The sequence below is a fragment of the Gasterosteus aculeatus genome, chromosome 2, assembly GCF_964276395.1.
Source record: "Gasterosteus aculeatus chromosome 2, fGasAcu3.hap1.1, whole genome shotgun sequence".
NCBI classification, from domain to species: domain Eukaryota; kingdom Metazoa; phylum Chordata; class Actinopteri; order Perciformes; family Gasterosteidae; genus Gasterosteus; species Gasterosteus aculeatus.
The window spans coordinates 19,116,079-19,177,026 of NC_135689.1; the positions used below are offsets into that span (position 1 = coordinate 19,116,079).

General features: G+C 42.1%; 4 protein-coding genes and 1 long non-coding RNA gene across 6 annotated transcripts in view; 2 read left to right on the forward strand and 3 right to left on the reverse strand.

Annotated features, from left to right (window-relative positions):
• Positions 1-5,979, reverse strand: part of LOC120829474 (keratin, type I cytoskeletal 18) — a 6,120-nt gene extending 141 nt beyond the window's left edge. Inside the window, exons 1-4 of the mRNA XM_040193591.2 lie at positions 5,943-5,979; positions 755-880; positions 322-542; positions 1-203 (exon numbers count right to left, since the gene is read on the reverse strand). The exon at positions 1-203 is cut by the window's left edge and continues 141 nt beyond it. Coding sequence (XP_040049525.2) covers positions 113-203; positions 322-542; positions 755-880; positions 5,943-5,978 — 474 coding nt within the window. The 5' untranslated portion in view covers position 5,979 and the 3' untranslated portion in view covers positions 1-112. The remainder of the gene's footprint in view (positions 204-321; positions 543-754; positions 881-5,942) is intronic.
• A 14,102-nt stretch (positions 5,980-20,081) lies between these two features.
• Positions 20,082-23,061, reverse strand: LOC120829473 (keratin, type I cytoskeletal 18). The gene is made up of 7 exons (XM_040193590.2): positions 22,463-23,061; positions 21,784-21,866; positions 21,545-21,701; positions 21,174-21,338; positions 20,957-21,082; positions 20,620-20,843; positions 20,082-20,261 (listed from the first exon to the last, which is right to left on the reverse strand). The coding sequence occupies exons 1-7, from the start codon at positions 22,850-22,852 to the stop codon at positions 20,135-20,137; spliced, it is 1,272 nt and encodes a 423-aa protein (XP_040049524.2). The 5' UTR covers positions 22,853-23,061; the 3' UTR covers positions 20,082-20,134.
• Positions 23,062-23,320: 259 nt separating this feature from the next.
• On the reverse strand, positions 23,321-28,452 carry LOC120829471 (keratin, type I cytoskeletal 18). Its single transcript, XM_040193589.2, has 7 exons — positions 27,917-28,452; positions 26,133-26,215; positions 25,671-25,827; positions 24,659-24,823; positions 24,444-24,569; positions 24,011-24,231; positions 23,321-23,892 (listed from the first exon to the last, which is right to left on the reverse strand). Exons 1-7 carry the CDS (start codon positions 28,352-28,354, stop codon positions 23,778-23,780), a joined length of 1,305 nt encoding a protein of 434 aa, XP_040049523.1. The 5' UTR covers positions 28,355-28,452; the 3' UTR covers positions 23,321-23,777.
• Positions 26,214-30,212, forward strand: LOC144389473 (uncharacterized). The gene is made up of 3 exons (XR_013453562.1): positions 26,214-27,769; positions 27,877-29,686; positions 30,081-30,212. It is a non-coding gene; the product is annotated as an uncharacterized LOC144389473 (long non-coding RNA).
• Positions 30,213-40,199: 9,987 nt separating this feature from the next.
• On the forward strand, positions 40,200-60,070 carry LOC120829186 (intermediate filament protein ON3). 2 transcript variants are annotated; one of them, XM_078094259.1, is made up of 10 exons: positions 40,200-40,233; positions 54,718-54,815; positions 54,890-55,525; positions 56,989-57,197; positions 57,848-57,908; positions 57,995-58,090; positions 58,204-58,368; positions 58,592-58,717; positions 58,853-59,117; positions 59,236-60,070. In XM_078094259.1, exons 3-10 carry the CDS (start codon positions 55,085-55,087, stop codon positions 59,541-59,543), a joined length of 1,671 nt encoding a protein of 556 aa, XP_077950385.1. In that variant the 5' UTR covers positions 40,200-40,233; positions 54,718-54,815; positions 54,890-55,084; the 3' UTR covers positions 59,544-60,070. The 2 variants fall into 2 exon arrangements, with proteins under 2 accessions (XP_077950385.1, XP_040049037.1); XM_040193103.2 differs by lacking the exon at positions 40,200-40,233 and having other exon boundaries at positions 54,718-55,525.
• The last annotated feature ends 878 nt before the right edge of the window (positions 60,071-60,948 follow it).

The window sequence follows — 60,948 nt, forward strand, 5'->3', positions numbered from 1 at the left end:
TTAAATATCTTTTAACAATTAGTTTTGCTGTGGGATGAACACAAAATCACAGTTCTCCAGTTTTTAGCTTTTGTGAAGTATCTCCGGGTAAGTAAATGAACTAATAAATACATCATGATAAAATAAAAAAGGATGATGAAGTTTTCTTCTGATCCAGTTTTATTTCATCGGCCTGTGGAACAGCTGTATGCTCGTCTTGGAGCCTGAACGGAAAACGTTGAGAACGAAACTATCAAGTGGTTTCTTTAGACAGATTCATTCATTCTTTGGTCACATTAGTTTGACAACTCATGTCATCAACATTTTCATTCATCTACGTACGAGAAGTCTTCCCCGTCCAGCAGCCGCCTGTATTGGGCGATCTCAGCCTCCAGCTTCATCTTGAGGTTGAGCAGGCTCTGGTACTCCTGCGTCTGCTGCTGGATGCTGTTGCGCAGCTGCGTGAGCTCGGCCTCCAGACCCAGGAGAATGGTGTTGAGTGCCTCGATCTCCATGTTATAACGCATCTCTGTGTCCCTCAGCGTGCCCTCCAGGGAGGATTTCTGCCAGAATGACCAAGGGGAAAGGAGAGTAGGCATCAAAGGGATTCACAGTGAACGTGGCTCGCTGAAGACAGCTTCATAGTGAGGGGTCACTAGAGTGTGAAGCGTGTGACAACACAGTTGTTTCGAGAGCCTTGAAGTGAGAGTGCTGAGTAGGCCGTGGCTGCGTTCTTTGGGGTAAATGAAGTGTGCGCTGACTGAGTTCTGCTCACCATGCTCCTCGGTGATTCCAGCTCGATCTCCATGGTTTGAAGCTGTCTGCGCAGGTCATTCACCTCTGTCTGGGCTCCCTTCAGAGCCTCTGTGTTCTGGCTGACTTGGATCTGAACATCCGTTATCTGAAATAAGGGTTGAGTAAAGAAATAAGTCAAAGTGTAAGTTGTCTGATGTCCAAACAGAAGGGTCCGTCTTCTGCTATAAGGCTCTAACCTTTCCGTAAGAAGTTAATGTTGTCTTTTCCTATTAGCTGTTGTTTTCCTTTTTGCCGTTGTGATTTGCACTTCAGAGCCACCGTCCTCCCCCCATGAAGTAGTAAACCTGGGGGAGACACTGCAGTCTACCATCAATGGGAACAACGTGTGTATGTCCTCTGACTCTTGTCATGTGGGTTCTGGTTTTATCTGTTTAAGTTATATATCATGCGGGTCGATACATTTGTCCCTCTGTTGTTTTAGCGTTGCCTCTCTGAATATCGCCATGTTCCATCATCCGAACAGCGGGTCACGTGATCTGAAGGCACATTCCGGTCATATTGTAACGGACTGACATGTTCTCTGAGCGAGGTTACACATTAACAGTTTGTCCCAATGGACATTTTTTGCCCTTTACATTACTTTTACTTTTCTACTTAGTAGGTAGTTTTGAAACCAGTACTTTTACACTTTTAAGGAAAAAGCTTCAGTTAATACTTCAACTTCTACAAAAGTCTTTTTAAACCCGGGTATCTATACTTCTCCTTGAGTAATGAATGTGAATACTTTTGACACCTCTGGCGAGGAACCTCGTTTCCCAGAACTTGTAACTTTTCTCATCATCGTCGGATAAAATAGCATCCCATGCACGCAGGCACACATGCTCAACACTGAAGATTCCCTCCTTTATTTGTCCCTCAGAAATTTTGAGTTGAGTGATTCTCAACTTCCTTCCGTCAACAACTGTCCACAGATGTGAAATCTAATCTAAGAGCAGAGAATGAGAGGCCAGAATTCTAAAAGACTGAGTAATCCAATCACTACCTAAAAGTTAGCAATCTGCGTCTCCCTCGTTGCCTCGGTTTATGTTGAAAAAAAATGTGTTTCATGTGTGTATTCATGTGTGCATTGAAATGTATTTGTAAATCCTTTTGTGTGCATTTGTAAATCGAATACATTTGTGAATTGTTCCGTGTGCATTTGAGAGTCGTTCTGTTTACGACTTATTGAGACTGATATGACCCCATATTTCTCGCCTCACAGGTCTCCGTAGATCGTAGTTTCGTCTGGACCCTGGTGTCATGTCCAGGAAGCGGTGTTAATCAGGTCGTCTCGTGTCTATGTTGTCTCTTGATTTCCTGTTTTATGTTGAAAATGAACCTTCCTCTTGTTTCAGTCATCTTGGTCCTTCCCATTACATTACATTACATGTCATTTAGCTGACGCTTTTATCCAAAGCGACGTACAATAAGTGCATTCAACCATAGGGTACAAACTCAGGAGAACAAGAAACAAGAAAGTGCAATTTCCTCAAATAAGCGAATTTACAATTTGCTATAGATGAGTGACGTCACAAGTACAATTTAAGTGCTGCAATTTGTTAGTCTTTAGTCGAGGTAGAGTCTGAAGAGGTGTGTCTTTAGTTTGCGGCGGAAGATGTGAAGGCTCTCTGCGGTCCTGATGTCTTCAGAGAGCGCGTTCCACCATTTCGGCGCAAGGACAGCGAAGAGTCGAGACCTAGTCGAGTGTTTTGCTCTCAGTGAGGGAGGGACGAGTAGTTTTGCAGATGCAGAGCGGAGAGTGCGGGTTGTGACGTAGGGTTTGACCATGTCCTGGATGTAAGCTGGACCCGATCCATTCACAGCATGGTACGTGAGCACCAGTGTTTTGAACTGGATGCGGGCGGCCACCGGTAGCCAGTGAAGAGAGCGGAGGAGTGGAGTAGTGTGGGAGAATTTCGGAAGGTTGAAGACCAGTCGAGCTGCTGCATTCTGAATGAGCTGCAGAGGTCGAATGGCGGTGGCAGGGAGACCTGCCAGGAGGGAGTTGCAGTAGTCCAGGCGGGAGATGACAAGAGCCTGAATCAGTACCTGCGCTGCCTTCTGAGTGAGAAGGGGACGTATTCTCCTGATGTTGTAGAGTGTGTATCTACAGGATCGCGTTGTCGCAGTGATGTTGGGAGTCAGGGAGAGTTGGTTGTCGAGTGTGACGCCGAGGTTCTTAGCAGTCGAAGTGGGCGTTAGCACAGAGTTTCCAAAGTTGACTGTCAGGTCCTGGGTAAGCCTGTGTGCCGGTCCAATTGTCAGCCCTGCCCCTGATTGTTTCCGTCCTTACCCTGTGTGTGTAAATATTGTCTGCGCCTCCTACCGTGGCCCTGGTGACACTTGCTACTGCTATCATCACACTTTCGCTCAGACAATGGCACACATTTCACAGGTGCAGAAAAGGAAGTAAAAAGAGCAATTGCAGATTTAAACCACAGATCAATTGAGAAGGCATTCATGACAATATCAAGTGGACGTTCAACCCACCTGCAGCTTCCCATCATGGCGGTGCTTGGGAAAGCATGATCAGACTGGTCAGGAAGGTCTTGGTATCTGTTTTACATCTACAGACTCTAACTGATGAAACATTAGTCACAGTCTTATGCGAAGCCGAAGCAATCTTGAATGACCGACCAATTACGAGAGTTTCTGAGGATCCTAATGATTTAGAGCCACTAACACCTAATCATCTTCTTACTTTGAAAAGAATACCAGTTTTGCCTCCAGGTCTGTTTGATCAAAAGGACCAGTACGTAAGACGAAGATGGAAACAGGCTCAGTATCTTTCAGATTTGTTCTGGAAAAGGTGGACTAAAGAGTATCTTGCAACGCTACAGGAAAGACAAAAGTGGAACAAAACACAACGTAATCTTATGGAAGGAGATATTGTTTTGATTGCAGATGCTACAGCACCACGAAATTCTTGGATGATTGGAAGGATTATTAAATCCTTTCCAGACAAATCAGGCATAGTTAGATCTGTGCAAATCAAAACCAAAACAAATATAATTGAAAGACCAGTGACAAAACTAGGACTATTGGTAGAGCAGTCAATGTAAAAGTAAAACAAATGCACCAAAAGAGGGTTGATTTGCTTTTGTTTATTATTTTTGTTTGCAAACGTTGTTTTCGTTGTATGAATGTCTCCATACATGAATTGTTTATAATTGTCATGTCTTGAAGTGCCATGAACAATTAGGGGCCGGTTGTGTTGGAGCCATTCTGAATACGGCAATGGGATGGCGCTGTTTTTGCCACCAGCCTATTTAACACCAGGGCTAATTAGTGCAGGTGTGGCGCACAGCGAGGCAGATAACTTTTGAGCGTGAGGCACGGCGGATTGGGAACCGAATTGTTTGTTATTTTTGTTATAAATAAATGGATTGACATATCCGATGTTAAGTTCAGAAGTTTTTGAAAGTAAGTTATTTTTATTTTAAGACACAAACAATTCGCCGGAAAACACGAGTACAAAACAACTTAAATGTGCGCCAACAATCATCATTATTACTATTTTAAATATTAATCAAATTAATGTCAACATAAACCGACCCATTGAAAGGGCTTTTCATTTCCAGAATTTTTCTTGTCCCGATGTGAGGGTTTCATGACAGGATGTTGCATGTATACAGTACAGACTGTAAAGCCCTCTGAGGCAAATTTGTATTTTGCGATTTTGGGCTATTTTGGGGATTTTTTCTCTCCTAAAACCAAAAATATAGGTCAATATAAGTCACATTCAATTTAACATAAATCTGAGGACAGTGTTGGTTTCCACTCAAGGTAAGTCCACCACAGATGCCATTAAAGTACTGTAAATGTATGTGGGAAGTGAAGGTCTCAATGGTTACAATGCATAATGCGTTCAATATGAAAGTCTCATCCATTAGATTTATGTTTTGCATTCTGATGATGCTGCTTAAGGGATACACATTCTGACTAGAAAGTCCAAGTGAAGAGAACCTGCTCCTATTCCTGACTACAGATCTATTGTATGAGCAACGCCATGTGGTGTAAAGTTGTCTCTACTTCACACAGCAGCGCTGCACTGTATCCTTGACATACTTCATAGACACCAGGCAGACTTCTACTGTCTTATTTGAGAAACAACTGGAATGTATGAAAAGCCCTCATGTATGCAATAAACCACCGACATAAGTGACCAAGTAGCAGCAGACTGACCTAAACAGCTTAAACGCGGTCAGTTATGTAACATTGTTTTATGCATTTTTTAGACCTTACTGAAAATACTGCTGACGTTTGACATTTGTAATTCTCACAACAAATGACAACCGTATATGTCTGTTACTGAATTATGGGTATCTTGAACCTTTCCTTATCGCCCAGCCATCAAGCTGAAAAGTGCCTTAAATTTGCGTCCTTTCAAAAGGCCTTCAGGGAGCGAAGAACGCAGAACGAAGTCAAATTGGTCAAAAGTCTATAAGAAAATGACTCTACTCCTCACTTGATTTATTCAGTAACATTTTAAACACGAGTGAATCGCCTTAATCTCTAGTTTCAAGTATTTTTCAATCCAGCATATTGCACATTATGGTCCATTCAGAGTAAAAGCAGTACATGCTTTAGGGCGGGGTTAGCCCTACGATTGACAGATTTGTCCCAGGAGTTGTCCAGACAGGTCCGTCCCATATGTCCTGGGGGAACACAGTCGAACACCAATCACAGCGTACGCCATTTTCAGATAATATAGAATAGCTTGATCTTATGTTCAGACACTACTTTTAGAACTTGGCCCCTTATGACATCATAATATAATTTAGAACTTGCTGTTGTATTCACAATTTAATATTGCTGCCACAGACTAAAAACTGTTTTTTATTAATTATGTATAAATTTTGCTCCTGACAATTGAAAAGAATAAAACTTTACTTTACTTTAGTAGTATTCATAAAATAACACGGGAAACTTACATGAAAATAAAATAAACAGAATAAAAAGCCATAAACACATTTCTTGTTATTTGCCATTGCCATTGTCATTGAGTAGAGGAGACTGGTCCCATTATTTCATCATGTCCAGCCCATCTCATATCCCACAATATTCTGTGGGGAAACTGATGTCTGTTCTTGGTTTTAATGATCTTTTTTAATGCATAGGCTACTCACTTTGTACATTTCACACAGTTAGTGTAAATAGTCCCTTACGTTTGGTGTATGGTGGTTTACAGCCATCCCAGGCATCCTGTCAAAAATAAACAGTGCACTTTTAAACCATTCTATATCCGTAATAAAATCACAGGACTGTATTTAAAAGAAGAAAGGAATACCTTATATTAATATAGAGACTTCTGTATTACTTTGCAACATCACAGTGTAGTTTATCTTTATGTCCAACAGAGGGCAATCCACGGCCGCAAATGGACTTTATTTAGAGAAAGAAAGAAAATCAGGACATCATTCCTGGGTATCATAGTAATGTTGGCTACAACACATAGTGTAGTGTGCCAAAACTGGGATTACAAAATATCACAGCATAGTATGCAATTAAAAAAGTTATATGAATGAATAAATAAAGGAAAAGTATGGTATCTGTTACTGTAACAGGTCACACATAGTGTATCACCACAAGAGCTCTATTTCCATGTTGGGTGCAGTCACAACACTTTTGTATGGATAGTATACTTTTGTCTCTTCTGTCACATTTGTTATTTAAGAAGATACACAAAAGATCTACAAATACAGCGTATTTGAAACCTAATTAATTGACATTAATAAGAAGGCAACACAACTATCTCACCACTAGGTCCAATTAGCAGCTGTTCTGCAGCTTTTGATCACATCGCATGGTCCTCCTCAGCAGAAACACCAAAGTGTGGTTTGCCATGAAATTCAATTTTTTCTCCAAGGACCGTTCATAGTGTCTTAGAAGTAATCATTGACACACCAGTTACCTAAATTACCTTCATCTGCAGTTCAATAATTCATCCATTCGACAATTTCTTCTTCGCTGATTCTTTTATTTTTAAACTGTTGATCAGTAATTGAAGGGAAAATTTGACAGCCTTTTTTCTGTTATTTTATAAAATGTAATAACTAATAGTTTGGCTATGAGCAAGTTCATTGATAATGGAATTAATTCTCAGTAACAGTACTGAGAAATCACCATCTGACGGGCATGATAGTGTTTTACAATTAGAGACTTCAAACTGATAGGGTTGGTTTTTCATTAACTGATTTAACAGGTCAGGTCAGGACATTTTGTTGTCACCGACCTACACTTTGCCACACAACATGCATGCTGGGAGCGGACTGTAACAACGGACTCCTGTGGGTCAGATTCAACAAAATAAAAATCCATTCATCTAGTGACACATCACCAGTGAGCAGTGCAGGACAAGAAATGGGACGAATCAGAATATCTTCTCCTGCTTTCAATTTAAGTTCCACTTCTGTGTCTCTGCTCTCAGTTTGCCGTCATCCCTGCAGGAATGTCACTATACCGCCGGGATTTGAATTTTACAATGATTTTTGTGTCTAACATACGTGTAGCTGAACTATCCAATGTGCTCTGCTCTTCGGTCAGTGAATGTGAAAGATAAAGCACTATGTTAGCCTTCCAAAAAAAGATCACCAGTTTACCCCTGACTATAGGAGAACCCTTTTATAATGTGTGCGTAGTTCTCATTATTAGGCTCAGTTGTTGGGTAATAATACACTGACAGAATGTTGATTTAATGTACCATGTGACTGGAGTACACTGGACTGAGGTGATACCAGCTGCTAAGTCAACGTGTCCATGTGCACGTGTCTCAATAGATTCATTGCGCCACCGTTAGTTAGATATACGCGTTGTGTACCGTACATCTCAAACCCATGAGAGGACAAACCCATCCGACCCGAACTCCTCTGTGTGTTATAAACTTATTTAGGGCATTACTTTTTATAGCTATAACTGCAGACGCGTATGAGAACTCCATGGTCTGAATGGGGAAGTCTAAAAAAGTGTGTTTATGAGGGCCGTATAATCTGTGTGCGCATGAGGGTGAACCTGGAGAGAGAGAGAGAGAGAGAGAGAGAGGTAGAGAGAGAGAGAGAATAAGAAACAACCACCAGCTCTTGTCGGTTTTCTTTCCCCTCACAGCTTTTCTTTCCTTACGGTCATCAAAAAGCTGAATCCTGAAAGTCTTAGTAACTTCCAAACAGGAGAGGCGTTGCTTTGACAACGGCTACTCCCACACACATTCCTGCAGTAGCTGCTGGACCTTGACTACTGTAGAACGTCGGATATGGTTTTTATTAATGTGCCACAAAGGACGAATGCCGGCCTTTTTTGTGTGTGTGTGTCTTCAAAACATTTCATTTGTTACTTTACTAAGAAAGAAACCCATTACTCACCCAGTTACCAAGTGACATTTGGTTTGTCACGTGGAGCACTTCCCATTCATTCTTTCATCGTCATGGCAACACTCGAAAACATAAACGCACTCCAGAGTTACTCGTCAGGGTCTGACGGGAAATAAGCTGCATTATAAGCGTGAATGAAACAAGGAGGGACAGAGGGAGAGCTTTGACACTAATACAGATGAGTGTTTTAATAGAGGGGAACGCATTGATTAGCCTGACGACGATACGGTTTGGCTGCACAGAGGGCGACTTCAATCAGGTGTGATTGCTCTTCAAACACTGGACTTTGGTCCCATTCATGTGTGTGAAGCCTGACGGCATGATAAAAGAAACTTTATCCATGCTGCGATGAGTCAGTCACACGTTGCCGTTCTAACCCTCCGTACACAGCGGAGCTCTTTAAAGGGAACCACACACACACACACACACACACACACACACACACACACACACACGTGGCGGTTTGGCTCGTCCAAAGATTTTCATTAATTAAAGGGATCGTCTTTTTTTTCTCTTCCCGTCTCATCTGCCAGGAAAAAAAAGAAAACACACAGAGCTGGGAAATAAATAAATGATTGCACTATGATCAGAACATGTGTTACTGTGTGTGTGTGTGTGTGTGTGTCTTTGTGGGGGCAATGTGTATTTTCTTGTATGGAAAGAGTGGTTTTGACTCAGTCATTCTTTCCCCTTTTCTTTTTTAAATATTTTCCCAGAAGTCAGCTTCAGCAGAGGCCTTTTATGCAGTAATTTGCTCCCTATAACTTCATGGAGATCCACGCAGACTAAACTAATAACTAAAGGCTGATTTAAGTGAATACTGTTGTTGTTGACAATACTTATGTCATCACCTTCTAATTTAATTTTAGTCCGACGCTTTCAACAGCAGCTTGTAGTTAATTAAACCTGGTGTGATGATGACGATGTGAATGAAAGAAGTAATGAGGTGCTGAGGTGGGTTGAAGGCGCCACAGCTATCCTCCCACAATGCAGCCTCTGGTCTGTGTACTCCTGGTAAACACAACCAAGCACTACTAGTTTAAAAAAAGAAATGTGATCATGTGATTACAGTCCATGTGAGAGAATTATCTCCTAGTGCTGAAGTTGCAAACTTCTGACTAAGTATCTATCAGCAAGAAAAATGTTAAATAAGTTAACCATTGTCTAGGAGCAAAGGAGTAATAGTTTCTGTTTTGGTTTAGACATGCCAGTATGTTTTAAATATGTTTGGTCAATGACTTCATTCACAGTGTAAAAGCTTGCAAACCTCTTCTAAAACCGCCCACAATATAATACAACGTCAAAGTACTCATGACGAAAACAACAGTTTTGATAAAAACATATCGACACTATTGAAAATGCACGCATTTCTAATGCTGACATGGGTATTGCGTGACGCAGCGGTTTGGATCTAATCTTAACTAAGCACAAGGAGACAATGCCCTGTTGTGTAAGGCCAATAAACGGGAGAGGGCATGAAACACTGACACGGGCTCCACATCACGTACAGCGACCATTTTCTTTTGCGTCCAAACGTCGGCGTGTTTTCTGTTTCATTACTTCCAATGACGGCGTATAATCTACGTTTAACATATGTCTCAGTTAGGACAACTAAATCACTGTCACAGGACATAAACTACGCCACGCTGCCCACTTCCTGCATTGGCACAAAACGGGGCCCCCCAGCACTGAATGCCGTAGCGATTATCCCTCTGGAGCGAATAAGGCTTGATTTGAGTAAGACCTCTGTGTGGCTCCTGGCAGAATCATCTTTTCAGATTCCTCAGCATGGAGACTCTTTACTGATCTTGAACTGAAGGCCTTTCAGACATTTCAACCAGATGACCCCCCCCATGAAACCCCTGCTTTTTGGCTCTCAGTCTGTGTCCAAAAAGTGAAAGAACCACATTGTTGGATTCCTTTTTACAGTCTGAAGAACAAATGAATCAGCTGAACTGTTCCAGGTGTCTTGGGCTTTTTCTTGACTTTGTTTGGAAGAATACAATCCGGTCTTTGTATTATCTGATTCATTGAGTCAAGCACCGTTGATTTAGCACCTGAAGGGCTTTTAAGGCCATGACTGTAATCATGCAGTCACATTCACTACGTGTCAGCGTTTGAATGCATGTGTGGTCCTAACTCCACTTTAGGACCTGTAAACTTGCAGGGGTCCGACGTCGCTTGCATGTTAGAGACCTGCTGATGTATCGCCACATACAAATCATAGAAGTTTTAAGCAGTCAGCCTTTAAACTTAGGAATGACGCTTAGTCGTAAATTCAGTCAGGACAACAGGCTGAAGAACCTCGTGCATTTCGCAGGTCGCCGTCTCTCTCCCTGTGGTTACCCAGTCAGCTGATCTCAGTAAACACTGATAATAGAGAGTCCCCTTAGAGATGACACCGTATTTGCCTCTTCATCGTGCATCATCAGAGGCTGCTCAGGTGAAAGCCTCTACGTGGCACTAAGTCATTTTAATTGACCGCTGCAACATTTATCTCAACACTTTCTCCAGCTCTTTTTTTTTCAATTTTCTCTGCTTCTTTTTTTCTTTACAAAGTGGGTCTCTTGAAGGTCTGGCTCAGGGAAATATCAGCTGGAAACATACGCCGCTTGAAAGTGAAGAGAGACATGAATCAGAGACGGGGAATTAGATGTCCCCTTTATGCATTTATTTATCCTGTTTTAACTCTAATACTGTTTCTTACGGATTTACCTTGAACAAAAAAGACATTTATAGCTAATGCTTTTACAGCTGCCATGTTGGTGGGTTACATCACCTGTGGACACAGAGGTGGTGTGTGAAGCAAAGCCGTAGGGATTATAATATCACACTGTGATGCCATTCTGTGTTATTCAAACTGACATCACCACTTTGTAACGATTTCTCAAACATTCTTGTATCGTTTCATATAGCAATAAACTAACACTCTCTTTGAGACAGGTCTACGTCATGCCATATGTTTTCTGTATCCTGTTGCCAGGAGACCAAGCTGACTTTTGTTTCTGCAACCCCTCGTGTCTCTGACACGTTGGTTTGCAGTCGTCCAACAGGAACAGAGCTTCTCTTCCGCTGTTTGGAGACAGAAGCCGGTGATCTCATCTTTCATTTGGGTCGGCATTATCCACCCTACAGATTGTTCAAGCTCCCACAGCTGTGTGTATGTGTTTCCTTGGTTTGAACAAATCTTTTTTTTGCCTGAACAATTCCCGAGATAAAAGAGGAACTGTAAGTACCAATTTGGGAATTTAAAGGGGGTTTCCTTTAGTCTGCTGAATGGTTTGAAAAGAATTCAGTCCAGGATAATCGTGTCCAGTGACGGAGATGAATGAGAAGGGGGTAATACCTGTAGCATAATTAAAAAAACACACAACCAGAACCAACAATAGAAGTTTCCCCACCCTTAAACTGTTGTTTAACTAAGCACAGAAAACAGAAAAAGTAAATCCAGTAAAGACTCATAATTGGGGGAGAAAATGAAAATGAAAATAATTCTGGATCCAGCTGTGCTTGATTTTCCATCTTTTGGGACCTGATTTGAAAAGTACTATTCATGAACTATTCAAGTGTTAGTACTTGAATAGGGGAAAATAATCTACTGAGTAACAGACATCTAAGTCATTGCGTTTTTAATTCTCCTTTTTTTGTTAGTGACTTGAACAGAAAGGGGTCCGATCATCTGTCCCTATGCATCAAAACCGAAAGTTAAAACGGCATCGCTGCTATATCCGTTTTACGTCAGCCGAACACAATGTTATTCCTTTCACACTCTGCACTCTCCTGTCTGCTCTTATAAGGAAGGTTTTGTTGTTCACTAAATTAAGCACAGACAAGGATGAGAAGATCCGCGGGTATGCAGCAGTGAGGCCAACCCTCCAGAGGCCTCGTTGAAGTCAGTACAAAACATTAAAGAGGTAAATCGAGTAAGCTCACATGACTAAAGACAGAAAGGAAAAAAAAAGATGCCTTTAAAATGAGATCACTACAGGAGTCCCCACCTTACATAGTCCTTTATGTGTCCAGAAGCACAAAGGGGGCTCCAAACCCCACAAGACTATTCAGCTGGCTTGCGTAATAACAGTGTTTGAGCCAAGATTAAAAAAAAAAGTATGCCATGATCAAGCTGCCTGCTGCGATTCAAGTTCATTTCCTCACACTTGTTTGAAGTTTCTCCTCATGACTCAGTGACGCGCGGTTGGGTTGGTGGCCGGGGAGGCGCTGGCTCTCGACCGGTCGATCGTGATCGACTTATCGGGCACCGCTGAGCTAGACGAATATGTTACAAACATACGTGAAATACATGACCTAGACTATGGAATGTGAGGATATATGATACAAATTTGTACAAAGACTACATTGGTAACGTACAGTGAGATCCATTGCTCATGCTCGAGTTGAGCAAAAAAGATTAATAGCAGTTTGTAAGGGATTCCGCAAATGTCAAATGATTGGAATCATTCAACATTTCTATCACAGGTCAGTGTGTAGATTGTTCATTTTGAATCATTACTTGTTTTTTACATTTCATGATGACAGGAACACTGCCTCCTTTGACCCCACGTCACTGCCATTACTGAAAGGACTTGTTGGCGTGAGTGTGAGAGGGCATTGGCCGGAGGAGAAGATCGGCGCCTGTTTTTTTGCGTAACCTCGGTTAAGGCTGTAACTCTTTGTGTGCTCAGACTGCTTTCCCGTATAGTCATGTGGTAGTTTTTGCCAGGACCGAAAGAATGATCCATTCCCGCATTCACAGGTGGATTAGTCAATGAGTACACACATGTTTTTAAGAGGAATGGAAGGTCTGGCTTTTTACCTGCTTTCAAAGGTCACAGCTTCACACAGCTACCCCCCCCCTTGTTGACCCTCAAGCAGCATTTTGCGACAGTCCAACTGTGTGTGGGTAAGAGAAGAAAGGCCTGGTTCCCAGTAACAGCGAGCAGCAAGAGACCTTTTTTGGTTGTATCCCAGTGATCCGGAGGGCCAAATAAGCCAGCTGTAAGGAGTCTGTGTAGCTGCATTACTGCTGCTTGACCTATCACTGGCCACATTCATTGGCATGCACTGGGCGACTAAGGGGGGCTGTTTCTGAGATGTGGATCAAGGACATAGTTATGACCCTGGAGAGTAAATCAAGCTTCATAAAACCGAGGATTTTTTTCCCATTAGGGAAAGGCATGCTAAGAATTTAATTTGCTACTTGTGTAACCTCTATGTAAAATACAGTGAAAAAGATGTGCTTCTCCACAGGGGGGAGTGAAGGGATATTATTCACCTATTAATGGTCTATCCTGTATCTCTGAAACGACAGTCACGTCGGAGTGTGTGCGTGGCGCTGGAGCCCTGCTGCACGTCCTGTACACCGAGCTTGTGGCACTTCCTGTCTGTTAGTCATGGCTAAAAGTGTCTCCCTCGGGCATGGCGCTTCCAGTGGGGAGGATGTGCTTGAGAGTAGGGGAAAGGTTGGACATCTACTGCAAGTTGCTGCTGGATGTTAATGTTTGAACGGCCTGTGGGGAGTCTCTTGCAGACCACACAAATGAAGTCAAGCTTTTTGCATAATTGCCAGAAGAATTTGGGACCCTGCGAACAAAAGTTAAAGGGCCGTAAAGGTGTGTGGAGTTAAGAAGCTCTCGTACGCAGAGGACTGTGACGGTTTAGTCAACGCTTAGCATCCCCGTGAGGTCACAAGGGAGGGGTTGCCGCGATGACAGACACTGGCTGGCCTCTGTTAACACTGTAGGTGGAACACCATGCACCATTGGATTTAAATCCAGACACAAGAGATGAATTTAGTGACGCACATGCACCTAAATGCACAAATGTATTCATATAATATTCAGGATTCATTTGGCAATGCCAAAAGTTATAATCAGCATGTAGCCATTGAAAACAAAACAGTAGTAGATTCTACATCAAGCTGTTTTCTATGGTCATTTGACCTGTACAAAATAAAATAGTGATTGTTGTTAAGCTAGCTAGCTAGTTAGCTTCTCCTTCTCCGTATTGGCGGGGAGCGAATGTCCTTTGTACTCCTTACACTATTTCTATGGCTGGAGTAAACATTCTGCTTTTCTTGTGTTGTCACTGTGTTACCATGGCAACCGAGTAAACACCGAGCGGTATCTGTGAATGTCCATAACCTTTGCCCTGCAACTGTTTAACCAGTTAATATCAGTAAGTAAAAGGCTTGAAAGAGATAACTTTTCCTGATAGGAATGCAGGGCGATGGACTCTCACAAACAACGATATACAACAAGCTGCTCAGAGTGTTCTAATACAACAACCTACACTTTAATCTCTCTAAACTACCAACAACAGTCTCATGATGAGGCTCGGGCCTACTGCGTGCTTTGTCACACTGAGCGTCATTATGAGGCACTACTGTTGTTGGGGGTCAGAGCTATGTTTCTTATCTTCTTTTGTTCATTCATAGTCCCTTGACGCCACTATGAGTTTATTAATTGTGGTTTTAAGTGAAATTTCTAGATAACTACAGAGTGGATTGCTCCGACCTGGTTTTCTCGAAACTGTTGGATATCTGCAGGCTCCAGAACCAAAACAAAAAACTGAAACAGGTAATAAACCTTGAATTTGGGAAATAATTCTTGGTTTTAATTGAGCAACTTAGTACTTACTTATATTGCTAATGTATAAGACATTTTTACAAGTTATAGTATTTATCTTTGGATCTAATATGATGAAGAAAACAATTTCCTGACCTTTGCCAGTTTTTAGATCCATATAGTGAACAAAATGGATACAAAATGGAAAAACAAAATACGTTACTCAGCCAATTTGTGCATATATATATATATATATATATATATATATATATATATAGGTGAGAATGGGGCAGAATATGACACACCTTTCAGTTGATCAATTACTTAATAAACTCCATTCTCCTTAATACTTTGCAGAAAATATATTTTCTCCCAATTACAGTTTCCAAAATATGGTTAAAGACAATAAAAACAAAACTTCACGGTTTAGTTTAATTACATTGTTCAACCTAAATTAAACAAGTCAAAGTTGACTTTTTACGTGGGTTACGATTTCCTGAGGGAAAGTCAACACCAACATGTGGGATTTCATGGACTGTGATTAGAAGCATGATAAGAAACGTCATATAGAAAATATATTTACCTCAAAGCCTGTTTGACAGTTTGTCGTTTATTAGGCTGAACATGAATATAGGAACAAAAAAGTTGGCATGATACTCCGTATTCCCTTCTTCCTTTAAATACTCCTATTTCATTGCTAACCATTAAGAGATGTTCCGGTTCAGTTTAGTTCTCACCCTTTGTGTTCCTCTCTCTAACTCTCTGCCTCATTTACTAAGATTTAGAATCCACATGGTGAAACGAGCCAAAGCTGCGTCAAGATTATGTTACACTGGCCTTTTGTATATTACCTCAGTCTGTGAAAAGGAAGCCTGTGCCTGTGCATGTCTTTGAAATGCGTGTATGTGTATGTTTTTGAGGCCTTGCGTCCTCCCTCATAGACAAGTCGGGATGACCGAGGGTCATTCCAACCTTTGCAACTCTTTATGTGCAGACGCTCCCTTCCTGTGATGGAAATTCCTCCTGTCAAAATAGAATGCTTCCAAACTATCGCCATAATTTGAGCTCCCTCTGTAACATCATCCTGCAGTTAGTGGATTATCACAGGTCTGATGAAGATAATTAATAAAGAAATAAAAAAGTACAAAGTGCTGTGTTAGTAAAACATTTATGTTAATTTCATTTTTCCAACCACACTTTTTTGTGTATTGTGTAAAAAAATAGTGATAATCTTTTAATATTTTAAAGAGGGTATGAGAGAGAGAGTCAAGGTTGTAGGCACGATAGGGACATGCCCTTTCCAATCTTGTGTGATTGCAGATTGTAGTACAGCATCGCCCCAACGTACGCTATATTTAAGGGGACTCTTTAACTTTGCTGAAAAGTCAAATTAGATTGAATTCGATTCATTTTATTTTCTATAGCCCAAAATCACAAATTACAAATTTGCCTGAGAGGGTAAAAAATGAAAAACCCTTGGGGAAAAAAGGGAGAACAATAGGGAGTTAATTAGGGAGAAATTCTATCATTTGGATGGGCCCTCCCAGAGTAGTCCTTTAACTTTATAGATCGCATAACATGCCCCTGGGAGCTTGTGAAAAAAAACAATATTGAAATTATGTATGAGCTTATAACCAATTCACAGTATTGACCGTTTCAAAACAATGTATAAAAGAGATCCAAGGATGAAAACAAGAAAAAACTGTTTTTTCTTTCATGGGTAAAAATCTATCGCAGTGTTTCTATTCAATTGTCAAGCATTTCAATGAGCAAGGAAGGGGCTTGCCACATTTTACTTGATACAAGTTGCGTAAATTTAGCTCATTTTTCATTTTGTTGGGTAGGTTGTGGTGGATGAATGAGTAAAACTCTTTACCTTTGAAGACTGGCCTTTGAGTCGCATGGGATGCCTTCTTTTAATTGTAGTTAACTTATTATTTTCTTTCCTTTTTATGATCCTTACAATTTTCAGTTGCACTCTGGTTACATCCAGGGAACAAAAGAAAAATCTGCATATGTGGACAACATATACACATACAATCTTCAATGTGTGCCTGGGTTGGTTGCAAATAGCATATTTGGCTATGGACACTTTGGCCGCTGATTCTGCCGCTGTGGTACCCTGGTGTAAATGGCCACATTGGTTATTCTGCCCAGATGCAAATGGTTTTGTTGGCAGTTCCTCAGTTCCTTTTTGTCCTTTTATCCACAGTATATCGAAAGAGTAACATTTACCGTTAAGATCTGCGTGACAGCTGAACCGAACTCTGTTTTTATTGGAACTTCCCTGTCCTATAGCTCAGAACCGAGCAGCACACACACTGCACTTCCACTAATCATTTACCCGTTGCTCTGGAATGTGAGTTAGCTACTCATTGAAAAAAACACAAGGTTAATGAAACTGCTTTGGATAACGAGAATTCAAAAAAAGCAGCTTGTGTATGAAAGGGAAAGTAGAAAAAACGAGGCTCTTTCACAAAGATAAAACATTTCACTAGCTGATCTCAGCACTGCCTATTTTATCTGCAGCGGTTGTTTCGGGCTGAGTTCAGTGCACCGCTGTATTTTTAGCCGAGCTACAGCCGGTAATCATCTCGCTTCTCATGCAACTTTCTGGTCACCAAGTTCTTTTTCCGATAATTTCCACAGAAAACCAGACAAATGAGTCATTCAGTTTGGGTTTGGATTTCCATCTCTTTCTCTCTCTCTTTGCCCACTGGACTGGAAAATGAAAATGTGGAGAGAGAGAGAGATCGGTGGTTGGATGGCACACTGCCCAGTTCTGTTCTTAATCTGCCTCATGCTCCTCCTCCTCCTCCTCCTCCTTCTCCAGCATATGGCATTCTCTCCCACACTACTGTTTCACCACTTTTTTCTCGTATTACTGACTTTAAATTTCTTCCTTTAACATTCACATTCACTTTTAACCCTAACCCCTGACTTAAACCTCTCCACGGCCTTGGATCTCCACCTCTCCTACTCAAATAAATAGCTCAAAATACTAAGCAACAATTCTAGCAACTGTACAAAAAATTTAACAGTAAGTAAGTAAGTAGTTTAAGGGAAACTCTTTAGTATTTCTACTAATCTGTCTCGTCCTGTGATGTTGCGACAGGCCAAAGAAGTCATTTTGGTGAGTCAAGAGAATTAAGTTGACACCGTTGATTGGAACTCTTCCGGTGTTTATTCTGCCAATCAGACTGAATCTCCTGTAGCTTTATTTAGTCATTCATCTCTTCTTTCCCCCTCCACTGCCTCCATTTCTCTGTGCCAACTTTACCCTTATTTTATTCCGCCCTTCGGTTTGGGTGTCCACACGTCTCTCAAGCTTTTCCTCAGACACGCAAACACACAGACCACACCCGTCTCCATGCCCCACTGCTCCACCCCCACCCCCCTCTGCTCCCAGTGGGAGGAGGCCCAAGCGAGTTGGGAGCACTGGTCTGACTCATGGCTGACACACCTAACAGATGTCTGGAGTAGAGGGGAACAAAAGGAATGTGTCTTTATGTGCAACAGAGAGAGTGAGAGTTGATTCATGGTTTATGTATGCTCAGCCTGTAAAATGAAACGGTGGCCTGTGACTCAGTTTGGAATTAGCGCCTCCACTCCAGCTTAAACTCTACGGTCATGATAGCTGCTGACAAACCTTAAAGGCCTCCTTTCGTTAAACTTAGAGAAAAGGAAATGCATTTTAAAAAGGGGTGGTTTTGAGTTGAGGAATGCGCATGCAAGAGTTGGTACGTGGAGTTTTCTCGGGGGGATGGGCGCAACATTTATTTGAGAGTTTGCTGCAGAAGCTTAGGAAGGAACACATGGGCGGCGAGATTCATATGAAACCATGTCTAATTATAAGATCTCTGCCATTTGTCTAATGCTCTTTTCATGAGACCTTTTAATGATACTTGTCCATGTTCCAATTTTAGAGATTTTGTCAGCCATCTGTGTCTCGTCCACTGAAGACAAACACGGGACTTTCACCAGTAGGCTGCTGTTCTTGTCCTGTATGAAACCAAGTCAACATTGACTTTCATTTAGATGTTTATGGAACAAATTGACCTATTTTTATACAAAACACAAACATGTCTTTAGTATAGTGAAGTACAGTTCTTTTGCACAAAATAAGTAGACCTATGCTCTACTTTCTTTTTGAAAAGAGAAACTAAGAATGTCAAACTTTCACTTTGTTGCTGACAAGTCCAAAATTGGAGTGGTACCAAGAGCGCCCTAGCAGCCAGTTTTAATGGGGTGGTTTGATTATTTGGTGATTAATGGCAAAGCGAAGCGAATCCTCAGAGAGGCCCCTCTCTCCATTTAGGGAGAAAGGTGTTGTTGAGAAAGTTCTCTGTGGGGCCTGAGGAATCACAGGCACTAAACAGAGACAGGCACCGGGGTCCTCTCTGTCACCTCATCTATCTCCCTTTGCTTCTACTCTTTCTCTGGAAGTCCCTCTCTCTCTGGTCTCTTCCGCCCAGCGTCTTTGTGGCCGAAGGGGGGACACAACCAAAGTATAACAAAGACTCTGAGTGTTAGAGAAGACAGCTTTACGATTTCAACCTCAATAACTTAGAGCAAGATGGGCATGGCTACAAAGACACACACACACACACACACACACATCAGCCGTTGAGAAACTGATGCAAATTAGGCAACTTTTACTAGTTGTCAGATGCATTTGGGAAACCAGTCTTTAAGCCAATTTCGAAGAATGATTAATCGCTCTCTCTGTGGATGTTGCAATTAAATCTTTCCAAACTAAAAAATGACATTGTTATGATGAATAGTGGATTGATTGAGTAAAACTGTCCAAAAATGTCACAGCCAATTACCCAAATCTTTTGCTCTCCACAACATGTGATTAAGTTATGCAGCTATTCATCCAAGTCCAAAAGGGGTTGTATCGCACAGGAACCAGACTGACTAATGGGAATGTAAATAAACAGAAAGCAGAGACACAGGACTGCCTGAACAAGGCATGGGAATAGGGGCCTTTTGCTTTCTACAGGACGGGGCTGAAGAACTGTAGGTCACAATGTGAAATTCTCAGATGCTGGAAGAATTTCCCGCACACACAGCAGCTTAGGTGTGTTTGAGTGGGGGGGTTTATGTCAGGAGGTCGGACAGTTATCAGTGTTTATGCATCTGGTAGGGAAGTCAATGAACTGTAAGGATTTTTTAGTCTAAATGCTAAGCTAATTTAACTGCCGGCTATTGCTTTATATCTAACATTCAGAGATAAAAGAGGTTTTAATGTTAAAATCCAACTCTCGACAAAAAAGCAAATGAAAAATATGAGCCATCACATCCACGTCCATCCATCCATCCATTATATGTAATGATTGTCTATTTAATGCTTAAAAAACAGTCAGGGTGAATATTACTTTTTGTTTTGTTTATTTTATTTTTTGGTGGTCTTCTGCAAATCAGTTGTTACAGAGAAACAATTTCACCGGTTTGGACATCTTTGCTCTCTGACACCACTACGCCATTCACCAGAGTCTGAGTGACCGTCAGCACTTTGGTCTGCATCATCTTTGAATCAACTGCCTGCTGTAGACTGTGAACAAAACAGCAAAATCAATCCAAAGTTGTTTATCAGTAAAAAACATAGTTCTTGTAATTATATTATTCATGACACTATTTTGGCATTAAATATATACCTTCTCTTTAATGTATCTGGTATATCCAGATGAAATTTAGCATTTGAAATTAGAGGCATGGCTCTAATGAATGCGTCTGATGAACTGCTAATTTCCATATGAGAGTTGCTTTGCGTTTGCACAAAGTTAATTTGAATATATATTTGCCTCCGTGAGATGACATAAGATGTAATATCTGTCAACCCAGGAAGCAGAGCAATGCATGTTTGGCTGTCAGCAAAGATGTGAACAAGCATTTATCCTCCTCATACTCACGTAAAGTCTGCCTCGCCGTCCAGCAGCCTCCTGTACTCAGCGATCTCGGCCTCCAGTTTCACCTTGATGTCGAGCAGGCTCTCGTAATCCCGTGTGCTGTGGTGGATGTCGGTGCGGATGTGAGTGAGCTCCTCCTGCAGCCTCAGGAGGATCACGTTGTACTTCTCCATCTCTGTGTTGTGGCGCATTTCAATGTCGTGCATTGTTGCCTTCAGCGATGCTTGCTGTCAAGAGGCAAAGAGGTAGTGCAGTAGGGAAAGAGACAGACTTGAGAGTTGTTTGAAAACATTGATACAAGTCACGTCTGTGACTCATCACTGGGCACAAATGTTCTTACCATACTAAACTCGGCCTGTTTTTCAATGTCCAGTGCTTGATACTTCCTATTAGTATCTGATAACATAGTGTTGGCTTCCTTCAGAGCCGTTGAACTCTCAGTCACTTGGACCTGCACTTCTGTGACCTGGACAGAAAATAAAATACTAATAGTATATAGGATAGGTACTTGACAAAAGTAGTTTGTTAACCCCAACATTTTGGCATTGACAAATTACCTGAGAATCATGCCATTTTTTGAGCTCCTCCTGGTTGTTCAGGGCTATCTTCTCATACTTGGCCCTCATCTCCTCCATGATCTTGGCCAGGTCCTGTCCTTTTGGAGCGTCAACATCCACATGGACGCCGACCTTGGTGATCTGGGAATGCAATTCCTCAACTTCCTGTTGAGGGGGGAAATATTCAGGGAGGGATTTCCTGAAAAGGCCTTGTGGGTTATTCAATGCAAGGAGCTTAAGGGGCAAGGCGGATTGCCATAACTTTAAGTAATTATGGGCTAGTATTGGGATTATTTTTCTCCTTGAATTGTGTTTCCATCATTTAGGTTGATTCGGCCAAATGCAAATCATCTTTGACCAGTGTCCCTCACCATCTTGTGGTTCTTCGTCAGGATGATCAACTCTTCCTTCAGAGACTCAATGTCGCTCTCCAAGTTCAGGCGAATAACATTAGTGTCGTCAAGAATCTTCCTCAGTCTGGCCACATCGGCCTCCACTGTCTGACGCGTAGACATCTCAAACTCAAATCTGACAAATCAAGCCGCACATCAGATGCGTTCATGCTGGATGGAAAGCTTGTTTGATTTTGGATGAAAAACTGAACACTCACTTCATTCTGAAGTCATCGGAAGCAAGCCTTGCGTTGTCCATCGAAATAGAAAGATGGGTATTGCTCGTGATCATGTCAAAAATCTGGAAGAAATTCAATTGTTTGGAAAAGACTGTAAAAATAAAAAATAAATTGCGGTGACACACTCTCCTCCCACGAGTCTTTTTAATGGGCCCGTGAACCGTAACTTTAATAATATTCACAATTAAATATCTCCCTTTGACAGCGTGCTGTAAAGTCATAAAACAAAGGGGCTTATTGCTCATAGCTCGACCACAGAGGTGAAGATTGTGCCTTGATATAATAAATGTTGTAAAACAAGTCAGAGAGATCCATAAACTCTCATTGACCAACCCATTGTGTATAATACTAAAACATTTCTTGAGACTGAAATGGATTTTGCTCCAACTTCATTTCACCATTTTGAGGAAGTAAGTGGACATGGCATTTAAATCTTGATCAACTAAAAGTTTCAGTACTATAAAATACATTTTGGAGATCAATATGTGAACCTTTTCTGTCACTTTGAGAGCTTGCCTTTGTCCGTAAATGCAGAACACCTAAAGAGACCCAGATTTGTCTCTGACAACTATGTGGTTAGGTAGAATACAAAGAAACCCTTTTGCTTTTAATTAATGATTCGAAACGGGTGTCATTAAATATTTACTGATTGACTCACCTTGGCCCTCAGCTCCGTGATGGTTGCGTTGTACTTACTAAAGTCCTTCCCATCTAAGTGGCCTCTCTTCTCTATGGTCTCCCTGATCTTGATCTCCAGACTGCTATTGGCTTTCTCCAGACTCCTCACCGTCTCCAGGTAGCTGCCCAGCCGGTTGTTCAGGTGCTGCATGGTGGCCTTCTCGTTTGTGATGACCGGGGACCCAGAGGACATGCCGTGGTAGTCATAGCCCCTCCTGAAGCCGCTGCCAACCTGTGTGCCGTACGCAGTGGAGATCTTGATCCCACGGCCACCTGCCCCTCCGCTGACACTGTAGGCGTAGGGCTTGTTCATCTCTAGGGGTTTGATAATGTTTGCCGATTTGGTATTAATCAGTTGTCCGTACTCCATTGTTAAAAGAAGAGTGCTGATCAATCAAAGGGAGAAGCTGTCTGTCTTTGTGCAAAGGCTGAAAGGATGATGGCAAGGCTGCAGGTCTTATATATACAATATTTTGTCCTGCCCCTCCTCTCTTATCTATATTACAGTTGTACCTTAGCCATCTTAGACTTTGCCCCTAAAACACCCATTATAAACTGACTTTCATATTCATTTTTGAGTTTCTCATTATCAGCCAGTTCTATGAAATTGTTGACCATAAGTGCAATAGAACTGCACCGGCATGATTTAACTGACTTGGAACACACTTTCTGGAAAGAGTAACAGCAATAATAAATAAGGCCTACAAAATGTGTGTGCAGCGATTTATGATAGAATGAGAATGTATAGCACAATCCTTTAAAGTTGTTAAGGCAACAATCGTTTCATCCTTCATCTCTACATCTTTACTTTCAAACAACAACATCACGTTCACACATCTTGAGATTCTATTTCTCAAATGGATTTTATTGATATGTAGGAACGTCACAGTGTAACAGGCAGACTTAACTGGAAAGAAAGAAAACCAAAGATGATGACATGTAAAGCACGTTTTGGATTAATTTGCTTTTTTATTACTTTTGAATATAACACTGCGATTAGTTTTGCTCTGGGAGAAAGAAAAAAAATCACAGTTCCCCGATATTTAGCGTTTGTTAAGCATCTGCGGGTGAGTACATAAACTAATAAATACATCATGATGAAATAAATAAAAGATGATGCAGTTTTCTTCCGATCCAGTTTTATTTCATCGGCCTGTGGAACAGCTGTAAGCTCATGAAGTTGAAAGAAATTGAAGCAGCGGTTAGTGCTCTGAGACTACGAAGAAAGGAGATCAATGCCAGCCAATCGTATGTTGGTGTCAGGATGCGGTGACGGTGATCGATGCTTCCGGGATTCAGAGATTCTTGGTTTCTGTGCTGGAGGACACCACCTTGCCGTCAACCACGGTCTGCGTGACGGTCATCACTTTGGTCTTCACTGTCTTCTGGTTCTCCAGAGCGTCTTGGAGCCTGAACGGAAAACATCGAGAACAAAATTGTCAGGTGGTTTCTTTAGACAGATTCATTCATTCTTTGGTCACATTAGTTTGACAACTCATGTCATCAACATTTTCATTCATCTACGTACGAGAAGTCTTCCCCGTCCAGCAGCCGCCTGTATTGGGCGATCTCAGCCTCCAGCTTCATCTTGAGGTTGAGCAGGCTCTGGTACTCCTGCGTCTGCTGCTGGATGCTGTTGCGCAGCTGCGTGAGCTCGGCCTCCAGACCCAGGAGAATGGTGTTGAGTGCCTCGATCTCCATGTTATAACGCATCTCTGTGTCCCTCAGCGTGCCCTCCAGGGAGGATTTCTGCCAGAATGAGCAAGGGGAAAGGAGAGTAGGCATCAAAGGGATTCACAGGGAACGTGGCTCGCTGAAGACAGCTTCATAGTGAGGGGTCACTAGAGTGTGAAGCGTGTGACAACATAGTTGTTTCGAGAGCCTTGAAGTGAGAGTGCTGAGTAGGCCGTGGCTGCGTTCTTTGGGGTAAATGAAGTGTGCGCTGACTGAGTTCTGCTCACCATGCTCCTCTGTGATTCCAGCTCGATCTCCATGGTTTGAAGCTGTCTGCGCAGGTCATTCACCTCTGTCTGGGCTCCCTTCAGAGCCTCTGTGTTCTGGCTGACTTGGGTCTGAACTTCCGTTATCTGAAATGAGGGTTGAGTAAAGAAATAGGTAAATTTTAAAAACACAAACTGGAACTTTGCACACGATAGTTCCCTTGTCAATTGTTTACCTGAGATTCATGCCATGTTTTCAGTTCTTCCTGGTTCTGCAGAGCCGTCTTCTCGTACTTGGCCCTTATGTCATTCATGATCTGAGCCAGGTCGTGTCCTTTAGGGGCATCGACATCCACGTGGACTCCTGACTGGGCGATCTGGTTACGAAGCTCCATTACTTCCTACAAAAATAAACATGGATAGAGGGGTTCATGGACAAAAATCCCAAATCATGTACACTCCATCTATTTCAGTGGTGCTAGCTGAAGTCATGATGCTCGATTAAAGGAAGCAAAATTATGTGGTATAAAACCAATTTAGAAGTTACCTCTTACGTGAAAATCACAACATCAACGCAAAGTGTTTAAAATATGTATATAACGTAGCTTATTTAACTATGTCAGATCACATATTCAAAGTAACTTATGTTACATAGCTTATGTAATGTTACCTTGTCATGTATATAGCATAGCCTATTTAACTATCCAACATGTGTCACTTCATGCCACTCTGTTAATTATGTAATTTAGCCTATTTAACGTTACTATGCCACTTACATGACCATGTCCATTTTATCACGCTATGTATATAACGTAGCGTAACTCCATCATATATGTAACGTAGTCTAAATAATATATAAATAATAATAATGTACTTATGTTATTTGAACTCTGTGGTGTTCTCTCCGTTGTCTATATTACATAGCATAACTCCATCCCTCTTCCCACTGTTGTTTACTCCAGCTTCAAGTGCGCCCTGCAACAGGTTTAGGACTTGTTGGGTTCAAACAGTAATGATGTCGGTCAGGATTAGGGAGAGGCAAGCAAATATTTAGTCAAGGTGAAAGGTGTGGCTGCTTCCTCAAATGATGTCCGGAGGTCTTTTAAATGGGGCTTCTGAAAAGACTTGGCCATACTAAGGGTTGAATAATAAGTCCTGCATACCCTTGCTACTTACCAAAGATGACTAACCCTATCTCTAAAGTTGCGCCTCATTTGGTAGTCAGATGTTTTTTCCCATGATACTCACATTTTCATGGTTCTTCTTGAGGTGGATGAGCTCCTCCTTCAGGGTCTCGATCTCGCTCTCCAGGTTCAAGCGGCTCATGTTGGTGTCGTCGATAAGCTTCCTCAGACCGACGATGTCAGCCTCCACCGACTGGCGGATGGCCAGCTCGGACTCAAATCTATGGCAGGGCGGTGAGGGCACGGTCAAAGCCTGGTACACTCTCTGACTGAATAACCTCATGACCAAAGCTACTGAATGTACCCACAGCTGGGATCTATCCTGGTTTAAATGTATGTGGTACCTATTTGCCCAGCATACAATATGTAGCCCAGCTGTGTTTGCTGTGACATTTAATTGACAAAACAACAGAAAGGGCTCCACCAACAGCGATACCAAGGTGATGAAATGCGATCACGACGCTGCGCATTCATGTTACCCGCAGCTGTGTGTTTTCGGGCTTTACAGTTGCCGGGTGGAACTTACTTCACCCTGAAGTCATCGGCCGCCAGGCGAGCGTTGTCGATGTTGAGAATCAGGCGGGCGTTGTCAGTGGTGGCGTCAAACACCTGGGACAAAAGAGGAGGGATATCAGGTTTGCAAACATTAAAGTCAAAAAAGCATTTTAAGTATGTGACCTGACAAACAAATACAAAGTAACCAACAAAAAAAAAAGTATTTTTTCACAAACTGGCTTTAATGTGACCTGCCATTTTACTGTTCATTCGTCGTTATAGTTTATTTATTATTTACTCATATGAATTTTAATTCAGAGCTGTTTTTTCCTCCTATCAATTAGTTGTAGTGTTTGGTCTTACTGTTTCCTCCCTTGGGGTCGCCTTAGTTTGTCTTGCTTGATTGGACTTTTTTAAGCTTTTCCTTTATCAAAGACCTTTGTCAAAGAACTTTGTTAACTGTTTTTGTAGATAAAGTTGATATTATTACTTTCACTGTTCACTGTCTCTATTGATATGAGTGAATAGATTTAGCCTGAGATGAAAGAGTGCCAAAGTCTGATCAAAGGAGGAAAGAACAGATGGTGTGAGTATTTGCTTTAGCTGTCACAGTACGGTAGATAAGGTGAACTGACGTCATCCAGGCGACAAAGTCCACTAGCCAATCAATGGCTTCCAGGCAGCAACTGTCTCTGCCAGGGGAACCGGATCTTGTCTACAGGTCTGAGGCAGGTGATTTGCATGAGCTTGGTGATGGCAGTTGTGTGTGTGCGCCCGTGTGTGATCATGTGAAAGCCTGTGTGTGTTTGTATTTGCATTGCAAGTTGAGTTTGTGTATTTTCAAATATGGACTGAGGATCCCCATTTGAGGGATTTTTGTATCTGGCCAAAAAAGATGAAATATGAGGCAACTTGGACATCACATCACCTTCTTCCCATTTTGTCTCTGTCATTATTTTCTGAAGGGCTGGTTTGACGTTGACTAAATGTTCATCCACAAGGAAAAAGTTTTTAGGGGTTGCTCCATTGGGCACAACTGGAATATTTCATTTCAAAACTGCACTTAATAAATAGCTCCAGCAGGACACGTGTCACATAGTTCTTGTTCAGTCAATCCCATCTTTTGAGTGAATAACTAACTCACTGTCCTTACTTTCAGTTAAAAAAAACCTTTGTGCCTATTTGGGCCGCGACAGGTAAGTGTGAAGTTAATGATATTATCAGATGAATTGCTCACAAAACAAATATGAAACAAAGAACAACTCCCACATGGACAATTCCATTTGGGTTAAGTGACTTTTCCTTCCTCCCTTCCCTTATCACCTTCTATTGAATGTATACACAGTAGCAGTGACTGTCTTCAACGCCATTGTCCAACCAACAATACACCAGGGTTTGTGTTGCACTAAACAAAGCGGAAACAGGGCGTTGAAAGTCATGATAAATGAGGGGCCCCTTTAAGTCCCTGAACTCTGTTGTATTTCTCACTGCTTTCCTGTTTGTCTGAACGCCCCCCCACCCCCAACCCATCCCTCTGATGTTCCAACATTCCTGCACCATACTGTTTCCGGTCCCACCCTACGCCCCTTGATCCTGCCGGCCACCCGGAGTAGCCAGGCACTGTGCCAAGCAGTACTGTTGGTGCGGGTCGGTGGGAACAGAACCGTGGTAAACATTGTCATGACACGTTTATGCTCAACCCTACTTACATCACATCCTTTCACGTTTCATTCATTAAAATGCCCCCCTCTGTTTGATACTTAACAAATCTACAGATGCCCGTGGCCCGCCGTCTGCTCCCCCAGCGCCCCTCACCTTCTTCCTCAGGTCGTCCAGGATGACCTGGTACTTGCTGTAGTCCCGGAAGTCGGGCCCGCTCTTCTCCAGGGCCTCCTTGATCTTGATCTCCAGCTTGTGGTTGGCCTGCTCCAGGCTCCTCACCGTCTCCAGGTAGGAAGCCAGCCGGTCGTTCAGGTTCTGCATGGCAAACTTCTCGTTGCCCATGATGTCGCCGCTGTTCCCGCTCACCTGCATGCTGCTGGAGAAGCCCCCGGCCCCGGAGCCCGCCGACCCCATGCCGGCCCCCAGCCCGCTGCGGACGGTGGAGGAGATGCTAATGCGAGACCCGCCGGCCCCACCGTGGATGCTGGAGGCCCTGTAGACGGGGGCAGAGGTGCGCTGGAAGGACATGGCGGGAGCATTGCTGCCGGCGGAGGAGCGCACGGAGTATGTGCTTTGCCTGGAGGTTTTCATTGTGGCTGCAGAGTGTGGACTCAGAGAGAGGCTGTGAGTGAGAGAGGGAACGAGAGCTGCTGGACAGGCAGAGACGGGGGCTCACAGACAGAAGGCTGGAGGAGAGTGAAAGCCGTTACACTATTTAAACCTTTTGGGCCCTCAGGTCCGCCCCTACGAACACTCCCCCTCACCCTGAGTCACCTCCCTTTTTTCCACCGGCCTTAACCGCGAAACTGCTCATAGCATGCCTTTGTCCTTCACAGGCTTATAGGAGCCCAATTCTGAGCACTCAACTTAAAGACGAGAACATTAAAAAAGAAAATGACCAATAGTGAGGATTACTAAGATTTTACTAATCTGAACGTAAAGTCCAAAAACACAATTTAATCTATTTCAGCAATTCCCCAAAGATGGTGAAAAAACCCAATAGATTTTCTCTGAGTTTTTTGACAGGTTTTTGAGTGACAATGAAGCGTTAGTTATATTAGGACACAATTAACAATTCATTTTCAGTTTTAGTCCCTTTTAGAGGAACGACTTTTGATAAAAAGATGAGGAACAGCAGCCACAATCTTTAGATGATGAGACCTGGGTATGAAGCTATACCGGGGAGGAATTTGTTACATATGTGCAAGGTATCGCAATCAAATATTTCAAATTGTGTCACCCACATTAGACTCATCGACTCATTGGCTTTACAATAATTACTTCTCGAGAATGTTTTGCAATCGGCTCAGTATTCAGCCGCAAAGGGTTTCATCACCGTCTTAAGTCACTCTGGGAAGGTGAGATCAGTTCATGTCACACCTGGGAGAGTGAGACGACTCCTAAGACTTATACAGTAAGTGCGTGAAGTTTTTCAGGAAAAAACATTTGTTGAACAAATTGTGGGAATGGAAACGACTCACTTTTAATGCTTTTAATGGCTTATCTCAGTATCTAGAAGTCACGCATGAAGCAAACAGCAATACACTACGACTGTTTTGTTTTTGTTCTTTTGACTGTGTGATCTGTCTAGTAATGAATGGAAAACTAGTGTCTTCAAACTGAAGGAAAAGTATACAGGACTAAATATTTATAATAGCATGTATTGTATTTCAAAAAAAGGTTCAGCCAACATGCATAGCACATGAATTGTAGAAGACAGGACACAAAGGTTTGGTCCCTTTAGAGCATTGACGTGTGATAAACCTGGAGATAAATCAGATAAAGTTCTCCAAGGTGTTAGGTGGCTGCAGATGTTATGTGACGAACAGTATGTTGTCTATCTAGCCGGACATGTGGCTGATCCGTCCCCTTCCCATAGAGGATATGGTTTGAACAAAGGAACAATTCCAGTCTCCTCAGTAGGTACGTCAGAACAATAACTTTTCTTTACGGGTAAACATAATCTGGAAGCCCCCCTGTTGGTTTTTAAGACAAGCGCATTCCACACACATGGTACTTCTACTTATTAATGGCTGTACCAGGACAGAAATTGCCTTTTTCTTTTGGTTTCTAGTTCCACGTTAACTTTTGTTGCTCGTTTAAAGTCGAGTAAAAGAAAAAGCATGAAAGCTGTCTATGACCAACACTTGAATTTAGTCTTTTCCAGGGTTCAAACTATAAACAACAATTATTTGGATATCCTATTTTGTCTGCTTGCCCACAGTCGTCTGCATCTTCTTGCTTAACATGTTCTGTGTTTGTCTGCGGTCGTGTTCGGTCTCATCTTGTCTCCTCAACTCCTCTGTTTGTTTTTTAGGAAGGAACACGCAGCAGGATATTAAAGTATAAAGAGCTCCTGATGAAAAAACAACATTTGTACTCCCATGGAGCAGGCGAACAAAAGGGATTCCTGTAAATCATGACAGGGACTTTGAAAGAGATAAAACATCTGTTATAATAACATTGGTAAAAATGTAAACTATTAAAAGTTATCTGTGTTTATCCAAACACAGAAAAACAGTGGCGGTTAGAGGGGGTCTTTTCTTTGGTTTGTCTAGCGTTGACAAGGATGACTCCAGTGTTTTGTCTGGTCTCGATGGCTGCCACGCCCGGCACAGAAAACAAAGATTAAGGTACTGTGATGATGGCCCCTATAGAGCAGATAAAGGTGCTCGGTTTCAGAGTCGATAATAAGATAAATGATGGGGATTGCCGCAGGGTTCAGTATCAGGGCTTTTCACAACAACAAAAGGTTTAAATTATTTATCTGCCATTTAGTTTAACTGGGTTGGGAAAGAATCAAATCGCTCCCATATCTCCTCCCATAAACTACCCTGGTGTCCCTTTTAGTAACAGACAATGTTGTCACAGTGAGGTTGCCAGGTATCGTTTCATCATGTCGGTAAAGAGTCCTATACTTAAATATGTGCTCATCAAATTCATCTGGAAACCAGTTGTTTATTAAGTAATCTATCTCTTGGAGAAATAGAGGAAAAGAGTATTTCATATAGAAATAACTGAGAAAAAAAGTATTTCAACAAACCCATTTGTTTAAGGGGCTTGCTTTTGTTCCACCAGGTCTAATGACAACATGAACACCTTTCATTCGGGTATCTGAAATAAAGTAATGATTTTCCTCTTTGTTTCATCTTGCCGGACTTAACTGTTATTGCATGTCAGATGTCGGTAAAACATGAATTATTTTACACTAGCTCTAGATTAGGCTTTAAACTCCATTTTTATGTGAAATAAAAATGAATATGAAAGCGATGAATGTTGTTGCAAATGTCCAACTTAAAAGTTTGATGTGTTATGCCATTTGCCACAAGTTTATGCAAGTAGCAACGCCACCTAAGACTTACGACAGAGGTTAAGGCCCATTATCAAGAATTTTCTACCGTCATGACCGTGATAGTCATCACCCACTGGGAATAGTTCCCCTCCCAACTTCACTTTAATCTCCCCTCCTTCCAACACAGTTTGTTCCCCTACATATAAACAATTTATGGAGTGCTGCACATTTCTTTTAAGTGTTTTATAGTTCTAATTATGTTGGATTGATTCATTATTTATGTAAGAAATGAAAAAAAGATATGCTATAAAAAACCACCCTAAACTTTTGTATGTTTTTTTCTCTAACTGTCTTGTGTTTTTTTCTAACTGTCAGCAGTCCACCATCATTTATTTTCTCAGCTGTCTTCCCTTCAGGATTCATTTCTCTTTGATGAACAGCAGAAAACATAGTGTGCAGCAGAAAACCACTTTCAGGTGTGCCATTTGATCTTATCTAGAAAAAATTGAAGCTTTGGTCTTAAAAGTTGTGCAGATCAAGGCCAGGTGGTTGCGTTGAAAACCAGTGCTTGTTCTGTGTACATATATGTGGATATTCATATTAACTAGACCTTTCACAACCTTAATATACGTGCCAGCGTTAGATGTGGGAGTGGCAGTGCTTACCCATGTTCACCTCACCCCTCTGCCCCTATCAACCTTGTGCAATAATGCCATTGACGCGGAATCTGGGAAGTCACAAGACAGTTACACCTGCAGTGCGACAAATGCTCTGCCAGGCCATGCTCTCACTTTTGCTCGATATGTGGGCGGGTGAAAGAGCCAAAAGTGTTCGTCTATATATGGTATTTATAATGTCCGTGTGAAAGCCACCTCCATTTATCACTGTTTGGACAGTGCTGTGTTTGGTTACAAGGGTTATGTTTGTTGTTAATGCTGAGATAACATACTCGTGAGTTTGACTCATGATCATCTGATTTTGTGTTGTAACTCTTTAAGGGGGGGGGGGGAATAACTTACAGCGGCTCGAGTGGCTCACACAGACTGTTGGCTTTTGTTCAGCTTGACCATCGTTGCTCAGTTCTGGCCTCAGAGGTCAGAACACCCACGGAAATTCCAAAATCCGCCCTGCCAGTAGGAGAGAAGTCTCATTTAGTGGCCTCGTCAAGAGATTGTCCAGTAACTGACCTCAGGTCAGATATCGATGGATATTTATCACTCGTTCAGCAGAAGGACAAAATACTACAGATCATTTCAGTGGAACTCCCAATAAAACCTACTGACACAAAGGCCTCCATTCCCAACTTACTCACTGCCTTAATGTGACTGTAAATATATCATCTGACAGGTTGGTCTCTGTGTTACACCACTGACTGAAAGTGTGAACACGCGTCAAACTCAGTATATCATTGTGCGATAGTAACATCGTAAGGAAGCTGGTGGATGGAAAACACTTGCGTGCAGACATTTCAAAGGTGTTTGGAACATTCCAACCAGGTGGAGGGGGCCACCACAGACAATGCTGAATCACTGGTCTGATACGAGACAGAACTGGTGTCGGGAAATGTTTGTGTTCCTGTTGTGTGTGCGTGAGAAAATGACTCCAGATGGTGTGTTCCTTTCTATGCCTATAGAACCCAAACAATGCGCGCTGCTCAGAATTAAAGGAATGAATGCTGCTCGGTTCCAAGATTCCAGACAAGTAATTATTCTGCAGGTAAGAAGGGCGTGGTAGGCTTGATGGATTCCTGAATAGGTCTTGTGGTGCAGGTCCAGGACCCTGAACCAATCCTCTATAAAAAAAAGATTGTATTTATTGTTGGACTTTCAATGAAACGTAAACAATATAAGCACAAATACAGATACGGAAAAAAAACAACCACAAATTGACCCAACCCAAGAAAAAGTGGTGTGGAGAATGAAAATAGATACGTGTTACGTTGTGCTAAAAGACTGCGTTTAATATAAGAAAATGAATTAGATCATAAAAAGACTGAAGGCTAGGATTCTTGACTTGGCTTGGAACAGGATACTCTGTTAGGAAAACCATTAAGAAAATGAATCTGCTGCCTTTTTCTGGCCGAATGAAGAGCAAACGCTCTGCAACTGACATCCTGTCACAGAGAGTCCCATGGCCTGCCTACCTGTGCTCACAGACACGAAGAGGCAAGGGACGCGCTGCATGCAGGTACATTTCAACGGCTCGGTCATTTCGCGGCTCGGTCATGCTTTAGTGTCTGCATGTATGGAAAAAAAAACAAATATGTCATCCATGAACGTTTTTCAGAAACCCTTAGAAAGGACACTGTGCTAAGTGTTTTATTGAAAACAATTCCTTTTTATGTTGATTCAACATTTCTTTTAAATGCATCATGTTTTACTGACCTATTGACAACTCAGCTGATGTGGCTCCCTTATACAGTCAAAAGATAGGACACACTTTCTCATTCTCAATTCGAAAGTGTGTCCAAATCTTTGACTAGTACTGTATATTTGACATTTTAAAATAAAACCTTTCTCAACGGAAAGAAATGGTTGTTTTGTCAGTGGGTGTTAACATACATATATTAGGGCTTGCACAATGTATTTGAAGGTGAAATGAAGAAGTCATGGATGAGAGTGCGTTGGGGACCTGTGAGTTCTACCAAAGAGTGATTTACCAGGACGATACTGGGCAAAGAAGTTTGCAAGAGGAATAACATGTGTTTCTTGGAGAAGGAGTTCTGAGGAAGAAACACAAAAGGTGTTTAGACTTTAGATTAGATTGTGAAATCCCGTTGGAGGTTGTTATTCAGTGTTGATGACAGTTTCATACGGGCATTCAGGGAGCTCTGAGTGAGAATAGTTTGTATTTAGAGCAAGGCCTGGATACATTAAACCCCAACGATCTGACAGTACGCTTGAAGATCTTTTAAGGCCTTTTTTTATAACTCACAGTAGTAATGCTCTCTAAACCACTCGCTCTCTAAATCACTTTCTTTTTTCCCTCTACTTCAGCACACTCAGACATTCTTAGCCAGTCTGACTCCTCCTCCTCTTCCCCATCGCAACCCACATTCTTGCTCAATAATTTGCTCCCAGAATCCCTCCCTCTGACGTAGAGCCAGGAAAAGAAGCTTTTTTCTATTTTCTTTTTGCCACGTTACCGTGGAGACGAGAAACAAATTTGCACAGTTCTTTTTGGGGAAATTGCTGTGCTCGACTCAGGCCGTATGTTGTACACACCGCGTTTCACAAGCGTGTGTGAGTAAGGCAGCAGCCGGGGTTCTGTTTTTCAGAGCTACCTCCCGTCTCCCCCCTGTTTACAACCTGCAGTGCTGGATATTTTCACTCACAATGGGTTCATTTAAGTGGGCTGGCGTGTGGAAAATAAAGTCCTCCAAAGTGGTCTGAGTCCCAGTCAAGGATAAAAAAGAGGGGGGGGGGGGGGGGGGGGTAGGGAGTGAAAGAATAAGCACTGTCTGGTCTCACAGAATACTAGAACTGGCCAAGTTTGGCTCTCAGAAGAATCAGCCATTGATGAGACGTGTATGCGTGTGTAACAATCAAGTGTTGCTGTTCAGGACTCAGGCTTTTGATGGGAAGCCATTACATTCCAAGGACAATTTGGGGTTATCCTACACAGAATGGATTTATAAAGTGAGACTAAGGAACAGATTATTTTCTGTTAAAAGTCAAATTAATTTGTAATATAATTATTATTTTTTAATTATTTAATTGATATAATTAGTTAAACTGTGGCAGCCTAAGGGCTGATTTGCGCCCTTTGCTCTGAAAATGGCATACTCATGATAAAAAGTGTAATAACTCTGTAATTTGTTTGAAAGAAGAAAATTCTCTGGAAATAAAGGGTAGCCCACGTGTTTGTTCTGATTTGTAAAATAAATCGATAACACACAAAACGCACATATTTTGATAAAAAAAAAAACCTCATGATTTCATAATTTAGTTAGGAAACTATGAAAACAAAGGTAAGGGCCATTTATGATTTATATTCTGGATGCTTGGTGGTTATCTTTCAAGGTTTGTCTGAGAGAAATTATACTTATATCGGCGTCATCTCGGCTAGTGCTTAGCTAGCTTCTAGCTTTGCTGAGAAAGATAAACATAAGCTCCGCACATTTTTTGGACTAATTTGCACATCATATTGCATAGCTTGTTCTTTCAAACAATGTGAAGCATTCATATATTTGTTTGTGATGAGCACACAATATTCCGGAAGTTGCTTCTGGCTCGTTTCTCTACCGGTTTTGTACCTCAAACGGGGACTCTCGGGTGCAATAAAATTCATATACTGCTGTATAACTGGCGGTTTGCTACCTTTTGAATTCTTCCCAACTTGGTGTACTGATCATTCTATACGAGCTGCTACTATTACTATGCTAGCATTCACCGTTATGTGCTAGAGGGCAATACAAAACACAGTGTCAGCGTAGCCTGTGTAGCCAAAACAGGATGGTAACTTAGCGTTTTCAGCAGCCTCAGTCCGCAGGGTGTGTTCAGATTCGGGGTGTGGTAATACAACATTAATAAACAGCGATATAAGAAATACATATGTACTTTATTCAGTGCCTATTAAGTTGAATGTTTATTTAATACAGTTATGAATTTGACTCTGAGCATCATTATCCATTCATTTTTTCAAAATATAGATATTGCGATATAACCTCAGCATGGATGTGTTGTAAAAAGCCCAAGATCGGATGTGTCTGGAGCAGATGTGAGTGTGTCACCAGCATTTTTGGCAGAGAGAGAGAGAGAGTCTTATGACCACTGTCTGTTCTTTATCACAGAGCGTCAAATAACAATACACAAGGCTCTCTTAGTGTATTAAAAACCATGTGCTTTCATATCATTTCATTTTAAATTAAATTAGCCACCAAGTTATTGGTTGTACCAGACCAAAAAAGTTTTTTGAAACAAAACGTTATGCTCATTCAGAAGGCAGAACAAGACCATGGGGAAACCAGTTCACCCATATGTCTCTACTCGTTCTGAGAGCCCGCAGTTATATTTGTCCCATATGTGGACTGTTTTTTTTCACGTAGTGTATATTTTAGGTACGTGACCCATTCCTTCCACGTATTTACCTCATAGCGGAAAAGGCGGCACCTAGCCAAATGTACGGTAAATGGATTTGTAGAAAGGGAGGCCACTTCAGGGAAATCCTCCTAGAATGGGGGTATCCCCGTAACAAGGAAACCCTCCACATCCTGGCCTCCCCCCTCCTCTTTAGACGGACATTTGAAACCCAGTTCCAGCTTTCCACTCCTCTCGTCAGTCTTTCCCTCCAGTTCGTTCTATGTCACACAGCTGTGGACAGCTGCCTGGTTTGAATTTGTAGTAAATGGTGGGAAAAAGTATTGCTCTCTTTTCCTTTATTATTCCACTTACCTAATGTGACTTCTAAAGTTCAGGAGAAGAAATGTTAGGAGAGGAGAGAAACAAAGCTGGAGTAAGAAAGCGAGGAAGAGCCAATCTGTTGGTTTGACAAATATTGCATATGTTCACGAGTTGCAGCATATGCGTATGAAAATGCAAAATTACAATCTGCAGCGACCTCAGTGCTGCCGGCGTGGTGCTGGTGTCTGGTCTAGAGGGAATTTATCTGTCTGGCGGCCACATGTTGGCATGTCGGTAAATCAGTTACTGACCTTTTGGGTTGCCCTCCAACACGTAATGGAAAAAGATTTGTGGCTTGATAAAAACGTGTTTGCATCATTGCATTGTGGATTTATAGTGTTAAAGACTGACAATGCTGGAATCTCAATTGCCTGAAATAAGTCAATATATTTCTTTTACCCTATTGGCAGACATTCATTAATACAGTAACGTGTTTTGTTGAAGACGACCTAGAGAGTCACGTTTATTTATTTATTTGTTTATTTATTTATCATAGACTTTATTGCCCCGTGCATCGCCACTGCTGCTTTTCATCACGGACACATTTGTCCCGTATTTTCCTCCACAACTTTGTGCGCCTCTCGACCGGCAAACTGGCGTTTGCGGCGATCTACCTCCGTGAATCCAACCCGCTTCTACAACCCGCCAATGACTGGTTGTAGAAGTGCTAATATTTACTCTACCTAGTTGCGAGAAAGGAAAGGTCTGAAACTTAACCAAAACGGTGCCAGAGCCAAGCTCCCACCAAAATATTTTGTTTTCATCACGAACAAATAAAATAGTGGTTCACATCGTTCAAAATGTTGGATTTTAGGCTACAATTACCATTTATCCACGTCAATCGAGCGTCATCTACGCTCTATCCATTTTGGGTTCTGAGTGGCTAAGGGAGCTGTTCTTCTTTTTCTCGTCATGCTAGTTGGATCCATTAGGATCAGACGATTGAAAAGAGTGTTTGAAACGTGTGAATCGGCCAACCAACAGATTTTCATTCCTCACATTTCTCTGACGTGAGTCCTGTACTAAAGCCTCTCTAGTTCAGCTTCACTCTATCTACGTAAAAGTTTTTAACGATCACTGCATACACTGGGCTATGACCTACATGTGCTTTGCTTGGTATTTCTATGTTTTATAGAGCTGGAAACGCGGTTAATCTTTTTTTTTCAGGCGATTCTCAAAGTTTAAAGTTTTTTTTGTGTGCCATATTCATTTATTTCTTCACTAGTAACATATTAACATATTTTACACATCAGAACACTTACAGGGGTTGCCATTTATCCTGACAGAAAAAAGGTCCAGATAGACAGATAGAGTAGTTCCAGAGTAATTACACTTTTTTATCATGGGTATGACATTTTCGTAGCAGAGGCCCGAAAACAGCCCAGAGTGCAGCAGGTTTTCACAGAGCTATGGAGGGAAATAACAGATTGTGCTAAGCAGCAGATAACTCTGGCCCTGGCTCGACTGCCACTGCGAATCAGTTGGTGCTTTTAGTTGATTAATGCCCACATTGGCTTTGCATCATCTAAATTGAAGCACCGACAAAACATATCTACCTCCGGAAACACTGTAGCAGACGCTGTCACTCCAAAGATGAATAACACATGAATGAACTCTCTTTTTACAAATCTGCTGTTGGCCTCGACCTCATCACAAACATATTCATGTTCAGTGTGTACATTCAGTACAATGGGAGTTCTTGCGTGCATACCTGTGAGTGTGTGTGTGTGTGTGTGTGTGCATGTGAGCTATGGGTGTGCTTCGCTGTCATCATGCATTTATGAACCTCCCGCCATGCGTGTTTGCACCGTATGTGCTAATTGTTTTTTTTGTGTAGGTGTGCATTAATGAATGTTGTTCTGTGGTCCGATTGCATGAGTAACTTATGGGTGTGGAGTCAGTTTTTCATTTCACCTGACCTTTGACCTGGGAGGGGCAAATGTTCGCCAGAGACGACGTGGAAGAATGCAGAAGTTGAGCTTCCTCCTCCCTTTCCCCCCTGAATCGGTCTCACTTACCAAATGCTTGAAACTCTCTCTTTTCTTTCTCAGGAGTTCTGTATTTTCCTCCAGCAACCCTGCTTTCTTATTTTTGTCCTCTTTAATTTACTACTGGTAATTCTACCCTCTCATCCGTCCCTGGTGTTCTAAACTACTATCTCATTTCCATTAAGTTTCCCCACTTCACTTCCATCAAGCTTCTGTGCTTCATAAAATTACATTTAGCTGTTACGTATATTCTGTCTTCACTCCCTTTTTTCCTACGAATGACCATTTGTCCCTCAACCACCACCCTGTCTCTTACTCCCTGTTTTTCTTCCCCTTCATCCCACTTCTCTAATCATTTCCTTGCTTTCAATGTTTTTTTTCTTCCCCTCTCTGTTCTCTGTTTTGGACCCCCCCCTTCTTCCAGCCTCCACTGACCTTCCAGCCGTAAAGCTGTGCTCGGATCCGTCTGTGCACGCCCAGCTCCTCCACAGGAATGTGCGGTTTGTACATAAACAGTACTAGAAGTGATAAGAAGGTGTCTGCACAAGGACAGCCTTTAGATGAGTAACAATACAATCATGGGAATTGCTGAGGAAACAAGACAGGATTAGCCACTTAATTCCAGTTTTGGGTTATGTAGATCTTTGTGTGCTTACTATTTAAGGAAATAATTACTGAAGTAACGATAATGTGTTTATGCAGCATTAGCTCAGAGTTAGTTGCTACTTTCAGTTTTGAAAAGTGAAATGCAGAATTGCCATTAATCTGCATTCTCTCTAATGGCCATCGGGGGGCGACTCCTCTGGTTGCATAAAGAAGTCTATGGATCTATGAGCCGTGAAAAGGCGTGTCACGCGGCGAAACCGTGAGAGTTGGCAGCTCCGTGTTAAGCTAGCAGCTTGTACAAGACAAGAATGTGTGCAGACAGCCAGGTAGGCGGGTCCATTTGATAGATAGACACAATAGATTGTGCTTGGAATAATGAGTGAATTTCAACAAATTTAACAAAACACCCTTTGAAGAACAGTATCAACTTTAACCCAGTATTGCTGCACTGAAACAAATCAGAAGAATATTGGTGTATGGCTGTTGTTGTCTGTGGCCTTGATCCACAGGCGGGTATCCCTGTAAGAGTAGTAGCATAGTCCTTATTATGAAACACAAACATTAATTTGCTTTGTCGGCACTTTGTGGGAAAAGGACATTAGCCATACCCTTTTAGGAATTGACCAATGGTTTACTGAGTATCCAAGATAAAGACCTTGCGCCAGAATGAGCAGCCGCTGGGGGAAACTACTTCGTCACGGATGCCTGTGGCAATCTTCTGTGAAAAGAAAGTTAGGGGACGCCCCGGGGAAACAAGGACATAACTAGTGACTCATAGACGGAAACGTATAAACCTTCAACTTCCCCTCAAAGTACGATACAAATCCAGCCTATTCTCTTGTTGACAGACTTTAACAGGACCCTCGTTCCTCCGATGCACACATCTCGAAAAAAGGGAACTACATACTTGTGTCACATTACATTCAAACACACACGCAGCCACACAATGGCTGCATCTTTTGCCACTGGAGCGAACAGCGACAGCTGGCCGTTGGCATTAATAGATGCTTTACTGATTTCATTGCTTATTTTTTTTTAGCTCTGCAGGTTCAAGGAAAGCCTTTGCATGAAAATAACTTCATGGTTCCAATTTTCAGTGCACCCCTTCTTTTTTGATACAATCCGCTGCAGCAGAAAGGGGGCAGTGTAGAGCAGGTGTTTGAAGCGCAGGTAGAGTGGCAGGTAAGACACATGATATATTCCAGATCTTTTCACTCTCCCAGTGAGACCGATTGCTGTCCTTTATTGTGTGAGGTTGCTCATCCAATGTGGTTTAGTTTGGGTAATTGAAAATTGTGTAGGTGTGTGGGTGTTTGTGCGGGTTAGGGGGAGAGTCAAATCTATTGGAGCACAAAACGTAGGCTTATGGGAAATAGAAAGACTGGGCGTGGTGCTGTGCTTGGAATCAGCGTTCTTATCAGCTGTAGGGGGAGGCGTTAAAGGTGTTGGGACCGGTTTCCAAAACAATTTCACACAAAGAAAATAAACCCTGGCTCTTATCTCATTCAGCATACTCACTGGGTAGGAAATAACAGGTCTGCACCCCTCCCTGCTCCCTTGGTACCTTCCCCTCACTCAGCCTTGAGCTTTTTGTATTTTACTCCTTCAAATTCCTTTGTCTCAGCTGGTTTTCTTTCCCTTTTGTTTCGACTTTACTTCACTTTTCTTTCCCTGCTCCAAAGAGCAGCCTTACCTTTTGATGCGAAGCCATCGGCAGCACCTTTCCTCCCCCCTCCTGAGACCACAGCCCCCGAGGTTAAACCGGTCCACCTGGTTCACATTTTTTCAAAAACATTTTGACAGCTAAGTGAGACGTGGAAAAAAAAGGAGGGCAGGTATACAGTAACAGACCCAGCCTGTATTGGTAGGTCGGTAGAAAGTTTAATGGTCCAGGCCGACTTCTCTGGAAGGAAAAACTGCACAGTCCCAATAACACAATTGATAGATATTACAACATGCAAAATATATCTACTTTCTAGTTAAATAAAAATACATTAGTGACTGGCTAATGGACTCTTTATCATCATCCCTCTCTCCAATGGTCTACTATGGTCAATATCGGTCAAAATATGTCCTCGCCACAAGGATAAAGAGAAGAAAGAAACCCACAAACACTTCATAGTCCTGCATCAGTTCAGCAAACAACACGTTAATCCCCATCAATCCCTATCAAAGTCCAACTTAATCCACCAACGTTTGACAAAGATAAAAGTTACTGTTCCTGCTGTCTGCACTAAATCTGCTGTGGCAAAAAAGAGACCCACAAAGGTAACTTGTCACCAGGCTGCTGTATTTGACAACTTTGGCATACTACTTCCTGCGTTGGACACCAATTGTAAGATGACTGCAGCTGCTCCCATTCTGAGCCGAAAACTACAAAATAGGGACAAAACCCAGATAGACTTTTGTCCGGCTATAGCATTGCGACTGGTCTACAACGCTGTCAGCTCTAGTCGAAGCCATTGTTTCCACTGAGATGAGATTATACACAACTCATCTATCCAAATAGTGCAAGCAGCAGCTGCGTCTGCAGAACAGAGATGAGAGAGAGAACCCTGCTGGTTAATGTTTTGCTGAACACTCAAAGGTGTGTGCTTCAGCTTGACAAACCCTCACATTTTTGAACTGTAAAGTTTGAAAGGCACTTCTGTGTGTTCATGGCTGGGCGTGAGGGCATTAACACACTGCCCAGGTGCAGAGCCGTATCAATAATTGATACTGTCAGTAGAGCGACCACAAAAGGTGTTGAAGTACCGGCGGCAGTTGTGTGATAGTTTTACTCTCTACAGAGGGGTGCAAGCACTCAGCAAAGCACTGCAGACGCAATGTTGTTGCTGTTGTTCAATATTTTATTGTACTGTGAAGGTAGTGAAGTTAAATGGATTTAAATTGGACTTGAGGCAGTTAAACGGCTCCTTTGGATTTCTTTGATGGGTCGAACTTAAACGCAAAGTTCCCATTTTTTAATGATTTTGAATAATGCACACCATAAGATCCCTGCAGAACATCTCTTTCTTCAGCAAGATTTGTTCAGCAACATAATCTTCAGAAATGAACACCAATTTCGCTATTTTTGAAGGATAAATACTATTGGTAGCTATCTGCCTATTAGTCCTATCTGTCGTACTGCGGTAAGGGGGTCACTGCAATGCATCATGGTCTATTGTGTGTCATTGTGTTCGGTCACATGCTGCTTTTCAACCCTATCTCGGCTAGGTGTCATCATAAAAGAGGTGGCGGGCCTTTTTCAGTGAAAATGCAGTCAGTGACACGAATTTCATTTACGTAACCAATGTTTACATTGCTCTCATGTTCCTTGTGAACTCATATGCAGTTAACTTTGTGGAAGCAATATTGTAGATCCGTTAGCAGAACCAAATGCGCAACAGAATCAGCAGTGGTAAAATCGGTAGCGGAATCGCATACATTGCGATACGTCGCAAACAATCTAATCTAATCAAATTCTTATCTAGCGTCCTGTCTATTACTACGGGAGTAGTAAAATGTAGTAGTAGTAGGAGTAAATGTTTGTATTTGTCTGCATGTGTCCATGTTTTTTAGCAAAAGTTGGCAAGTGTGTGTAGTATGTGAGTTTCGGGTGCCACACCACAGATGTTTTAAGGGAGGTCGGGTAATGCTCATTGTTTTAGTGAGGCAGGGTTCCCCTCCGAATGCACCTCCCGTACTTATGTGCTCGCATATACATGACAGAGGCAGAAACCACTCCCGGGCGGGCCCTCTCCTTGCATTTAGGGTCACTCCTAATTCACTCCAAATGTCTGAACTGAATTGTTGAACTGGACGAGGTGGTTCACTGGAAGTAAGCAGTTAGGAAGTAGTATGTGATTAAATAAAACACAATGCAGATGAAAGCAAGATGTTAAGCAAGAATAGAACAGTTTTGGGCACATATTTATATTTGACTTTATTCAATATTGCAAGTAACAAAATAGGACGTTGTGTGAAAGACCCGCATTGATAAGAAATCCCATGACTGGTTCCCTGTCTGTGAATTTGTCCGACAGTGCAACATGGATGCAGTCAACAAGTTAAGTTAAAAGGTTAAAAAGCAAAGTAAAAACACCCGTGACCTGCCGGCTTCTGGGAGCAAGATTACAGGTTGGAGATAGAAAACAAGTGAGGAATTGGACACCTCACATTCTTGCCTGAAACCCATAAATCTGTCTCTCCCTCCACACTGAAGCTCTTGTTCGGCTCTGGTTTTCTTTTTTTGTATTGCGCTTTCCCTTCATTCCACTCCCACTCCTTATCCCATAATCCTTGTTTATATTCCCGCTTTATTGTTTGCATGAGAGACAGTTGTGTGAGGTTCTTAGGGCTCTCTTCTTATGTTGCCCTGCAGTTTTCTTTATTTCCCTCTGCAGCACCAAATAATGCCTGTAATTCATGGCTTCTGTCATGCCACAACCTCTCGGAACAAGTTGACATTTTGTGAAATATACTGATACTGTTTCTTGTCAAAAGTAAGATAAAAACTAACTGACTGCTGTTTGTGACTTGTTTGATATCAGAAGTCTTCTTTACGAGATCAGTGATATTTATTGCATGTTTACGTACTTACAATACTGTACATTGTGGCAATAAATAGCAAGTTAAAAATGTGTCCCTAAGGTATGTTTGCTATTCATAAGCCTTTACATCAGTTGAACCAGCAAGTATTTGCCTAGCAGCAACTCCTGTGTCTATAGGATGCATTCAGCACAATATTGAGTGTTGGTCACCTGCACTCAGAGCCCTTTCCGTAATCCCCGGAGTAACTTGGGTGAAACGGCATATCCCATATTTCAAGTGTGAAAGTAGACTTTGGATTACCCGACTAAAAAACGGACCTGAAACCAATGTTTTGACAGACGACCTCCTCAACCCTACCGGCACTCACCTTGTCCTGTTGCCACGCCACCATCCCGCAACCCCCCCTCCTTTCCCTATCTGTATGCCTCCACATACCGTCAGTCCCTCCCTTTCATCCCTAATGACCTTGGCTCATTCCAATCCTCTGCCATCATGCCTTCTTTTCACACAGGCCCTGCAGTGCACCAGTTTCCTTCTCTACAGTAAACCAAGTTTTGGACAAAGACTCTTTGGTGTTACTGTGGACTCTTTACACTCTGTTCTCAGCTACTGAACAGAGAGAAAGCAAACAGAAAAGTGGATAGGACTGCCAATAAACGAGGGCTTTATTAGTGCATTTAGCAGATCTTCCGCACGCTCATTTGTCCCATTGTGCGTATTTGCTTATGATTGTTTGGCTTCAGGCCTCATGTACATGCCTTGACAAGCGCTTAAGTCTGTAAACTTTGGTGTGGACAGCAGCCATGTCCTTTCCACTCTATATACAAGGACCCTTTATGAGTCACTTCTGGTCGAGACAGGAAGCACAGATCCCGATTTCAGGCTTAGATTTTGAGATGCTCAGATGATTTGGTTTTCTGGCACTTTTTTTTTTTTACTCTTCCACACCACGGAATAGCCATGAGGGTATGAGTCACACCGGCGTTATTTCCCTTTTCGGGAGTGCCTACACCATTGTGTTTCTCTTTTTTATTGTTCTCCTCTCACCGGGCCAATGTACGATTTTGCTTACTTTGGACTGTATTAAAAGCCTAACTGCATAACCACATCCAAAGTTGTGTTTTTGCGGATGAAAGTTCTTTATGCTTGGGAAAGTTATAACGTTCTGCAAATAAATGTCTTGCTGAATTGCTATGTTTGAACAGCCATGCCTGTCAAGGAGTGGTTAAACGTGCTTGAGAAATCCCAGTGAACACCTTAAAGGCCAAACACTGGTTGTTTGATCCAGCTAGTGTTCCAAAACCACAAAAACGCCCACACAGGTTATCTGTGTTACTTATCTTACTGTTCTGCTGCAAAAGTGACACACCCAGAAGCAGCACAATAGCAGTGGGACAACCCTTTACCCTTATGTTTATGTTAATTCTCTGATCTCCTTTGTTACACCAGGAGGCATATATACGGTATTACAAAGTGAAATCCAATCACTTACTTCAAAAGAACAACAGGAAATTCAAGTCTGAATGCGATGTCTTAATTTTCCAAACTCTCACCACACTGACCTGATGAATACATTACGCTTCGGTAAACCAACGCGACCATCCTCAAAGTCGTGTGACAGCTTTGTTGCCAACTTTGGAGCTGCTCTCTTGTGCTCCCTGCTTTTCCAAAGTGTGGCTTTGTGCTTTTATGGTGAACAGACCAGGAGCTCTACTCGACCTTTCTGGCATTTTTCTCATAACTCCGTTATCCTCTCACTCCTAGTGAGGAGGGATTTGGAAGAAAGTGTGGGTGTGCCATGCAACAGTTCTGGTTTTAGGGGACTACACAGAAATCCATAACCATAACGTCACGGTGGAACATCAAACCTGTTTGTACGGTGGGACGCTAACCCTGTATCAGAGTTGTCACAGGGATATCTCAAAACGCAGTGGGGACTGGCCAATAGAGGCTAATGTGGTGTCGCCCCTCCTCTAGCTAAAAAAAAGATCATATTAAATCATAAAAAATATCAATATTTGTGTTTTGGAAATATTACATGGACCCAGTTACAGTATATGTAAAATATAATGACTGAAAAATATGCTTTTCCTGCACGTCTCTTCCTGTCATATGCACGTTGTGTCTTCATGCGCGTTCTAGCTGTGCTAGGGCCAAGCCAAACTGTTTTTATTGGATATATACTGTACATTATATTATACTGAATTGTTTAACTACAAAGTAGTGTTTTTCATACCTTAATTGTTTTTGCATTAAATCAACCTGGGATGTTTGCTGAAATGGATTTGATTGCCCTACCTAGAACATTTTTCATACTCTCCTGAGTGAGTCCAAACAGAGACACTCCCTGCATACAAAGCAAGCAAGACCCAGGCTGGGATATTAAAGCATATATACCTTTAAATTGTGAAACACTGTAGGAAAACAGTTAACTCAAAGACGAGAGAAACAAAAGTGTGAAAAATGCTTTGTATTTGCGTTGCTTTTCACCATAACAACCCACCTGTGATGGACCCACCCAGATCGCCCAAGATCCCAGAGATAAAACCTTTGTAAAAACATGCTTTGGAACAGCAGCTCCTTTACTGTGCACAGCACTAATCTGCTGCCTGTTCACTGAGGACCGTCTGATGTTGCACAAAACTACCTCACTTCTTCCAGCATATCCTTGTCTTGTACACCTTGTTCTGATGCTAATCCCTTTCTTTTATCCATACAAACTGTGGATCTTTGGCTGAGTAGTATATTGTCTTGCTAAGGTCAGATAAGGTGATGAGCTTCTCCTATATGGGTGAAAAACCCAGCCAGAAACAACTTCCAACAGGAATATCTTGTACTCATTACAAACAAATTCGAGTCTTGGCTGCAATTTCCAGTTATCCGTTTCAAAATGGTCCAAACTAAACTCCAACAAGTTGATAAATATGTTATGCAAATTAGTCCAGATAATTTGCACACACAATGCTTATATATGCTTACTGATGCTAGAGACTAACAAAAAAATATCTCGGAAGAATCTTGCCGAAGCCAGAGTATGTGCATGTGAATCACAAATGCCCCTTAACGTACATTGCGTACATTTTTTACGCCCATTGTATGCACCTCATAAGCAATATCTTCTGCATAGGTTTTGGGGTTGGGTGGGGGGTTGTAAGCCCCTCTCGAGCATCATCCTTTTTTTCATTGGGGGAACTGTCGCTCTTTTCCGTGTGGTGTTAGTTGGATCCATTAGGATGAATGTTGTTGATTTGGCCAACTAGAGCTAAAAAAGTACAGATAATCACTCCTGCCGTTTCTCTGCCAAGAGGCCTGCACTAAAGCCTCTTCTAGAGTATTCAACGTGAAGCCTTCCTTGACACTGCACATACATGGGTTTTTAGCCTGGAATCTCCATGTTATACAGGGATTGTTACAGATTTTTTTTTGTGCGATTCTCAATATTCAACGTTTTTTTTGTTTGTTATATTGATTTATTTCTTCACCAGTATCATATAAACTGATTTTTACACATCAGAACATTCGCAGGAGTTCCCCTTTTTCCATTATAACGAAGTAGTTCCACAGTCCAGAGGCACACTTTTTATCATAGTGTGCCATTTCTGGAGCAGAGCCCAAAAAACAGGCTAGATGGCAAAAGAAACAGCACACTTTATCACTGCAGACTGCAGACCTCTATAATAGCCATGTTGAGAAATGTGAGGCGAGACAACTATAGTCAAAGGGGGTGGGGAATGTCCAGGGATTTGATCTCCAGAGCAACGCATTGTACCTTCTCATTACTTTTTATCTGTGTCTTCACTGTACACAGTTACCAAAACACATGGTTGCCAGGGTAAAAAGCTTTAACGTGCACTAGTATGTCTTTTCATTCAAGATTTGATCATGAGATCTTTAGTGAATTCCTTGAAGGGCAGCTCAAAGGATTTACAATAAAGTTAACATAAACATCTATGTAAGCCAAGAGTGTGTTCATGGCATGGGTTGCTGTCTAATACCATGTTGGCTTGTGTTTGTCAGTTTCACTGAATACGGATGCCTGAATGTTAAACATAGAAAGCCATGCAGTCATAATCTGACAAAATATAATTGTAATTTAACAGCCAGTAATTCCTGACAAACACATAGTGACGAAGTTATTGGATTACCGATAAATACAAGCCAGTTGTAGCAGACGTAAGTGAATGTTCCATTGGCATCCTGGTGGCAGCAGCTTGAGCAAATAGAATATCTCTATCAGCCATATGCTACACGAGGTGATGAGCGTATCGCTTTTACTGTTTATAAGGAAAACAAACTCTGTTCCAAGAAATTAGAAATTTGGTTACAATTTGGCTTGAGCGAGTACTATTGGGCAGGCTAGGGGGGAACAACACGAATGTGCATATTCAGCGGGCCTGATATCCTGAAAGTAAACCGGGATCCTCAAAACCTTTTTTCCGCATTTTTGAAAAGTGAGCAATTTTCATTAGACAAAAGAGTGATCTTATAATACATCCAAACCAGGATGGTAATAAATTCTTAATCTTATAAACTTTTTGAATGAGGTGTTCAACGAGAGATTTGAAGTAAAATCTGCTATTTAACCAAATTATCTAACTATTTTAAATGATTTATTGTTTCAATTAGATTTCCATGGTATGCAAAGGAGTACGTTCTGTGCTCTTGAAAATTGCATAAAGTTTTTCACTACAACAATCTTAGGATTAATAACAGATGTCTGAATTTAATCACAAGCAGACTGTAAACTGGAGAAGCCCTGGTTTGCAGTAGAGACGATCGCATACAAGGTTCCCAACTGAGGACTCTATTTTTATGGTTAGGACACCAAATGATTACTCATTTGAGAAACATTTATTATATATGCGTAAAGCAATAGCCTGGGATCCTTTTGGGATGAACACATGACTCATTCAGACTCCAGAGAATTGGAAAGGTACTGGATGAACAGACACAAGTACACACACTATCCTCATCAAGCACCGTATACGCCCATTGCCCACAGCCACTCATAGCCCATCTGCCTACTTGGGTTTCACCAAACCTAAAACATTTAGTCATACAGCAAAGGCATTAGAATGAGCTGAAGGTAGGGTTTTATCAGTGTGATACACAGCCCTTGTATAAGTACGTGTTATTTATCCCTACTAGGTTCTAAAAGGCTCCTCGGACATTCCCGATGCAATCCCGAAACGCTCTCCTCTCCCGGCCCGACTTTTTTTCTTCATCAGAACCACCAGGCGTTTTGGATACAAAGCGTAATAATTTGAAACACACTGTTATTGCTCCAGGGCTCCACGGGGGCGATCACATCTCAGTTTATGATGGTTAGAAGAGCTGCTATTTTAATCCTTAAGTTTGACGAATATAGAATTTACAACAAAGTAATGAGCCAAACAGACAACCCGGGTCTAAAAACTTAAGAAGGAGGAGTTCAACACTTTGCACTCAACAGTTTGTTGAGTTGCTTAACCCCTTTTGTACAGCTTACGCATTTCTGTTATCACTCAAATCCTAAAGAAACCATCATCCAGATTTGGACAAACCACATGCCAAGACGGCGGCCACCAGTGGAGCGGAACCCTCACAACTGCATTCTGTCTTGTTTTTAGGGTTGTAGCCAGCAGGACGAAACAGAAAATCCCTTGATTATTATCTTGGGCAGTTGGAACTACACACCAGCTACAACAAGCTGGAGCATTGTAAACTGCTCTGTGATTGGAAAAAGATTCAAAAGACAGTTTTCTGTACTCGCCCCAGGTAAAACAATAAGGAAAAGACAGAGAGAGAAACAGAAAAGAGACTCAAAAAACACACAACAATTTGTGGACTTCCTTTTTCCCCTTAAAGCCTCTGCCAATGTTTATTTGTATTTGCATTGTTCTTCAGCCTTGAGGGACTCCTTGTCCTATCAGCCATTTTGTTCCAAAAAAAGAGTGGCAAGGAAACACAGTGACTCAAATCTGTTGTACACGATGTCTGTAAATGTCTTCTGACGGAGAAGCGACTTTAAATCCCCGCTGACACACACACACACACACACACACACACACACACACATGCATACTCCATACAGAAAGTAGCATTGAAGCGTGGTGTGGTTCTCTGTATCGCCGTATCCACGGCAACCACACTCAAACCATTTCCATATGCATCTGGCAAAGTCATCACTGCTCTGCGGTAAACCCCGTTGCCACGGTGACGGTGGGTGTGGCATGGGTGGTGGGCGTGAATGTTACAGAGGGATCATGCAGAGACACACGGAGAAACGTAAGAGGAACATGTGGTCTGTGTGTGTGTGTGTGTTGATAGAAACAAGATGGATACATGAGGAAAAGGTCCCCACATTCACGAGTGCCACACGTGGAGTCTTAGTTTTTATAAAATCAGGAAATGCTGCACTTCAAAAAGAGCAGAAAGATAAAGCAAACAGAAAATCAAATAAGGAAGCCAACTATTGTGGGCACTGGTGAACGAGCCAGTGAGCTGAGTAGGACCAGCTTTTTCCATGGAACATATTGGTTTTCTTTCTTTTACTCCTTTTCCCCTTCATGTTTTTCTAGCCTACGTTTTAGTATATTTGATCACATTCAGTGGCGGTTGGTGGAAGATTTTAGGTAGGTAGAGCAGTTTCAGCAAACATCCCAGAATGATTTGATGCAAAACTGTAAAGGCATCTAAAAAATACTAATTTGAAGTTCAATATCCAACATTGTGCATTGCAATGTGCACTTTGGTCGCATCGCTGTGTACAGAACAGCCAATGACAGACGGATGAGGTGTATTTATGACATCACACGTGATATTATTTACTTTGGAATAATTTGCATTATTTTCAAGGAGTTCTTTCATTGTCGTTTTTTCATTATGTGAGTGGATCCCACTCTTTCTCATCTTTTGGACAGAACTCAGGTCAGGTTAGATTATTTTGTTACTCATAGTGACAGAAACACTTTTTAATGATACATTGATTTAAGGACAGTGTTCATTGAAAGGTTGATATAAATGTTAGAATCTCTGAAACTTTGCATGCTTTTAAACATTTGTTTTTGTTAACCTCACCATCATTTCTGGCATTTCACCTTTTTGAGTCCTGATTCAGTCACAAAGCAACATGGCAGGACAAGAACAATGGCTCAGTCTACACATTGTTAACGTTGCATTATAGGCCACTAAGGGAAACTTTCTTATCTAAGATGTATCCAGAAGAACCTGGAAGAACCTGCTGCCCCAGAGAAAAGGAAAGAAAACCTGTCGGTCTCAGCATTAGGGCCGTCCATCACTCATTAGTGCTGTAAAAGGCTCAGCTGCAAAACAATAGGGCCTCAACATAAGAAGGGTGGTTCAATGTGAAGGGTCATTTTTCTGTATCCTGCCAGGAAAGGCTGCTTGAAGTTGATCTTGAACTCAAGACACACTGCAATGAAACGAGCCAGACACAATTATCAGCCCAGTCTTAGTCGGGGAGAAAATGTTGGCCTGGTGCGTTTCGGCAAACCACAGATACAATGAATGGCAAACTTTTTGCATCGGTTGGGAGCAAGTTACTATGTATGGGGCGCCGTTTGTAAAATGTTGCACGTTCCAAAATCCTGCGCAGTTTTTCCACATTTTATGTACATTCATGCAGTAACTTTTCCAATAACTTTTTTATTTAACAACTTTGTTACTGCCAAACCTTATCCTTGGAAAAGTTATTGCATGAATGTACATGAATTTCTCTCTAAATGTTTGAAAAAGTGACATGTGAATATTGTCGGGCTTTTTTGTTCATATGATAATGCTAAATGTGGAAAAACTGCGCAGGATTTTAGAACGTGCAACATTATACAAACGGCGCCCCATAAGTTACTGCTGTTAGTAGCGAGTATACTGTAATGAGCAAAAAAATGCCTCGAAGGAGGTCTAACAGGGCTTTCACACTGGAAAATGCTGATTGTGTTTTGCATAAAACCAAAAGTAAACTTAACTAACTTAACTAAACCTAACTTTAACCTAACATTACATACCCAACATTATTTATTAGTTACTTAAGTTGTTTTTTAAGTTTCAACCTCCCCAAGTAGTTCGGTTGAGCGTCACAGTGTCAACCACACGGCAGTGGGATTTTCTGGCATATTTTTTTCAGAGACTCCAACATTCATCATATGCCCCTTGCAGAAACATAGAATGCCAATTTGTTCTGGTGATTGCATCCCCTCCACCCCCCCAACCCACCCTCCACCACCGACACACATTATCTACATTATCTCCGCAACACTCAGACACGCCTTCTGACAACTTTGTGCAGAGCTGCAGTTCTCCTGCAAATGTTTGTTGAGCGCACCCACAGGGTTAAGGTCCATCAACCAAGAAATATCAGTGACAGCTAAGCTCGCGACTCGTCTGCAGATTACAACCACTGATGTTGTAATGAGAGACCAGGCATGTGACGGGTCCCTGATGAAAGACTCATTGCCATTGATTGAGGTGAATGGAATGTATGATAGGCATGTCGTGATTCAGCTACCGCCCAACGCAGAGTAGATAGCTCAAAGTCCAAAGGAAACTATCACCTCATTCCAACACCAGAGATGTTGTTGCACCCTTTTGTTGTGTCAGTCAGTCCAAATATGATGGGAAGCCTGTTTTTACTGTTGTAAAATGAAGCAGATGCTTCAAGAAAAAACAGTTGAGTATTTTGCTATAGGTCTCAATGTTGACATACTGTGTATTTCCCGAGCACAGACCATAGACCACTAAAATGTCCAAAGGGACAAATCACATTCCATAATTGATTGTAATTTAAACTGGCTTTGGGCCTACTTGAAGAAAGTGCACAAGTATAATTGAAGAACAGCTCATAATCACATCTTCCATCTTGTCCATTAGACTAGATTTTCCCATTTGCCATATTTTTCAGTTCTTTACATTTTTTGTTATTCAAAGATGTTATTCTGAAAAAATCTTTATCCAGATTCCTAATATCCTGATATTAACAGCCATCTAATCATCTACAGTAAGTCAATTTAAAAAGAGAAGAAATGGGTAAAAGCAGGGATGGAAAAATACAAACACAAAACTGGAGGTGCAAGGAGACCAGTTGCATTCATAAAATTAAAGTGAGAGGAAATCTGTATCACACTGTCAAATGCAGGCAATATAGATACTGTACTACTAAAGTACAATACTAAAAATACTGTAAATAAAATGAACAGTAGTTTATATCCGTTGTAATTGCAAAGAAAAACTTGTTGTAACCTCTTATCAAGTATTCAAACCAAATGCAAAAAATAGGCAAAATACACTTTTCTGAATTCTACATATTACATTTGATAATGTACTTAACAATGGGATAAAAAAGCATGTGTGGTCGCTTGTTTCTAAATTGCTGTCATGATGAAAGTATTTAGTTTTATTGTTCACTTTCAGCCTGACCAGAGTGGTAAGACAGCATACGATCAACCAAAGTTAATTTCACAATTCACTGTTGAAATTCTATTAACTTCCAAGCTCCCTGAGAAGCATCAGTTCTGCTTTCCCTGGGTTTGGAACATAGCTGCATGACTCAAAACCCAGTGATGGTGATCACCATCATTTCACTGCAGCCATGTGAATTTCACAATGCAGAGTGGGGATTGCCCTTTGGATCAGTTTATTTATGGTTCTTACGGGATTTTCAAACTCACAAGATTGTGTCAATATTGTCACATGTTCTTTTTTCTTTTTTTGGAGCTTTGAGCTTTGCAACCCTGTGCCCTGCAGTCGCCAGTGCCTCTCTCATAGGTTGGCATCCATTTTGGCTGAAAGGGACTGGGGGGAGGACTTAATTTGGGTGTGTTTCCATGATGATAATGAGGCCAAGAGCTAACGGCAGGAAAACGAGTCTGGGTTAGAGAAGGTACGGGGGAGAGTGTATGGTGGTGGAGGGGGGTTTGGATGAGTATCACCAGTACCCGTGACTCATCGTGGTGAGGGACTGAAAGAGGAATTAAAAGGGGGGGAGGAGAGGAACGCAGGGCCGGTATTGGTGGAAGGACAGTTGAGGCTACAACCGGCATGTCTATCGCCATAGCTACACTCTGCTGCATGGTGGAAAACAGGATTTGAATGAGACCAACAGTAGCCCTGTTTTCAGTGTGGCGCAATAATTCTTTAGCGTTTGCACAGTAAGTAGTCCTTTTCGGAATACGCGCCAGTATGAATTATAAACCGATGTTTACAGACACCAATGATGCATCATAACTCTAAGGTGCTCGCCACGTATCCAGATATAAACGCACATGAACAAAGAGTTGTATTAAAGTATAAACTCTGGACTTTGAAATTGAATTTCTCTTCAAGAGCCTCTGTCAGAATGGCATGAAACTAACACACCTCTTGACAGCTGGTTGGTGCAGCTCACCTGGTTTGCAGACACATGCCCGTAAAACTGTACACGTGGTGTTGAATTTAGAGCAGGACAAGTTGTTCTGTATCCCGTAGCAAGAAATGTTGAGCACTAAAGTATTCAAAACGTTGAAAAAAACGTTTGTCATGCCACCACAGCTAGCAAAACATTCTATAAGCTGACCAGAATGAGATCCAGCTGCTCTTCCATGCAGCATTTATGACCCCTCAAACCCTCTGGATAATGTAAAACTTTCTTTCTGCTTTCTTACAAAGAGTTAGATGAGCTAAACTTAGCATAAAGACCGGAAAAAAAAGATGAGCCTACCAACACCCTTCCAACTCGTTTATTAACACTGCAGAGACTGTGGTTGTTAACAAGGGCCAGCCTTAGCAACAATATATGACGAGTTGGAAGCGATCATTTTGCAATTTATTTCAAATAATTTTAGTCATTTTGTGACGTTATGATGTGTAAATTGCCATATAGTTTTTCACTATAAAGTCACAAATGATGCATTTGGAACTAGTTCAAAGTGATAGAAAATTTGCTGCAGGGAAAGAAAATGATAGCAGAGCAGATGTAAATTGTTGTCAAAGTTATTATAGTTGTTGAGATAACCAGCAGTGCATACCTCCCCACATTCCCACCTACACACAACATTATTTTCTGGTATATGCAGGTGCAGGATGTAGATCATTTATATTTTCAAGAGACCTATTGAATCAGCTGTGAGGTTTTTTGAGCAGTTTTTCCTTCTCACACAGCCAAACAAGCAGGAGATCACAGAAATACAACCACTCGACAGTGCTCTCAGAAGACCTGGGTCTCTCTATCAACAAAGACAAGCTTGTAGAGAGAACAGGTAATGGTTTTGAATGAGTGGACAATGTGTCATAGAAGTGTTGTGTTACAGCCCCGCCTCCCTCTCTCACTCAGACTCACGAGCCAATGGCAGCTCACCACAGTTCCCTCCCACAGCCACAGGCTTTAAAACTCCTCGGTTGGTTCTTCTCCCTTCTATCCACTCTGGTCTCTTTCCCTCTGCCTGCCTTCGCTGCCTGCATTGCCACCCGAGCCATTTTGGTCTGACCTTCCCAGACTCATCCAGAAGAAACCCCTCCAGATTTCAGAATGTCCAGTCACAAGACCAGCTACAGTGTGAGGAGTTCCACGGCCCCCCGGAACTTTAGCAGCAGCTCGTACGCTGGACCGGGCGGGATGACCAGCCGCAGGAGCTACAGCGTCAAGAGTTCCTATGGAGGAGGCAACAGGGGCTTCGGGGGCATCACCAGCTCCGCCGCCTATGGCTTGAACTCAAGCATGGGTGGTGGCATGGGTGGTGGCATGGGTGGTGGCATGGGGGGTGGCATGGGTGGTGGCATGGGCTACGGCGGTGGCATGGGCTTTGGTGGTGGGATGGGCGGCCAGGCCCCTATCACTGCCGTGACGGTGAACAGGAGCCTTTTGGCCCCCCTGAACCTTGAAATTGACCCCAACATCCAAGTGGTCCGCACCCAGGAGAAGGAGCAGATCAAGACCCTCAACAACCGCTTCGCCTCCTTCATTGACAAGGTAAGAGCTTGTAATCTAAGACATGATGAGTTGGGTCATTTTCACATGGGAAAAACCTCTATCAGTACGTGCAAAGCTCAGTCATGATGTAGTCAGAAAAGCTCAATGATTCTCTCTATCAGAAACTGTTGTGCAGATAGAGTTCAATACTCAGCACCCCCTCCCCCATGCTGCCGTCATCTTCCACAAAGGCAGAAATAAATAAAAATGTGCCGTCGTGCTAAGTTTTGGCCTCTCTATAGTTTGGCTCAGGCTGCCCTTTTATAGTGATGAAAAACAGACTTGCAGAAAGGCAAGAAGAAAGGAAGAGAGAGAGGGGAAAAGATAAGGGTGTGTCAAGGCAGAGCTCTGGGATTGTGATACGGGTTACCTTGAGAATGATCCCTCCCTCGGCTGGGGTGTGGTTCTTTGTGCTGCCCTGGTGGCCCCCAACCCTCCCACACACGCACACACAGTCACATTTGAGTGCCATCAATACCTTTAAAGACAAAACCCTCTCTCATGGCTGACCCATTATAAAAAGCGGTGTTGATTGGGAGTTTGTTAACTTAAAATCATTCAAATCAGCATGTGAAACTGAGAAGTGTTTGAGAGTGTATGTGTGTTTCCTCAGAGGCCTCGGCAATGGGTTAATATTTAAAAAGGTTTCATGTTCTGATCAGCTGACTGGCTACGTATCAGCTCTCCCTCTCCCGTCGCAACGGTTATTAACAGGAAGATAAAGCCAGTTTTGCATGCTTGGAGACAAAGCACCACGGCAGTCCATTTCCATAACCTTTCTACGTTGGTTAAATGAAGTTCTCGGTAGGGACCTACCTGTAGGGAGCAATGTGTCAGATCAAGGTCCAAGGTTTTTCAATTGTTCACAAATGCAAACTCGCTCCAACAGGTATTCCCTCCACCTCTTTTTAACTCTCTACTCTGCCTAGATCATCACCTTGATAACAACGTTCAATATTTACCTTCCTGCATCTGCCTGCGGATGTGACCCCACCCCAACCCCCTCCTCTTCTCTCTCTCTGTATTTTGGCTATTTGCTGGCAAACTAAACTTTACAAAAACAGGAAGACATGCAGGAGAAGGGTTAACTTTACCTCCATCAGCTGTTTTTTCCAAACCCCCTCCGCCTCCTTTCAGGATGCTCGTAGGCCGGGCCTTCCTTTGGAAAAGCCTGACCATTCTGAAACTGAGCCAACAGCAGCTTGCGAAGTTAGATAACAACATGAATGACTGGAGAAGATGAATGGGAGGAATGGCCAGGTTGATCCTGATGCTTCAGTATTTGGGAGCTGGATCTTGTTTTGACATGGCAGAGCATCATAGGTTTTCATAATAATTTACACCCAATGTGAAGGAGTTCCATCTTTGCAAATGTTTTACTTTACACAAGCATGAGAGAGACTGATTCTCCAAGATAGCTTTGTGGATTGGTTGCTAACTCTATCTTCTTTTCCCCACGTTAGGTCCGCTTCCTAGAGCAGCAGAACAAGATGCTGGAGACCAAGTGGAACCTTCTGCAAGGACAGACCACCACCCGCTCCAACATTGACGCCATGTTCGAGGCCTACATCACCAACCTGCGCAGGCAGCTCGACGGTCTGGGCAACGACAAGATGAAGCTGGAGGCCGACCTACATAACATGCAGGGCCTGGTGGAGGACTTCAAGAACAAGTGAGTGTGAACGGGATCAGGAGGGAGGGGAAAGGGGGGTCAATGATGGGCTTAGATGAACTGGTCCATGCAGTCGTACTCGTTCTACCCCTATCCCATGAAGATGGAAACTGGGATTCACCTTTTTCATTTCAGTTGGATTGGACATGTTTCTAAATGCCTACACTCTCTATTAATGCTTCAAGACCCACTACTTGTGGACTACTCCCTACATTTATCCATTGTCTTGCGTCATACAAAAACTGTAGGGAATTACAGCATTGCGGAAGCATATTCCAAGCACCCATTGACTTTACACGCATTACATTACATGTGCCTGTAGGTTTTACAGAGTTTGTAAAGCTTTACAGCTGCAGCTAAAACAAAGTTTACAATCTTGTAAAGATAACATTCAACCCTTTGAATGCTCATATAAATAATATTTATGCACATTAGAGTTGAGAGACCTGAGACAAATTGCATCAGCTGAATTTGGTTGTTTTGGGGGCAGGGTTACCTCAGGCCACGCCCCTTTGCTTGAGACAAATGTCCCAGAGGAGTTTGGGTATGGACTACTGGCGCCTCCTAGTGTGGTGTTGCTGTATAAACTACACAGAAGCATGATAAGAGACTAAAAATCGAAATTTGAGATGTATTGTTTTCCCTCTCAGGTATGAAGATGAGATCAACAAGCGCACAGAGTGCGAGAACGACTTTGTCCTTATCAAGAAGGTCAGCATCAGCAGTTAATCAACTGCCCTTTGAGTTTGCCAAATTCTCCTGTGATGTCCCATTCTCATACGCTTTATCGGTTCCAGGATGTTGACGAGGCCTACATGAATAAGGTTGAGCTGGAGGCCAAGCTGGAGAGTCTGACAGATGAGATCAACTTCCTTCGGTCGATCTATGAGGAGGTACAGCATAAAAATCCCCTCAGTTGTTTGTTTCCCTGATTTTTCTCAGTTTATGTTTCGCCCCTTGCAGTGCACTTCCTCGATTAAAGTCGATGTTTACCAATTCTTTTCAGGAGCTTCGTGAGCTCCAAAGCCAGATCAAGGACACTTCAGTCATCGTGGAGATGGACAACAGCCGCAACCTGGACATGGACTCTATTGTGGCTGAAGTTAAGGCTCAGTACGAGGACATCGCCAACAGAAGTCGCGCTGAGGCTGAGACGTGGTACAAAAGCAAGGTGAGTGAAAGGTTCTTTTGAATCATTTCCTTTTTCGATTTCTGTAATTTCCTTATCGAGAGAGGTACAGGCAATGCACATGCAAACCCTACTTTCCATGTTTATTGGTTCAATGTATACCAAAAGGAAGCTCAGTAGCATTCGTTTGTTCAAGATTCAGCCCATGCAGTGTTCTGATCAATAGGGTTTCACGTTTGTAATGTCTGGTATTGTTTTTGTTTAGTATGAGGAGATGCAGACATCCGCCAGTAGATACGGAGATGACCTGAGGGCAACCAAGACCGAGATCTCAGACCTCAATCGCATGATCCAGAGACTGACATCAGAGATTGATTCCATCAAGGGACAGGTATGGTAAAAAGTGTTTTGGTGCCATGGTTCATGAGCTATGGTATATAATATAATATAGTATTCTTTAATAAGAATAGAAAAGAATAGTGGCAAAAGTCGTACTTTCTTTGACGAGGGATTGTTCTTCTCCCAGCGCTCCAACCTGGAGGCCCAGATCGCCGAGGCCGAGGAGCGTGGTGAGCTGGCCGTGAAGGATGCCAAGGCCCGCATCAGGGACCTGGAAGACGCCCTGCAAAGAGCCAAGCAGGACATGGCCCGCCAGATCAGAGAGTACCAGGACCTAATGAACGTCAAGCTGGCTCTGGACATTGAGATCGCCACATACAGGAAACTTCTGGAGGGAGAGGAGGACAGGCTAGCGACTGGCATCAAGTCCATCAACATCTCCCAACAGAGCTGTAAGTCATTGTCTTGGTCCCTACTCACATTATAACTAAGTGTCTTGAATGAATAGATTCTGGTTACGTTTTTTTGTAAGTTTCCCACACTGAACAGTTTAAATCTGTCTTTCAACAGCAAGCTACGGTGGCTACCCCGCAGACTTGAAGAGCACCTACTCAAGCGGCTACTCCAGCGGTTTCAGCGGCGGGTATGGAGGCGGATATTCCGGGAGCATGAGCGGCGGTAGCATGGGCGGCGGCTACAGCAGCGGTGGTGGCTACAGCAGCGGCGGCGGCTACAGCAGCGGCGGCGGCTTCAGCAGCGGCAGCACCGGTGGTGGCAGCTACAGCACTGTCCAGAACAAGAAGAACGTTGTTATCAAGATGATCGAGACCAGGGACGGCAGAGTGGTGTCCGAGTCTTCTGAGGTCATTGCGGATTGAGCTGTCAGGTTTAGAGGTGTTGTTACCGGTCTGCTATTATCTCTGCCTCTCTGTTAGTTTTGTACTTACAGTTCACCCACCCTACCATATCCCCCAACTATGAAGTAAAACGCTTGCGAGCCGCTCTCCAATAGAGCCTGTAACATTTCCATGAAGCAATAAATGATCCCAACACTACTAAAGATCTTTAAAGGGACCAAAGAATTTATTTTGTATGTCTGATCTATGATTGTCTGAGCTAAAAAAAAGAGTAGTTATGTCACAGAAAGTAAGAATATAGTATATAACACTCCCTTAAAATTTATGCAACATCTAACATATGCACAAAGAGCTGTTACCTTTAACAAGTGTTGAATAAACGGTAGTGTTGTTAAAGTGGTCTGCTACATTAGGTAGTGCATGTCTTCCCTGAGCGTGTCCTGAAACTGTAGGTGTTCGACCCCTTAGGATGCTGCCCGCATCATACTGTCCTGAGGTGCTGTTTTTGCTAACAAACCAAATAAAAACATATGTTTACTGAAGGAAAATTATGCATTTGTTTGAATTTCTTGATGCCAGTGAATTAAAGTATTAATTTTAATTCCATTGAATTAATCTTTCTGACTAGAATCAATCAACATACAATTATTAATATTACTTTATGTCTATTTTAAGCATATTATCACTGAAAATATCTAGTATATATATCCTTGTTTTACTGTACAATAAGCCATTGGAACAAATTGAGCAGGTCCCCAGAGTTGGCCATGTTTCTAAGAGAGTTTCTAAGAAATCCTGTGTCCTGTGTCTAAGAAAACACAGGATTTCTTCTACACAAGTACAAAGTTTCAGTCTGTAACATTGTCTCTAGATGTCCCTAAATCACACTTTAAAAAGACCCAGCACTATTAGTAACAGTATTATTAGCTAATCCAAAGTAAGGTGACGGTGAGGATCCATAAAATCCTTTTGAGATCATGGTCAAAAGTACTTTTGGTGATACCTCTGGCCATAGGGGCCATTTCATTCTAAAAATACAATTAATCTTTAGTGCAATACACCTAAAATAGTGATACATGAAGAGGAAAAAAATGTATGCGTTATGCCTCGGGCGTGGTCTTTTTTTTATTGACAGTTCATTGATCTATTTAGCCATTTAACAGCTCGTATGGTGAGTGGTGACTTGTTGACCTCTGTATTGGGTGGAGTTGAGTTCAACAAGACGGCACTGTCAATTCCTTTATGGCGTGGAGCTTTTTCACATACCATTTACACTTAATGATGATGAAAGTAGAAGCTTTTGTGCTTCAATTGTAAAATGAAAGCAATCCTGTTTTTTTGCTTTTTTGCGTTTTTGCCTTGTGAAAAGACAATTATTGCTTGCTGGATCTCAGCACCACATTTGACACCATTGATCATTGAGAGT

Excerpts from the sequence above, each read along its gene's own strand:
- LOC120829473 (XM_040193590.2), bottom strand. The coding sequence starts at position 22,852 with ATGGAGTACGGACAACTGATTAATACCAAATCGGCAAACATTATCAAA. Across the intron at positions 21,867-22,462 it reads TCACGGAGCTGAGGGCCAAG|ATTTTTGACATGATCACGAG; the intron begins GTGAGTCAATCA and ends AATTTCTTCCAG. Across the intron at positions 20,262-20,619 it reads GACGGCGAGGCAGACTTTAC|TCTACAGCAGGCAGTTGATT; the intron begins GTGAGTATGAGG and ends TTTTGTTCACAG.
- LOC120829471 (XM_040193589.2), bottom strand. The coding sequence starts at position 28,354 with ATGAAAACCTCCAGGCAAAGCACATACTCCGTGCGCTCCTCCGCCGGC. Across the intron at positions 24,824-25,670 it reads TCAAGAAGAACCATGAAAAT|GAAGTAATGGAGCTTCGTAA; the intron begins GTGAGTATCATG and ends TTATTTTTGTAG. Across the intron at positions 24,232-24,443 it reads TGGAATCACAGAGGAGCATG|AAATCCTCCCTGGAGGGCAC; the intron begins GTGAGCAGAACT and ends TCATTCTGGCAG.
- LOC120829186 (XM_078094259.1), top strand. The coding sequence starts at position 55,085 with ATGTCCAGTCACAAGACCAGCTACAGTGTGAGGAGTTCCACGGCCCCC. Across the intron at positions 55,526-56,988 it reads TCGCCTCCTTCATTGACAAG|GTCCGCTTCCTAGAGCAGCA; the intron begins GTAAGAGCTTGT and ends TCCCCACGTTAG. Across the intron at positions 58,718-58,852 it reads TTGATTCCATCAAGGGACAG|CGCTCCAACCTGGAGGCCCA; the intron begins GTATGGTAAAAA and ends TTCTTCTCCCAG.